At 41.1% G+C, this 60948-nt stretch overlaps 2 protein-coding genes across 5 annotated transcripts; both read left to right on the forward strand.

Moving 5' to 3' along the window:
• Positions 1 to 8249: 8249 nt before the first annotated feature.
• LOC130736297 (uncharacterized) lies at positions 8250 to 9935 on the forward strand. The gene has a single exon (XM_057588138.1). The coding sequence runs from the start codon at positions 8250 to 8252 to the stop codon at positions 9933 to 9935; it is 1686 nt and encodes a 561-aa protein (XP_057444121.1).
• Positions 9936 to 51829: 41894 nt separating this feature from the next.
• Positions 51830 to 55968, forward strand: LOC130737866 (uncharacterized). Of its 4 annotated transcripts, none has more exons than XR_009019004.1 (5): positions 51830 to 51972; positions 52079 to 52134; positions 52257 to 53873; positions 54231 to 54279; positions 55163 to 55968. XR_009019004.1 is itself a non-coding variant. In XM_057589722.1 (2 exons), the coding sequence occupies exons 1-2, from the start codon at positions 53601 to 53603 to the stop codon at positions 55373 to 55375; spliced, it is 486 nt and encodes a 161-aa protein (XP_057445705.1). In that variant the 5' UTR covers positions 53307 to 53600; the 3' UTR covers positions 55376 to 55962. The 4 variants fall into 4 exon arrangements, 1 of the variants encoding a protein (XP_057445705.1); XR_009019003.1 differs by having other exon boundaries at positions 52257 to 54279; positions 55163 to 55478; positions 55716 to 55967; XR_009019002.1 differs by having other exon boundaries at positions 52257 to 54279; positions 55163 to 55966.
• The last annotated feature ends 4980 nt before the right edge of the window (positions 55969 to 60948 follow it).

A 60948-nucleotide genomic window follows, 5' to 3' on the forward strand; every position in this document is an offset into this window, starting at 1 on the left:
TTTCCTGAACTTTCTCCTTCATAAATTTATTTCATTTAGTAAACTCTTGTTCAGGTTTCCCTTCACGATACATCAAACCTAATCGTGAATAAGAATTTTATTCACTTGGTATAAACTTAAAAACTTGGGTCTTACAGTTCCAGTATGTGCACCCAGAAGATCAACAATCGACTTCTCAGTGATGATGATTCTTCTGCCAACAATGTAAGAGACCACCTGTGTGTCATCACAATCGGCGTGTTTCCAGAATTCCTTGACGAATTTCACATAAATTGGACCTCGAAGCCTGTTGAAGTATTCTTCCCAGCCTTGAACACGAACTTCAGGACGAAGATCATACCCATTAGCAGCTATATTGTCCAGGTCGAATCTCCATTCAGCAAGAACCTGGAGTTCTTCAGGAGCAAAGACACAATGAACGACACAACCCCGTTCGGCAATAGGGATCATCTTCCCTTGAGCTTGAGCTTGACCTTGAGTTTCAGGACCCGATTGACCTGTAGCTTGACCTACTACCATAACAGGAAATCTGGTTGCATCTGCAGTTTCATTTCTGTTGGGTCTCACCATCTTGAAGGCGGTTGAAGGTTTTGGGTAGAAAGGAAAAGGATGAATAGAGAGAGAGAGAGAGAGAGATCATGGGGATAAGGATTTTGAAAAGCGAAGAGAGAGAGAGAGAGTAAATCCGTAAGTGTAGGAGAACGTGTGTGTATAGTGGGTTTTTGAAAATAATCGTTGTTGATCAAAAAGCAAAGTAAAATCAACGGTTAAAAATTAAAGACATCATAGTAACAGTTAATACACATATCACACGAGGGAGAGAAGCACATCAACACTCATTACGACAGACTGTAAGGCCCTAAGTTCAATTTGGAACAATTTTATGAAAGTTTGAATAAAATTGAAGTTTTAGCTAATGTTTGATAACTGGCAGATTAGAACTGTCAACTTGTGTGAATTTTTAGAGGGTCTTATCGACTTCATTTGGGAAAACTTCCTTCATGAGAGTTGTAGCCCTTCAAGTCGAGACAATTCCCCAAGTGGTTTCGAGTCAATCCGATATCTGTAGCTTCAGATATCCCCGTTTTAGTGAGCAAAGGTCCAGCTGTCCAGACCTTACGAGCTCTAACTTAAAACTTTGGGCTAAAGCCTTGTTTAATGTGTTATTTGGGTTGGTTAGTGGGCTTATGAGATCATGATCAGGAGATTAAGAAGAGGCTAAGTGGGCCAAGTGACTTGGATGAGAAAGAAGGAGCTAGGGTTATGAAAACCCTAGCCCATTAGTGGTGATGCCGCGGCCTTGCAAGGAGAAAAGGGAGGAAGATTTTGACTTTTCTGAAGTAATGAGTGATTAATGCCAATTAAACCCTGTTCCCTCTGACCTAAACCAGCATTAAACCCAAAAACCACAACCCTAACCCACTTTTTCCCCTTGGCCGCCGGTTTTGTAAGTAAAAGGGAGAGAAAAACCAATTTTTCTTTCTTTCTTTCATACTTCAGAAAAACAGAAGCTAAGTCTCATACTTTTCACGTAAACACACCATCATCTCCTTCTACTATCTTGCTCCAAGGACCACCACCATCCAAGCCACCGCCGGCCACCATCACCACCCATAACACCTTGCGCGTGATGGAGGAGCTGCGAGAGGAAAGGGAGCCGCGTAGAGGGGGAGAAGAAGGACGTGGACAGCAAGCATTTTGATCTTGAATCTTCATCTTTTCTTCCTTTTCTGACCATTAACCCAAGGTAAGAACTGGTCTTAGGATCCTTTGGGTAGATTAGGAATGATTTCATGAGTTTTCTTGAAAATCTATGAACTTTGCTATGAAGGAAATTATGGTTATGTTTGGTTTGCTGAGAAGTTTGTTAAGAGGTTGTTGCTGTATTTCTCATGCGTGATACTATGCTTTGCTACTCTCTAATCATCATATGTGATATGGTTCTTGATGCCTTGAGATAATCACATGCTTACTTGCCAAAATTGCTATGCGAATTACATTGCTATACCATGTTGTTGGAGATGTGATTGAATTCTGAATTTTCATGTGAGCAAAGTACCTTTGGGGGCTGTTCTATGATGTTTATGATCAAAGGAAAGGAAAAGAAAATTTTTGAAAACCCCAAGGACTCTCCCTTGGTTGGCCGAGCCCTACTTGAGGGTTTTAGGGCCTTGTTTTCCTTTGTTTCGATGCATAAGCCTCATGACGCCTTGTTTCCTAATTTCTAAATGATATTTGTGTTGATTAGGTGTTGAGATCTTGATGCCATGATGATGTGCACTTTGTCAAGTTGTCTTGAAGAGTTCTTATTATATTATGGATATGAGCTGTGGTGAAAAGTGCTGAGTTTTTATGGAATGATTGGTTATTTGGGAATGTCCCATGGATGTGTGAATAAAGGGAATGGAAGAAAAAATTTACTTGAAAACCCTAGGGGCCTTTGAAGGCCTCGGCCAAGCCCTATTTCGTGGGGGTTTTGGTGATTCCTTTCCTTTGTTTGTTACACAAGCCATGGTGAACGTTCCTAGGTAACTTGTTAAGTAAGTTATGTGTGGTTGTGATTGTTTAGTGATATAGGTCGCTCACCTAGCCGTAATTCCCATGTTACCCTTGAGAATTTAATTGTGTTTGTGGAAGTGTAAACCTTGAGATGAGTAAGTAAAAGACATAAGTTGACTTGACCTAGAGCCTTAATCTTAAGAAGTGATTTGACTCGCTTGCAAGATGTTGTGAATAAACTTTTGGACATAGGTCTAGTGAGACTATGGACCATGAGAACGATGGTACCTTGCACGCGAGGGAGATTTTTGGGGTCGACTGCGGTCACCCGTGAACTTTGTGGGCCGTTGTGGCTCACGTGATTTGGTTGACTGCGGTCACCGTGAACTTTTGTGGATCATTGCGGCTCCACGTGATTTGGTTGACTGCGGTCACCGTGATAACCGTGCCTCTGCGGAAGCACGAAGATGGCCATGGAAGGTTTGGTGGGTTGTGTGAAGTGAGGAACCGATAGATGACTAACTAACATCTTAAACCCTAATGTGAAAGAGATAATTATTTTAATTGTGGAAGTTGCTTCATTATATCTATTGTATGATGTGTTTTCTTTTAGACCTGACCCTTGCTGTTTGTTTATGTGTTTATTTGGGGGGGGGGGGGGTAGATGGCGTCGACGACAACGACGTTCGTGCATCGCTGGATGCTGAGACTTGATGGGGAGCTAGACGATCGGGCCTGGAGAGCCGACTCCTCCGGGATCCGAAGAGTTTATGTCGGGGATGTTAGCTTTATAGGGATGGACCGGGACGGCAATATAGTGGAGGTTCGCACGGTTGAAGGGGGTATCCTTGACATGCCCTATCCACCTCCTAGGTTCCTTCTACCTGAGGTCGAGGGAGTCGGGGAGACACCTGCTGGGACTAAGCCCGAGACACCTGCTGAGTTCGTGCCCCAAGACGGGTCTGACACTTCGGTTACGGGACGACGACGCTATGGTGGAGGCGCCAGATTTATACACAACAACTTGGTGGGGCCGAGACCCAAAAAGAGAAGACAGGTGGTAGAAGATGGGAAGCCAAAGGATGAACCTGCCGAGCGACCGTGACACTGATGACTGGACTGGGAACCCTATGAGCGAGCGTTCTTTTGGAACTTCATTTTATTTTGTTGAGTTTTATGGGAACTTGAGTAACTGATGTAAACTGTTTACTTCCTCCGTGGTTTTTCCATACGTGGGTGTGGACACGGTTTTCTTTATTTACTTGCAGTTGATTTTATAACAGTTGATGTTCTATCCGTTTATGAGAGTAGCGCAAAACGTATTTCATTAACCCGTTGTTTATGGTTATGTTATGAATCAGAAAACACTAATGTGATTTCTAACAATGGTATTCAAGAGCTTTCAAAAGTGAAAACGATCTTTATCACCTATTCAAGAGTAATAAATGAATCGGCGAAAATTTGTGAAAAATTGGTTACTGTGTGACACTCGAGAAATCGAGGCGTTACATTGTGGTATCAGAGCTCCGGTTGAGAAACTAGAGCACTAAGGGTTTTGGGCACACGAGTTGGAACTCGTTGCTGTTTGTTTTGAAGAGTTCTAAGTTTTCCGCGGTGAGGTTGGGTAGGCTTGTGTGCTAAGATGGTTGTTTGATTGAGATTGTCTGAAGTTAGTACCATTGCCGTGGTACTTGGGGTAAGGTAGCTTAATTTTACTGTTGAAAGTTAATTGATATTGTGAGCACTGACGTTAGCTTGTGGTTCTATTTCAAGCAGGATGCCTCCAAGACAGGACCCCACTAATGTAACACCCCGATTTCGGTGGCGTCACTTTAGTAACCAAAATAAACTTAATGCGGAAAAACGTAAATATTTTTTTTTTTCGATAATAACTAAGACAAGACTGAATTAAATAAAACCCAACAATAACAATAATCAGAACTAATATACAATATATAAACAGCCCCCGCTGTAGTAGTAACCTCGTCACGAGTAAACCTCCAGTGACGGAAAGAAAAGTGTAACGCCCGAAGGCAAAAGGTACAATCCACAAGAAAAGTCAAGTGTCCGCAACACCATCCCTCAAAATTGAGAACAAGCTGGCCCATCGGCCTGAAGCAAGACCTCCTAAGTCCAACCAACTCTCTGTGATTCTCGTAAAGAACCACACAAAAAGCTATAGGTGGGAAACTACCCTGTCCCCAAAGAAAACAAATGATGTTCAGAGCTAAGACTCTACTCCTACACTAATCCCATCTCGAGGAGCTCACACCAGCACTAAACCTACATGCTAGCATGATCGTCGCCCGAATCTGAATCCAGAACGACCTAGTCTATGTACACCATCCGTCCTCCTCTCGCTACCGCGATGCGCTCCTGTTCCAGCATCTCCACTCTAGTTTCCCCCGAAGGGTGAACCGTCATGAACCAGCCCGCCAAAAACATCTGACAAAGGGCGTTTGTCCGCCAAAGCACACACAGAAGACGCGAGGGTCAACTCCAAGGAATTATGTAAATAATAGCACCAATAGATATAAATAAGATAATAGCCACTTAGGCTTATAACTAGGAATAACATCCTAGGGTTGCATATTTCCACAAAGAATATAACGACTGTAAATCACAGTTAACATGCATCAAGTAGAACTAACAAGTATCAAACACACTCATTAACTATGTCAGTATGCATGTTGCATGAAATGATATGCAGGTTAACCCAGTCAACCAATATGCAATCCGGAACGGATGGACATCAACGGATCAGCCCTTCACCAGCCACGGTGGTGCCATTTCGGCCCGCGTGCCTCTTACACCACACAAAGGTAGTCAGATCAGCCGTAACCCGTAGGTCTGCCATTTCGGTCTGCTACAAGAGACGTTTACAAACGCTCTTTCACGGAAATCCGGGTCTTATGACCATTTTGGAATCCGACGAGGTCCAGAGTACGTCCTGTGTTAATACCCCATTAATGTTGCATGAATGCAGGATGATTAGTCAACCAACGTCTCCGATCTCACTCGACACGTCGCCACGTGTTCTAGGTAAATTAAAGTTTCTAAAAGCTTACCCTAAGGTAAAGTCGATTCTGCGACAAAATACAATAATCATAAAATGAGTGCAACCACTCACGATGACTCTTCGGGTCATCAATGCTCTCACGAAGTCTCACGCTTCAGTGAAGTTTCATGCTCTCACAAGGTCTCACGCCTCAGTGGAGTTCCATGCTTTCCACAAGGTCTCACGCCTCAGTGGAGTATCCCGCATTCACAAGGTCTCACGCCTCAGTGAAGCTTCTTGCTGTTCACGAGGTCTCACGCCTCAGTGAAGATCCATGCTTTCCACAAGGTCTCACGCCTCAGTGGAGTATCACGCATTCACAAGGTCTCACGCCTCAGTGAAGCTTCTCGGCTCATCCCTTGGATGGCTAACAAACTGCTCAACGAGCGAAGGAGTACCAGCATACTCAGAACTTACCAAACTCCTCAACACTTGGATCCGACGACACTCCTCGCTTTTCCAAAACTATGATTTGACTTCCAATGCCTTCCTTCGAGGTTGTTATCATTACTTAAAGATTTTGAGGTTATTTAAGGTCTTATGAATTTTCTTTATAAAATAGATTCCATTTTGTCTTATCGCAAGTCTTATACATTTGCAGGATCTCCCAATCCCAAGTCGCTTCCAGAGAATGTCTCGATCCACTAAACAAAATTAAGGCCCGAACCTCGTTCGTCCTATCAAACTTTCTCAAAACTCTCGAAATAAAATCGGCATGACCTGCCCGCTATTCTCACCATTCAGAATCTCAGATTCCAGCACAGAGCATATTTAAATCATCACAATCAACAACATGTCATATATCAATAAATCGCATCATAAACACTTAGCACTTAGCATATAAAGCATGCACCACACATCCTAGATTACCCACATAGCACATAGCATGTAAGACAATCTCAAAAACATTCAGTAGATGAATCATCTACATTGTCAGCCGAAGCCTCAGAAAATATTTTCCAATCACACACAATTCCAGTGCATAAACAGTAAACAATGTCGAAACATCAACCCTAAGCATTAACTAGAGATTCAGTGAGAAGCCCTCACCTGAAGGTTCTCCAGTATGATCGTCAAGCGCTTCCTCGCACTCAAAGTGTTGTTCCTCAGAGAAATCCTCAAAAACACCTTTACAACAAAATCACAGAATACTATAAGAATCTATCGAAAACTAAGCTATCGATACATACTAAGGTTACTCGAAGTAATCTATACCCTAAGGTACGATAAACTAGCGCGAAAGGACAAGTTTTTGGAAAAGGAAATTTCCTCCTCCCCCTCTAATAGGCTCGGCCACTTTTCACAATTAAGGGGCTCGATTTTTCTTCGATCAAACTTGGTTCCTATGCTTTCATAAGCCGTAACTAAGGGTATTCTGAACTCGGAAAAATTATCGGATCAAAAACTGTCGCAGGGGTATTTTGGTCATGATTTTTAACTTAGGATTTTCAAAACTGAAATCCCAAAAATAAAATTTTGCAGGGACGTCACCAACGACGTTTATGACAACTAATCCTACTAGCACTAAGCTAAGGCGATAGTTTTCAGCCTAAAGGTTGAAGCTTTACTCCAAAAGTTCCAAAAATGGGTATTTAAGGCTAAAATTGATTCCGGCGGAATTCCGGCGACATAACGGAAAATCTAATCCGGCAGAAGTGATCTTGGGCACATATAGAAGAGGTTTAGAATCAGAAATGAAAGATTGAGGATAGTTTTGCAAAAACCTATAAACTATCCGCTCAGAAAACTCTACAGAAAAGCTATGGAAAAAGCGATCAGAGGTAAGGATTAGCGACTATACCTCGAAACCTTGAAGCAGCAACTGATTGATCGACGATCAAGCAAAGATTGAACAAAATCTTCTCCTCCTCCTCTCCTCTCAAACTCGCGGCCTTTGGGTGGGTTTTGGGTAGTTTGTTTTGATTTTTCTTCCTTTCTTTGCTATATATAGAAAATGGTAATTCGCGGGAAAATGAAAGTTTCGCGAATCTGATTTTTCCGGCATCATTCTCCATGAATTCTAAGATAGGTTTTGGCAAAGGAATTCCTAAGCTAAGAAGATGTCTCCTTGTATTTTTGGCAACTAATGCAAAGTCGGTGCAAAGTCGGTGTAAAACTATTTTACCCGATAAGTTGCTTTTTGCATCGAATGTCGGAATAGAGAACTTCCTTCGGAAGAAAGATTGAAATCATCAAGAGAAATGGGTGTACGCGTGTAGAATATTCATTTGAAGCTCTGAATAGATGAAGTCCCCATAGTCGGGTGATTCTAGGGTTTTGAAATACCAGGGATTCGGTTTCGGTAAACTTCCGATGATTGGAATCGGACGTTCGTAGATCCTAGAGTTTCGCCTCGAAACGATTGTGATATATGGAAAAAGAGAAGTTCTAACATTTCTCTGAAGATTTTTGGAATTAACTTCCGTCGTGCCTAAAAGTGAAAATCAGCTATATACTAGGGTTTCTGACCTAGGTTTAAGCGTATAACGATCGTGCTATAACTTTTATCGATCATGATGTAATCCTTTGACTTTTCCTGAACTTTCTCCTTCATAAATTTATTTCATTTGGTAAACTCTAGTTCAGGTTTCCCTTCACAATACATCAACCCTAATCGTAAATGGAAATCTCTTCCACTGATCCTAAGCTTAAAAACTTGGGTCTTACAACTAACGCTCTGTTGGCCCAGGCTATGGCCCAGCTGGCGCAGGTCGTCGCCCAGCAGGTCGCCGTTACTACTGCCCAGACTGCAGCCCAGGCTCAGCGAGAGGCAGAAGAGAATAATAGGAGAGCAGAGGAGGAAGCTCGGAGAGCTCAGCGAGGCGAGAGGGAATTGGCTCAAGATCAGATTCGCATGAGAACAGATTTCAACCGGCACGCACCGCCCAAGTTCCAGGGCGAAGCTGAACCCGAAAAGGCTGATCTATGGGTTCAGGAGATGGAGAAGATCTTTGAGGCACTCCATACCCCGGGTGCCGAGAAGGTCAACTTGGCCACTTTTATGCTGAAGGGTGATGCTGAGTACTGGTGGCGTAGTGCCAGACAGCTGATGACGGCCAACCATGAGGCCATCACTTGGGAGTCTTTCAGAAAGGCTTTCATGGATAAGTACTTCCCGGAAACAGCAAGGGAAGAAATGGAGAACAGGTTCCTCAGCTTGAGGCAAGGACCTACCTCTGTGGGAGAGTACGCTGCACGTTTGGAAGCCCTATCCAAACACTTTCGATTCTTCCAGAACCAGGTGGATGAGGCTTACCTATGCAACAGGTTCATGCGAGGGTTGAGGAAAGAAATTGAGAAGGCTGTGAGGCCTTTGGGAATCAGGGTCTACCAACAGCTAGTGGAGAAGGCCCGTGAAGTCGAGGCTATGGAAAACAGGCAGAGAGGCCGCCCAGAGAACGGAGGATCAGTACGCCCGGGACAGAATCAATCGGGGAGATACAGTGGGCAGAGATCAGTGGGGAAGTTTGACAAAGGCAAGGCGCCAATGAGAAAGCCGTACCAGCGCCCAGCCGCTCAAGGACCAAATGCTGTGAGGGGAGCAGCCCCTGTTTCAAAAGAGGACGTGACCTGCTACAAGTGTAATGAGAAGGGACACTATGCCAACGAGTGTGGCAAGGAGATTGTATGCTGGCGATGCCGAAAGCCAGGTCATGTGGAGAGGAATTGCCCGAGTGCGGCCAAGACCGAGCCAGTGCTGAATACTACCAGAGGGAGACGACCATCTGCTCCAGGTCGTGTCTTTGCTATTTCAGGAGAACAGGCTGCTATTACTGATGACCTTATCCAGGGTACGTGTCTTATTGCTGGAACATCACTAATGGTTTTATTTGATTCGGGTGCTACGCACTCATTCATTGCTGAGGATTGTGTGAAGAAGTTAGGGCAACCGACTGCTGACCTACCTTTCGATCTGGTGGTGACAACCCCTGCCGCTGATCGATTAGTTACACGCACGGCATGCTTACAATGTCTGTTGGTTTACGAGGATCGGAAGTTCCTTGCGAACCTCGTCTGTTTAGGGCTCAGGGAGCTGGATGTGATTTTGGGAATGGATTGGTTAGCGCAATATCGCGTGCTCTTAGATTGTGCTAACAAGGCGGTAGTATTCCCAGATCCCGGCGTTACGAATTACTTAAATTCGTACAACCTGGGGAAGGGTTCAACGGCGTATGTGAACTCTATCGTTGCCGAAGCAAAACATGATGGTGATGTGCGCAATATCTTGGTGGTACAGGAGTATGTCGATGTGTTTCCCGAAGATGTACCCGGTTTGCCACCAGTCAGAGAGACGGAGTTCTCTATTGACATTGTGCCCGGTACTGGACCAATATCAATGGCACCTTATCGTATGGCCACAACGGAGTTGGCAGTGTAACACCCCAATTTCCAGGTGTCACTTTAGTAACAAAAAATAACTCCACGCGATAAATAGGTAATTTTTTTTTTCCGTTTGATTCCTTTTAAATCAAGCAATAGAAAATAAAGACATAGCCCAACCACTAAGCTAACCAATATACATCAAATATAAACATGTACAGCCTCAGCTGCACTTCCACGTCACGCGCACTCGCAGTGACTCCAAAGCAGTGTGCCCCGTAGGCAAATATATACAGACCCAGAAGTGTAAGTGAGAAAAATTATAATTACAAACCACTAGGAGAAAGTCGGCCTCAAAATGGCCTAAGCAAAGACCCCTATGGTCCGACTGACTCACTGTGATCCCTCAGTAAGAGAACCACACAAAAGCCATGCGTCGGGAACCTACCCTGTCCCAAAAGCAAAACGAATCAGAGCTATTACAGTAACAACCAACTCAAAAGACTCTAACCACCCATATCCCACACTACTATCATCGACCCTCCCTCGATCAGGCATGTAGTCCGGGTCCTCGTCGAAAGCTTTAATAATAGTCATTTCGCTCCGGGTCTTTCCCGCACAACGAATCATCACGAACCGGCTGACGGACGCCTGGCAGCAGGCCGACCGCCCAAACACAAACATACAAACAAAGCCAAGGTGCTAGGGTCAACTTACAGAATACAATAGATATACAATCAACATGCGATAAAGGGGGTATATATATATGTTGTATATATATATACATATAAGTTATGTATTGCCTACCCTAAGGTATATACATAGCATGTTATCGAATCTCTTACACAATTCACTCATCAAAACACCTAACGATGTTTATCAACATCAAATTATCAGATCTCAACAACTTTAGTTAGAGTGCACGATATGTCATGCAACGTCAATCATAATAAGATGCGTTGTGTGCCAGTGCAGAATATGCTGACACAACCCGAATAACGTCACTCTGCTTGGCGACGGGACAAATCAACAATGTCACTCTGCTTGGCGACGGAACAAAACAACAACGTCACTCTGCTTGGTGACGGAACAAATCAACGACGTCACTCTGCTTGGCGACGGGACAAACCAACGGTATTGCCACTTATAGGCTGGGCACCTCGAGACGGTCGTAACACTGGCCTCGTGTTTAACCATTTCTGCTCGGGCGTCGCTTATCACCTTTGGCTATAGTCAAGACGGTACAAACTCTACATGGTTTGACCATTTCTGCTTGCTATGCCGAACATCAACAGGCACGATACAACTCTACATGGATGATCGTTACCTCCTGTTGTGCCTGATATAGTCAGGACCGATTCAACTCTACACGGCTGATCGTTACTTCCTGCTATACCGAAGTACTCCACTTGGCACTTCATCGCGTATATGCACGTGTGCAATATGATTATCAAAACCACGACTCGTCCTCACCACATAAGTGGTTAGCTCAAACCCAAACTCAAAACAACCCAAGAGTTAGTGTCGGTCAATACAACACCACTCGGAGTTAGTGTCGGTCAATACAACACAACTCCACCAACAAGAATACACCAGGGTCTAGTGTCGGTCACTACAACACAGCCCAAACAACAAGAGCACTAGGTGTCGGTCAATACAACACGGCTCCAACAACACTCCCAAGAGTACTAGAGTACTCGGTGACTTTCAATAATCACCTTAGCTCACCTTAGTGGCTTTCCCAATCCCAAAACTCTCCAAACCCACAACAAAGTCGACTTTTCCCCGTCTTTCGCAATTAATTTCCCCTTTAGTTCTCCTTTGATTATTCGTTTAGTAAAAATGTTTCGAATTGAATTAGTCAAGTTATGAGTTTACTTCTCAAAGTCTAAGTCTCCCAAAGTCTCTAGATTTCGAAATTCTAATCATTCTAAGTTTTCCAAAAACCCTGCAAAAGAAGTTTCCCGGGGAAAGTCTAAGTATTCAAACGAATCCCAACAAATGGCTAAGCCTCAAACCCCTCGTTTGGACTTGCCTAGGGTTGTTCATCCAACCTGAAATATCAAAGATCACCAGATCAATGAATCTCCACTCCGAAATCGCATCAAAACGCACAGTCCAACAATATCACAATATCACAAGTTATGGAAAAGCATCATAACATCAACTCAACATCATAAACAACATCAGATAAAACATAGGTCGAATCTATCGACGCCTATCATGCAATCATAGCTAAATATAGTAAGTTGCCCTAACCTCGAGCTGATCCAGCTTCGAAATCACAAGCTCCTTCACTCAAGTGCTCTGAACCTTCCAAAGTTCCTTCAACTGAACCTCGGAGAAAACAAAGCAGAATCCACACAAAATCGATTAGTTCGATCGCAATACAATACATAAACGATAGACAAAGCATTAAAGCTTCAGAATACGACATCCGGGTACGAAAAGACAAGTTTTCGAAAACGAAAAACTTCCCCCCTAAAGGAATAGTCCACGGCCTCAAAGGAAAAAGGGCTTCGGCTCTTTTTCTTCGATCAAATCAATTCACAAGATAGTTTTAGGGTAAAACTAAGGCAAAGAAACTGTCAGAACAATTTTCGGACAATCGGGTCGAAATACGGCTATCCAGGGGCATTTTGGTCCAACATAAAAGCTCAAAACCTCAAAGTTATCAGTTCGGAAAACAAATTTGACAGCAATGATCCTAACGACATCTGTGACAACATATCCTAAAGGCACGAAGTCAGATTATGACTTTTCGACCATAAAGTTTCGAAATGTGAGACAAAAAGGTTTTGAAACAGTTTTTCAGATCCTAGGCAGCTCGATCGCAATCGGCGATTACTGACAGAGGTTTTAGACTCTTGGGAACGTAAGGAACATAACCCAACCAAGAAATCAGAGAAATCGGACAGTTTTACAAAAAGCTCAAAACTGTGAGCACAGAAACGACTTCAGAAACGCAACAGAAACAATAATCAGATGTAGGAATCATGCTAGTTACCTCGATGCCTATAAGTAGGGACGAACTGCACGAAGATTAGTCAAGTTTTCGCGAAAATCTTCTTCTCCCCCAAGCTCCTCAAACTCGCGGCTCTAATGGGTGCAAATGGCAAGATTTTTGCTTTTTCGCCTATTTATAGGCGGGTGAAATCGTGGGAAAATGAAAATTTCGCGATTCCGATTTTTGCAGCACGATCACCGAGGAATTCTAAGAGAGATTCTGGCGTCAGAATTCCAGAACTCAAAACAAATATCTATGATTTGGGAAAAACGATGTCTAATATCCCAAAGGCGGTGTAAGTTAGTCTGTCCCGAAAAACTACTTTTTGCTGTGATGCTCAAACGACAAAACTTTGAACTGGAAAAAGATTGCAAACGTCGAAACAAATCTGGCAGCGCGAACGGAAACTTCGTTAGAAGTCCCGAATAGAAAAAGTCTTCATCCATTGCTCGAATCTAGGGTTTCGAAGCAAAGAAATTAGCGTCGGCGAACTTCCGAAAAGTAAATACTATCGTGCGTACAGTCCAGAGTTCCGAAATGAAACGCTGGTCGAAGGAAAAATAAAGAGAATCTTTAAATTTTCCAAGGATTCGAAATCTCACTTAAAACGTTGCTCTAAAGCGATATTAGCCTATTCTGGACACGCTCGCCATAAGGCAGGTGTGCAGACGACTCGCACTAACTCCGAAAGCAACTACGCATCATTCCTCAAGCAATTCCTGAACTTTCTTCTTCATTAATCTTTCTCAAATGTCAAACTCCTATCACGCTTACACTGATTCTACGCGTGAGTCGGAAATTAACTTGTTCGGCAAATCCAGGTCTTACAATACTCCCCTCCAAAAAGAAAGTTTCGTCCTCGAAACTCAGAGTTCTGCGAAAAGTCCGGGATATAATTCCTTGATCTGGTCTTCCAATTCCCATGTAGTATTGCCCGTCTCATTGTTCCTCATAACCTTTACTTAGGCAATCTGTTTTTTTCCCCTTAACTGTTTCACTCTTCTATCCCCACTGCTAACTGTCGGCGTCTCAAAAGACAAAACATCATTCAACCTCATGTCGTCTGGCTCGATCACTTGCGTCGGATCTCTGCTTGAAATAATACCGGTTGGCACTCCGTGCAGTCGCACAATCTTAGCCTCTTGCTTCTTTCCTTTCGGTCGTCCGAAATTCTTCTTAAACTCAGTGCCTCTCTGTCATTTCAAAGTAAATACTCAACTTGTCCTCGTGATCTTCATCTACAGTCCAAACTCCACTTGTCCGTTCGATAACTCCTAGACGAATCATCCCCTTGGAAACCGCTAGTCCATAAAAACACCTCCAACTTCGTAACTATCCTTACACACACCAAGAAATCATACTTCTACTTAGTCACTATTCGAATTAAAACTCGACTCATGTCCTTATTTCTTGCTCTTCACTAATCTTATCCCCTTCAACATCAATTTATCAACAACTTGTAAGATAATCCTCCCCTTAATATCCAACAATCCATTATTATCGTCTTCTTCCTCAAAACTTCCCTCACCCAAACCTATTTACACTTACTGAAATCCCTAACACTTCGCACAAATCGAGACTTATCCTCTAGAAGATTAAATCATAATTATACCTCAAGGGACTTAACTAGTCATTTCATCTTCCGATCCTTCAACATTCTGAGATTTAATTGTTATCGTAACCGCTAACACCACTAAATCTCTTAAATGTACATAAATCTCAGCTCACTAGGTCAACCTTAGCCCTAGGATTCTCATTCAACTTAGTAAAATTCACTTGTTACCCGTCATGTGCATCACCAAAATCCACAACAAGGTTTCATTCACTCTTAGGCTCTAAGAAACTTGTACAAACATAACAACTTCAAGTATTCATCTTAATACTAGCACTTTCCTTTTTGTCACTCAATCACCATCTCGTCAATCAACTTCTTAATCTCTCAATCAAATTCTGACAAACTTCGAGTCCTACACACCTTAGACAGACATCCATAGATTTAAAACCTAAACCTTCACCAAGTTTGGTTCTCTAATGACCTTTAATCCTTCAATTCTTCTTAAATGAATATCCGTTGCTTAAAAACTATAACTCCTTCACTTACCCTAACGACCTGACCAGTGTCGTCATGCTTTCACATTCACAACTTATTATGCTAACATCATTCAAATCTTATCACATGGCTCATTATGTCCGCAACCTCATAATCAACATCAATCGATCACCAACTTATAACCAACCTTAACACTCTACACAACCCAGAATTCCTTTACTTCAAGATCACTCTTATATTATACCTCAATGGTCTTAACCCGAAACTCACCTTCGGTCTTCAATCTTCTAAGATTCAACTCCTATTGTCACACCTACAACCATAAGATCTCCTACTCGTACGTGATTCTCGGCTCTCAAGATTCAATCTTAACCCTAAGATTTCAATCCAACTTAGTAAATTTCACTTAGTAATCTTAGCATATTTCTTTGGAATCCATATCAACAACCTCAAGTATTCAACTTATGCTAAAACTTTCTTTCTCCAACTTAATCATTAATCCAATACTTTTCAAGTGACAATTCATCTCTTAAGACTGTAATGTCTCCACATATTAATCAAACGCTTAGCAAAACTTATTCCTCGAACTCGACTATAACAATCTAGTTCAGAGTTAATTCTTCTCAATCTTGCTACCATCAAGCTATCATCTAAAACCTGATTAAATCCAACTTATTTAGTCTCTAACAATTCCACTTAGTAATCACATAACCTATGACTTCATAACTTCCGAGAAACTACTTAATACTTTTCCAGCATTAAATCTCTTGACTTAGTCTACCTCTACTGGGAGTAATCACACGAACTAACCAATCAATGTCTATATGACACTCATCGACTTCCAAAGATTTAAATCTTAATCTTTTACAATCAAATGCTTAACACGAACTTTCCTCCCAAATCCGACTAATCCTCAATCAATTCAAATTCATCTTACACATCCTTCTATCAAAGTCCATAACCAGGTGTGATTCCGAATATCACCCCCTCAATATTAGGTTGATCAGGCCCAATACATCGAAGGTGAAAATTTAGAAAAACCCACTGGAACAGTCAATGAGTTCCTATCATCCAGTAGCCACAAATATCCTGGTATTAAATCCTTAACGGTCCCGCTACGGAACTACACACCCTCAACATAACACGTATACTACCCATACGGAATCTCCCTAAGATTCGTTCTTCAACTACTAGCTTCCTCATAATCGCATCGGTGGAAGACTACTTTCTAGACTTAGTGTGTTATTCTAAACCTCGTGTAACTTCTATAGTTAAAACACGAGCAGCAGTCAAATAAATTCTTAGTAGGTGTAATAACTATAAGGTCAAAGCTTAGCGGTAAAAACAAGTTCAGGCGTGTTGCACACGCTACGGGGGTAACGAAGAGCATACTATACTAGAATGAGAAAGAATAGTTAGAAGGTTACCATCGTTCTTGCGCTCTCCTCTGGTTAACCCCTCAGCTTCTTCACCGTCCATGATATAAACCCTTCCTTTAGCAGCAGGGCGCTTTCCCCTTACGGTGTTAACAAATGACTCAACGTTGGGTGTCTTGCAGTTGTTGGCCAGATGTCCTGGTAGATCACACTTGAAACACCTCGGTTTCCCCTTCGGGCATTTCGTGGAGTAGTGCCCAATCTCCCCACATTTGAAACATGTTATCTCACGGCTCCCAGCTTGGCTTCCTGCTCCTCCCGCAGCAGCAATCGTAGGCCTGTACGGTCCTGGGGTAAACCCTTCCCCCGTAGAACGCTGATAAGGCTTCTTCATCTGTAACTTTCCTTTTCCTTGATAGCTCCGGGAACTCGACCTCATTGGTCCCCCAGTTCTAGCCCGGTCCATCCTCCTATTCTTCATCGGCTCCACCTCGGTGGCCTTCTCAACCAAAGCTTGAAACCTCATAATCCCCAACGGTCTCACTGAGTCCTCAATGTCAGCTCTCAGTCCCCTCACAAAGCGCTTGCACATATAGGGTTCATCAACCTGATCACGAAAAAATCAGAAGTGTTTGGCCAAAGATTCCAACTTAGCAGCATATTCCGGAATAGTCATGCTCCCTTGACGAAGAGTCAGAAACTGCGACTCACGCTCGTCACGAGCACTATCAGGAAAATACTTCTCCAGAAAGGCGGCACGAAAAGAATTCCAGTTCACCTCAACATGGTTTGCCTCCATCATCCCTCTGGCGCCCCTCCACCAGTACTCAGCATCGCCCAACAGTAGATAAGTTGCCAGGCCCACCTTAGCCCCTTCACTAGTCTGTAGTACTTAGAAAATCTTCTCTATCTCTTGGATCCAGAGATCCGCCTCGTCCGGGTCAGTCCCACCCGTGAACTTGGGTGGATCCTGCCTTCTAAAATCATTCAATCCCCTGTTCTGGTCCAGGGCTGCTTCTCTCTGAAGCCGGTGTAGCTCACGTGCATCCTCAGCAGCACGCCTCTGTGCATTGTCATTCGTTTGTACAGTCATCGCTTGGACCAAAGTGGCTACAATCTCAGCGAGTTGGTTCGCGTTCACCATGTTCTGTATTCGTTTAGCAAACAGTCAGTACCAATCATAAGATAGTATTATGCATAGCTATTCAATATGATTAGGTAGCAACTTCAATCAATTAAAGCGAAAATCGCTTAGCAGACAGACAACCAAGGTTTTACTCTTTGCAGAGTCACACAACCTAGCAAAGAAGACCTATTCCGCAAAGACTCCTAAAAGACTCGACAAGCTCTGATACCACAATGTAACACCCCAATTTCCAGGTGTCACTTTAGTAACCAAAAATAACTCCACGCGGAAAACAGGTAAATTTTTTTTCCGTTTGATTCCTTTTAAATCAAGCAATAGAAAATAAAGACATAACCCAACCACTAAGCTAACCAATATACATCAAATATAAACATGTACAGCCTCAGCTGCACTTCCACGTCACGCGCACTCGCAGTGACTCCAAAGCAGTGTGCCCCGTAGGCAAATATATACAGACCCAGAAGTGTAAGTGAGAAAAATTATAATTACAAACCACTAGGAGAAAGTCGGCCTCAAAATGGCCTAAGCAAAGACCCCTATGGTCCGGCTGACTCACTGTGATTCCTCAGTAAGAGAACCACACAAAAGCCATGCGTCGGGAACCTACCCTGTCCCAAAAGCAAAACGAATCAGAGCTATTACAGTAACAACCAACTCAAAAGACTCTAACCACCCATATCCCACACTACTATCATCGACCCTCCCTCGATCAGGCATGTAGTCCGGGCCCTCGTCGAAAGCTTTAGTAATAGTCATTTCGCTCCGGGTCTTTCCCGCACAACGAATCATCACGAACCGGCTGACAGACGCCTGGCAGCAGGCCGACCGCCCAAACACAAACATACAAACAAAGCCAAGGTGCTAGGGTCAACTTACAGAATACAATAGATATACAATCAACATGCGATAAAGGGGGTATATATGTATATATGTTGTATATATATACATATAAGTTATGTATTGCCTACCCTAAGGTATATACATAGCATGTTATCGAATCTCTTACACAATTCACTCATCAAAACACCTAACGATGTTTATCAACATCAAATTATCAGATCTCAACAACTTTAGTTAGAGTGCACGATATGTCATGCAACGTCAATCATAATAAGATGCGTTGTGTGCCAGTGCAGAATATGCTGACACAACCCGAATAACGTCACTCTGCTTGGCGACGGGACAAATCAACAACGTCACTCTGCTTGGCGACGGAACAAAACAACAACGTCACTCTGCTTGGTGACAGAACAAATCAACGACGTCACTCTGCTTGGCGACGGGACAAACCAACGGTATTGCCACTTATAGGCTGGGCACCTTGAGACGGTCGTAACACTGGCCTCGTGTTTAACCATTTCTGCTCGGGCGTCGCTTATCACCTTTGGCTATAGTCAAGACGGTACAAACTCTACATGGTTTGACCATTTCTGCTTGCTATGCCGAACATCAACAGGCACGATACAACTCTACATGGATGATCGTTACCTCCTGTTGTGCCTGATATAGTCAGGACCGATTCAACTCTACACGACTGATCGTTACTTCCTGCTATACCGAAGTACTCCACTTGGCACTTCATCGCGTATATGCACGTGTGCAATATGATTATCAAAACCACGACTCGTCCTCACCACATAAGTGGTTAGCTCAAACCCAAACTCAAAACAACCCAAGAGTTAGTGTCGGTCAATACAACACCACTCGGAGTTAGTGTCGGTCAATACAACACAACTCCACCAACAAGAATACACCAGGGTCTAGTGTCGGTCACTACAACACAGCCCAAACAACAAGAGCACTAGGTGTCGGTCAATACAACACGGCTCCAACAACACTCCCAAGAGTACTAGAGTACTCGGTGACTTTCAATAATCACCTTAGCTCACCTTAGTGGCTTTCCCAATCCCAAAACTCTCCAAACCCACAACAAAGTCGACTTTTCCACGTCTTTCGCAATTAATTTCCCCTTTAGTTCTCCTATGATTATTCGTTTAGTAAAAATGTTTCGAATTGAATTAGTCAAGTTATGAGTTTACTTCTCAAAGTCTAAGTCTCCCAAAGTCTCTAGATTTCGAAATTCTAATCATTCTAAGTTTTCCAAAAACCCTCCAAAAGAAGTTTCCCGGGGAAAGTCTAAGTATTCAAACGAATCCCAACAAATGACTAAGCCTCAAACCCCTCGTTTGGACTTGCCTAGGGTTGTTCATCCAACCTGAAATATCAAAGATCACCAGATCAATGAATCTCCACTCCGAAATCGCGTCAAAACGCACAGTCCAACAATATCACAATATCACAAGTTATGGAAAAGCATCATAACATCAACTCAACATCATAAAAAACATCAGATAAAACATAGGTCGAATTTATCGACGCCTATCATGCAATCATAGCTAAATATAGTAAGTTGCCCTAACCTCGAGCTGATCCAGCTTCGAAATCACAAGCTCCTTCACTCAAGTGCTCTGAACCTTCCAAAGTTCCTTCAACTGAACCTCGGAGAAAACAAAGCAGAATCCACATAAAATCGATTAGTTCGATCTCAATACAATACATAAACGATAGATAAAGCATTAAAGCTTCAGAATACGACATCCGGGTACGAAAAGACAAGTTTTCGAAAACGAAAAACTTCCCCCCTAAAGGAATAGCCCACGGCCTCAAAGGAAAAAGGGCTTCGGCTCTTTTTCTTCGATCAAATCAATTCACAAGATAGTTTTAGGGTAAAACTAAGGCAAAGAAACTGTCAGAACAATTTTCGGACAATCGGGTCGAAATACGGCTATCCAGGGGCATTTTGGTCCAACATAAAAGCTCAAAACCTCAAAGTTATCAGTTCGGAAAAAAAATTTGACAGCAATGATCCTAACGACATCCGTGACAACAAATCCTAAAGGCACGAAGTCAGATTATGACTTTTCGACCATAAAGTTTCGAAATGTGAGACAAAAAGGTTTTGAAACAGTTTTGCAGATCCTGGGCAGCTCGATCGCAATCGGCGATTACTGACAGAGGTTTTAGACTCTTGGGAACGTAAGGAACATAACCCAACCAAGAAATCAGAGAAATCGGACAGTTTTACAAAAAGCTCAAAACTGTGAGCACAGAAACGACTTCAGAAACGCAACAGAAACAATAATCAGAGGTAGGAATCATGCTAGTTACCTCGATGCCTAGAAGTAGGGACGAACTGCACGAAGATCAGTCAAGTTTTCGCGAAAATCTTCTTCTCCCCCAAGCTCCTCAAACTCGCGGCTCTAATGGGTGCAAATGGCAAGATTTTTGCTTTTTCGCCTATTTATAGGCGGGTGAAATCGCGGGAAAATGAAAATTTCGCGATTCCAATTTTTGCAGCACGATCACCGAGGAATTCTAAGAGAGATTCTGGCGTCAGAATTCCAGAACTCAAAACAAATATCTATGATTTGGGAAAAACGATGTCTAAAATCCCAAAGGCGGTGTAAGTTAGTCTGTCCCGAAAAACTACTTTTTGCTGTGATGCTCAAACGACAAAACTTTGTACTGGAAAAAGATTGGAAACGTCGAAACAAATCTGGCAACGCGGATGGAAACTTCGTTAGAAGTCCCGAATAGAAAAATTCTTCATCCATTGCTCGAATCTAGGGTTTCGAAGCAAAGAAATTAGCGTCGGCGAACTTCCGAAAAGTAAATACTATCGTGCGTACAGTCCAGAGTTCCGAAATGAAACGCTGGTCGAAGGAAAAATAAAGAGAATCTTTAAATTTGTAACACCCCGATTTCGGTGGCGTCACTTTAGTAACCAAAAGTAAACCTAATGCGGAAAAACGTGAATATTTTTTTTTTGATAATAACTAAGACAAGACTGAATTAAATAAAACCCAAAAGCGAAAAGCAATAGAATTAATATACAATATATAAACAGCCCCCGCTGTAAGTAACAACCTCGTCACGAGTAACCTCCAGTGACGGAAAGAAAAGTGTGACGCCCGTAGGCAATATATACAAACCAAATGAAAAGGGTGAAGTGCCCGCAACACCATCCCTCAAAACTGAGAATCAGCTGACCCAATGGCCTGAAAATAAGACCTCCTAAGTCCAACCAACTCTCTGTGATTCCCGTAAGGGAACCACACAAAAAGCTATAGGCGGATCTACCCTGTCCCCTACGTAACAAATGAAGCAAGACTGTCAGAGCTAAAACTCTACTCCTACACGAATCCTAACTCGAGGAGCTCATACCAACACTCAAAACTATGTGCTAGCATGATCGTCGTCTGAATCAGAATCCAGAACGACCAAGTCTACCAACCCTATCCGTCCTCCCCTCGCAACCGCAGTGCGCTCCGATGCTGGACTCACGGGCTTAGGGCCCGAACCCTGATCATCAATGATCGCAACAGAGGGTGCACTAGACCCTGCCGAAGGCACTCCCACTGGAATCTCCTCTAAGGGATCCTCCTCTTCTGAAGATGACGGAGGCGGTGGTGCTCCTCCGAATCCTGGGCCGCAGTGAACGCCCGGTGGCAAGTTGAAGCTGATAGAGCATCGCCTCAACACTCCTGACCTCAAGAGTCCTCCACTATCCACGTGGTCCTCCATGATACGCCCCGAATACGTCGCTCGGTGGCTCGCGGGGTCAACCACCCACGACCCGGGGTCGTCCTGATCGATCATCTCATACCTAATCCCCCCCGAAGGGTGGACCATGGTGTACCAGTCCGCAATATTCATCTGACAAAAGGCGTTGTCCGCCAAAACACACACAGAAGACGCGAGGGTCAACTCTAAAGAACTATGTAGATAATAAACCCAATAAATATAAATGAGATAATAGCAATTAGGCTTATAACTAGGGATAACATCCTAGGGTTGCATACTTCCACAAAGAATATAACGACTGTAAATCACAGTTAACATGCATCAAGTAGAACTAACAAGTATCAAACACACTCATCATGTAGTCAGATCAGCATAAAACCCGAATAAACGTCACTCTGCTTGGCGACGGAACAAACCGACAACGTCACTCTGCTTGGCGACGGAACAAAACAACAACGTCACTCTGCTTGGCGACGGAACAAAACACAACGTCACACTGCTTGGCGACGGAACAAAACAACAACGTCACTCTGCTTGGCGACGGAACAAAACAACAACGTCACTCTGCTTGGCGACGGAACAAAACAACAACGTCACTCTGCTTGGCGACGGGACAAACCAAAGGTATTGCCACTTATAGGCTGGGCACCTCGAGACGGTCGTAACACTAGCCTCGTGTTTAACCATTTCTGCTCGGGCGTCACTTATCACCTTTGGCTATAGTCAAGACGGTACAAACTCTACATGGTTTGACCATTTCTGCTTGCTATGCCGAACATCAACAGGCACGATACAACTCTACATGGATGATCGTAACCTCCTGTTGTGCCAGGTATAGTCAGGACCGATCCAACTCTGCATGGCTGATCGTTACTTCCTGCTATACCGAAGTACTCTGCTTGGCACTTCATCGCGTATATGCATGGGTGCAACCACTCACGATGACTCTTCGGGTCACCAATGCTCTCACGAAGTCTCACGCTTCAGTGAAGTTTCATGCTCTCACAAGGTCTCACACCTCAGTGAAGCTTCACGGCTCATCCCTTGGATGGCCATCAAACTGCTCAACGAGCGAAGGAGTACCAACATACTCAGAACTTACCAAACTCCTCAACACTTGGATCCGACGACACTCCTCGCTTTTCCAAAACTATGATTTGACTTCCAATGCCTTCCTTCGAAGTTGTTATCATTACTTAAAGATTTTGAGGTTATTTAAGGTCTTATGAATTTTCTTTATAAAATAAATTCCCTTTTGTCTTATCGCAAGTCTTATACATTTTCAGGATCTCCCAATCCCAAGTCGCTTCCAGAGGATGTCTCGATCCACTAAACAAAATTAAGGCCCGAACCTCGTTCGTCCTATCAAACTTTCTCAAAACTCTCAAAATAAAATCGGCATGACCTGCCCGCTATTCTCACCATTCAGAATCTCAGATTTCCAGTGTAAAGCATATTTAAATCATCACAATCAACAACATGTCATATATCAAGAAATCTCAACATTAACACTTAGCACTTAGCATGTAAAGCATGCACCACACATCCTAGATTACCCACATAGCACATAGCATGTAAGTCAATCTTCAAAAACATTCAGTAGATGAATCATCTACATTGTCAGCCGAAGCCTCAGAAAACATTTTCAATCACACACAATCTCAGTGCATAAACAGTAAACAATGTCGAAACATCGACCCTAAGCATTAACTAGAGATTCAGTGAGAAACCCTCACCTGTAGATTCTCCAGGACGATCTCCTAACACTCGTTCACAATCAAAGGCTTGCTCCTCTGGGAATTCCTCAAAATCACCTTTAGAGCAAAACCACAGAAATACTATCAGAATCTATCGAGAACTAAGCTATCGATACTTACTAAGGTTACACGAAGTAATCTATACTCTAAGGTACGATAATCTAGCGCGAAAAGACAAGTTTTCGGAAAAGGAAATTTCCTCCTCCCCCCTCTAATAGGCTCGGCCACTTTTCACAATTAAGGGGCTCGATTTTTCTTCGATCAAACTTGGTTCCTATGCTTTCATAAGCCGTAACTAAGGGTATTCTGAACTCGGAAAAATTATCGGATCAAAAACTGTCGCAGGGGTATTTTGGTCATGATTTTTAACTTAGGATTTTCAAAACTGAAATCCCAAAAATAAAATTTTGCAGGGACGTCACCAACGACGTTTATGACAACTAATCCTACTAGCACTAAGCTAAGGCGATGGTTTACAGCCTAAAGGTTGGAACTTTACTCAAAAACTATATAAATGGGTATTTTAGGCTAGAATTGATTCCGGCGGAATTCCGGCGACATAACGGAAAATCTAACCCGGCAGAAGTGATCTTGGGCACATATAGAAGAGGTTTAGAATCAGAAATGAAAGATTCAGGATAGTTTTACAAAAACCCATAAACTATCCGCTCAGAAAACTCTACAGAAAAGCTATGGAAAAAGCGATCAGAGGTAAGGATTAGCGACTATACCTCGAAACCTTGAAGCAGCAACTGATTAATCAATGATCAAGCAAGGATTGAACAAAATCTCTTCTCCTCCTCTCCTTAGCAAACTCGCGGCCTCCTTGGGTAGAAAATGGTGGAGTTTTGTGATTTCTTCTCACTTGCTTGCTATATATAGAAAATGGTAATTCGCGGGAAAATGAAAGTTTCGCGAATCTGATTTTTCCGGCATCATTCTCCATGAATTCTAAGATAGGTTTTGGCAAAGGAATTCCTAAGCTAAGAAGATGTCTCCTTGTATTTTTGGCAACTAATGCAAAGTCGGTGCAAAGTCGGTGTAAAACTATTTTACCCGATAAGTTGCTTTTTGCATCGAATGTCGGAATAGAAAACTTCCTTCGGAAGAAAGATTGAAATCATCAAGAGAAATAGGTGTACGCGTGTAGAATATTCATTTGAAGCTCTGAATAGATAAAGTCTTCATTGTCGAGAAATCCTAGGGTTTTGAAATACCAGGGATTCGGTTTCGGCAAACTTCCGATGATTGGAATCGGACGTTTGTAGATTCTAGAGTTTCGCCTCGAAACGATTGTGATATATGGAAAAAGAGAAGTTCTAACATTTCTCTGAAGATTTTTGGAATTAACTTCCGTCGTGCCTAAAAGTGAAAATCAGCTATATACTAGGGTTTCTGACCTAGGTTTAAGCGTATAACGATCGTGCTATAACTTTTATCGATCATGATGTAATCCTTTGACTTTTCCTGAACTTTCTCCTTCATAAATTTATTTCATTTGGTAAACTCTAGTTCAGGTTTCCCTTCACAATACATCAACCCTAATCGTAAATGGAAATCTCTTCCACTGATCCTAAGCTTAAAAACTTGGGTCTTACAAAATTTTCCAAGGATTCGAAATCTCACTTAAAACGTTGCTCTAAAGCGATATTAGCCTATTCTGGACACGCTCGCCATAAGGCAGGTGTGCAGACGACTCGCACTAACTCCGAAAGCAACTACGCATCATTCCTCAAGCAATTCCTGAACTTTCTTCTTCATTAATCTTTCTCAAATGTCAAACTCCTGTCACGCTTACACTGATTCTACGCGTGAGTCAGAAATTGACTTGTTCGGCAAATCCAGGTCTTACAGGCAGAATTGGCAAAACAGTTGGATGATCTATCCTCAAAGGGATTCATTCGACCTAGTGTATCGCCATGGGGTGCACCTGTGCTATTGGTGAAGAAGAAGGATGGGAAGTCTAGATTGTGTGTGGATTACCGGCAGCTGAATAAGGTGACAGTGAAAAACCGTTATCCGATGATTCGGATAGACGACTTAATGGATCAACTTAGAGGAGCGGTGATCTTCTCGAAGATAGATCTTAAGTCAGGATACCATCAGATCCGAGTCAAGGAATCTGACATCCAGAAGACCGCATTCAGGACTCGATACGGGCATTATGAATATCTTGTGATGCCGTTTGGAGTTACTAATGCACCCGCAGTGTTTATGGACTACATGAACAGAGTGTTCAAACCGTTCCTGGACAAGTTCGTGGTGGTATTCATCGATGACATCCTAATCTACTCGAAGAGTAGAGAGGAACATGAGGAGCATCTACGCCAGGTGTTGGGCGTGTCGCGAGAGAAACAGCTATATGCTAACGGCTCAAAGTGTGAGTTATGGATGGAGGAGGTGAAATTTTTGGGGCATGTCATATCAAGTCAAGGTGTGGCAGTGGACCCTAGCAAGATCGAGACGATTCTGTCATGGGAGCAACCTAAGACGGCAAGCGACATCAGAAGCTTTGTTGGACTTGCTGGCTACTATTGACGATTCGTCAAAGATTATGCAAAGTTGACTTCGCCGTTAACCCAGTTGACGAAGAAGAATCAACCGTTTGCGTGGACGGAGAAGTGTGAGGCTAGTTTCCAGGAGTTGAAGAAGCGGCTGACTACCGCACCCATACTAGCTTTACCTAAGGAAGGAGAACCTTATGACGTGTACTGTGATGCGTCACACAATGGTTTGGGGTGTGTAATGATGCAAGATAAGAAAGCAATTGTCTATGCTTCAAGGCAGTTGAAGACTCATGAGAAGAACTACCCCACACATGACTTGGAGTTGGCTGCCATAGTTTATGCTCTCAAGATTTGGAGACACTATCTCTACGGCAGTACGTTCACGATCTACAGCGATCATAAGACTTTAAAGTACTTATTTGATCAGAAGGCTCTGAACATGAGGCAGCGGAGGTGGATGGAATTCCTTCAGGACTATGAGTTCACTCTACAGTACCATCCGGGGAAAAGCAATGTCGTAGTCGACGCTCTCAGTCGGAAGGCTATACATGTGTCCTCAATGATGGTCAAGGAGTTAGAACTGTTGGAGGCTTTCCGAGATCTGAGCTTGGACATTAAGCTCGCACCAGGAAGACTGAGTTTCGGAATGGTGACGGTGTCAAGTGGACTTTTGGAAGAGATCAAGTCTAGACAAGAGACTGATGAAGGGATAGCTGAGTGGCGAGACCGTGTGACTCAGGGAAAGGCACCAGAGTTCTCTATTGGGAATGACAATATTCTGCGATGCAAGGGACGGATATGTGTGCCTAACGATGCAGAGATGAGAAGATTGATCCTGGATGAAGGACACAAGAGTAGACTGAGTATCCATCCTGGAATGAACAAGATGTATCAGGACTTGAAACTTCACTTCTGGTGGCCTGGGATGAAGAAACAAGTGGTTGAGTATGTTTCTACTTGCTTGACATGTCAGAAAGCGAAGGTAGAGCATCAGAAGCCCGCAGGGAAGCTGCAACCACTAGATGTTCCAGAGTGGAAGTGGGACAGTATTTCTATGGACTTCGTGACGGCTTTACGTTTAACTCGGAGGAAATTCGATGCGATCTGGGTTGTTGTTGATCGTTTGACAAAGACCGCTCATTTTATCCCGATCAACCTGAAGTACAAGGTGGAGAAACTGGCGGAGATTTATGTGGCTGAGGTTGTGCGTCTGCATGGTGTGCCGACCAGCATCGTGTCAGACAGAGATCCGAGGTTTACCTCTCACTTTTGGGGAGCCTTGCAGCAGGCCCTCGGAACTAAGTTGAGATTGAGCTCTGCTTATCACCCACAAACCGATGGGCTGACAGAGAGGACAATCCAGTCGCTGGAAGATTTACTACGGGCCTGTGTGTTGGATCACAAGGGCAGTTGGGATGAGATGTTGCCGTTGATCGAATTCACCTACAACAATAGTTTTCATGCAAGCATCGGCATGGCACCTTACGAAGCTTTGTACGGTCGGAGGTGTCGTACGCCCTTATGCTGGCATCAGGATGGAGAGAATCTGGTGATTGGTCCGGAATTGGTGCAACAGACCACCGAGGAAGTCAGGCGAATTCAGGAAAAGATGAGAACCGCGCAGAGTCGCCAAAAGAGTTACCCCAACAACCGACGAAAGGAGTTGGAATTTCAGGTTGGAGACCATGTCTTCTTGCGGGTTACCCCGATGACAGGTGTCGGAAGGGCGATCAAGTCCAAGAAGCTTACTCCGAAGTTTATTGGGCCGTACCAGATCACGGAGCGAGTTGGACCGGTGGCGTACAGGATCGCCCTACCACCGTTCCTATCCAACATCCATGACGTTCTTCATGTGTCGCAGTTGCGGAAGTACATGGCAGATGATTCGCATGTGATTACGCCAGACGATATACAGCAGAGAGATGATCTGACAATGGAGGTGCCACCCATCAAGATCGTCGATCGAAGTATAAAGCGCTTAAGAAACAAGGAGGTACCTTTAGTGAAGGTCGTGTGGAACCAAGAGACTGGTGACGCGACCTGGGAGTTAGAGGATAAGATGCGGGAGTCACATCCCGATTTGTTTGTAAACCCTTGAGTTTCGAGGGAGAAACTATTTTAAGGGGGGTGGTATTGTAAGGCCCTAAGTTTTAGACGTTCTGGTCTAGGTCCAGGGTATTTCCTTGGGCTAGGTACTGTGTGATAGTACTCTGGAATGACAGACTCTTTCTCTTTCGCAATTTGAACAAATTTACGAACAGACTCATAGTTATTAGAAGGTGAGGAGTAAGCAACATTGGTGGGAAAAGATACAGAGGGACAGGGAGTTGTGGAATCTGTATCAATGGTTCTGCGAACAGGACGTTCTGATGCTCTGGGGACAGAGTGATCAGAAGTTCTGGGTTCAGGTCCAGATTATTCGAGAATAATGGGTTCAGAGGTTAGTGGGTTGTATTGAATGGTTATGGGTGAGGTAGGTTCAGAGGGTCTTGGAGTCTGAAGCATGTTCCAAAGAGGTGCTTCTTGTTGGGAAGGTTGGAAAAATGAAGACCTAGGTGAAGTGGGTGGAGAAGTGGTTTGGTCAGCTGGTTGAGACTCTGGAATATGAGTAAGTTGGGTGGCAGTGCGGTTAAGGAGTGAAGAAATGGGGAGTGCATCAAGCGAATTTAAATCATCATCAGAATCAATAACAGCAGACTTACTTGATGATGGCACGGCAGACCGAGTAACTCTGGCAAAAGTCTCCATTCTGATAACTGCAGCAGCAGGTTCCACACGGGTTGGCTTTTCCACAATCCTCACTTGCTTCTTTTTCTTCTTTGGAGGAGAAGGAGCATCATCATTATCACCATCAGATGGAGCATCTGGCTTGGTGGTTTCCTCGTGCTTCCTCTTAGGCTTTTCAGCCTTCTTCTTTTTCTTCTGAACAGCTTCAGAGGGATCAGACTCTTCAGGGGATTCCTCCAAGATGATCTTTCACTTAGTTTTCCTCTTGGGAGGAGAATCATACTCTGGTGCTAGTGGCAGTTCTCTGAAGAACTCGTCCACATCTATCTCGTACCCTTGTTTCCTCAAATCATCAATGTAGCACAAGATGGCAGTTGGATCATCTGCTTGGGACCAGAGGGGGAAATCAACCAGAGGGACTCTTCTGTGTCTGACTTCATCAGAAGTGTCTTCATGAACAGGAGGAACCTTTGTCTTGATTAGTCCCATCTTCTTCAAAGATGTAGAGGTGAAGACATCACTAGCAATGGTCGACAGATCCTCTGTGCATCCTGCCGTCATCAGATCTTCTATGAATTTGCTCTCAATGAAAAGATCTGAAAGCAGTCTTCCAAAGGGGATGTACTTGATAGCAGACTTGATAGAAGCAGTGGTTCTGGATTTCCTGATACACTCTTTTAGGTAAGAGAACAGGAAGAAGGGAAGGCAGATCTTCTTGTGGTCTTGAATGAAGAACAACATCACTTTTTGACAAAAGTTGATGTAGTCTGGTGAGCTTCCCTTTGGCCGCTGATTAATGTAGTGAAGCAGAATCTTGTGCCATATCCTCAGCTTTGGATGGAGATCCACCACGTTGTAGCCACTCTTGCCAGGCTTGTCTGTTGTGTAGAGAGCCTTGTTGGTTTCTTCCTTTGTTCTGGGTTTCACCTTCGATTCCGACAGTTGGAATCTGTACCCCGTTCCAGTATGTGCACCCAGAAGATCAACAATCGACTTCTCAGTGATGATGATTCTTCTGCCAGCAATGTAAGAGACCACCTGTGTGTCATCACAATCGGCGTGTTTCCAGAATTTCTTGACCAATTTCACATAAATTGGACCTCGAAGCCTGTTGAAGTATTCTTCCTAGCCTTGAACACGAACTTCAGGACGAAGATCATACCCATTAGCAGCTATATTGTCCAGGTCGAATCTCCATTCAGCAGGAACCTGGAGTTCTTTAGGAGCAAAGACACAATGAACGGCACAACCCCGTTCGGCAATAGGGATCATCTTCCCTTGAGCTTGAGCTTGACCTTGAGTTTCAGGACCCGATTGACCTGTAGCTTGACCTACTACCATAACAGGAAATCTGGTTGCATCTGCAGTTTCATTTCTGTTGGGTCTCACCATCTTGAAGGCGGTTGAAGGTTTTGGGTAGAAAGGAAAAGGATGAATAGAGAGAGAGAGAGAGAGATCGTGGGGATAAGGATTTTGAAAAGCAAAGAGAGAGAGAGAGTAAATCCGTAAGTGTAGGAGAACGTGTGTGTATAGTGGGTTTTTGAAAATAACCGTTGTTGATCAAAAAGCAAAGTAAAATCAACGGTTAAAAGTTAAAGACATCATAGTAACAGTTAATACACATATCACACGAGGGAGAGAAGCACATCAACACTCATTACGACAGACTATACACACAATTTGGAACAATTTTATGAAAGTTTGAATAAAATTGAAGTTTTAGCTAATGTTTGATAACTGGCAGATTAGAACTGTCAACTTGTGTGAATTTTTAGAGGGTCTTAACGACTTCATTTGGGAAAACTTCCTTCATGAGAGTTGTAGCCCTTCAAGTCTAGACAATTGTCCAAGTGTTTTCGAGTCAATCCGATATCTGTAGCTTCAGATATCCCCGTTTAAGTGAGCAAAGGTCCAGCTGTCCAGACCTTACGAGCTCTAACTTAAAACTTTGGGCTAAAGCCTTGTTTAATGTGTTATTTGGGTTGGTTAGTGGGCTTATGAGATCATGATCAGGAGATTAAGAAGAGGCTAAGTGGGCCAAGTGACTTGGATGAGAAAGAAGGAGCTAGGGTTATGAAAACCCTAGCCCATTAGTGGTGATGCCGCGGCCTTGCAAGGAGAAAAGGGAGGAAGATTTTGACTTTTCTGAAGTAATGAGTGATTAATGCCAATTAAACCTTGTTCCCTCTGACCTAAACCAGCATTAAACCCAAAAACCACAACCCTAACCCACTTTTTCCCCTTGGCCGCCGGTTTTGTAAGTAAAAGGGAGAGAAAAACCAATTTTTCTTTCTTTCTTTCATACTTCAGAAAAACAGAAGCTAAGTCTCATACTTTTCACGTAAACACACCATCATATCCTTCTACTATCTTGCTCCAAGCACCACCACCATCCAAGCCACCGCCGGCCACCATCACCACCCATAACACCTTGCGCGTGAAGGAGGAGCTGCGAGAGGAAAGGGAGCCGCGTAGAGGGGGAGAAGAAGGACGTGGACAGCAAGCCTTTTGATCTTGAATCTTCATCTTTTCTTCCTTTTCAGACCATTAACCCAAGGTAAGGGCTGGTCTTAGGATCCTTTGGGTAGATTAGGAATGATTTCATGAGTTTTCTTGAAAATCTATGAACTTTGCTATGAAGGAAATTATGGTTATGTTTGGTTTGCTGAGAAGTTTGTTAAGAGGTTGTTGCTGTATTTCTCATGCGTGATACTATGCTTTGCTACTCTCTAATCATCATATGTGATATGGTTCTTGATGCCTAGAGATAATCACATGCTTACTTGCCAAAATTGCTATGCGAATTACATTGCTATACCATGTTGTTGGAGATGTGATTGAATTCTGAATTTTCATGTGAGCAAAGTACCTTTGGGGGCTGTTCTATGATGTTTATGATCAAAGGAAAGGAAAAGAAAATTTTTGAAAACCCCAAGGACTCTCCCTTGGTTGGCCGAGCCTTACTTGAGGGTTTTGGGGCCTTGTTTTCCTTTGTTTCGATGCATAAGCCTCATGACGCCTTGTTTCCTAATTTCTAAATGATATTTGTGTTGATTAGGTGTTGAGATCTTGATGCCATGAAGATGTGCACTTTGTCAAGTTGTCTTGAAGAGTTCTTATTATATTAGGGATATGAGCTGTGGTGAAAAGTGCTGAGTTTTTATGGAATGATTGGTTATTTGGGAATGTCCCATGGATGTGTGAATAAAGGGAATGGAAGAAAAAATTTACTTGAAAACCCTAGGAGCCTTTGAAGGCCTCGGCCAAGCCCTCTCTCGTGGGGGTTTTGGTGATTCCTTTCCTTTGTTTGTTACACAAGCCATGGTGAACGTTCCTAGGTAACTTGTTAAGTAAGTTATGTGTGGTTGTGATTGTTTAGTGATATGGGTCGCTCACCTAGCCGTAATTCCCATCTTACCCTTGAGAATTTAATTGTGTTTGTGGAAGTGTAAACCTTGAGATGAGTAAGTAAAAGACATAAGTTGACTTGACCTAGAGCCTTAATCTTAAGAAGTGATTTGACTCGCTTGCAAGATGTTGTGAATAAACTTTTGGACATAGGTCTAGTGAGACTATGGACCATGAGAACGATGGTACCTTGCACGCGAGGGAGATTTTTGGGGTCGACTGCGGTCACCCGTGAACTTTGTGGGCCGTTGTGGCTCACGTGATTTGGTTGACTGCGGTCACCGTGAACTTTTGTGGATCATTGCGGCTCCACGTGATTTGGTTGATTGCGGTCACCGTGATAATCGTGCCTCTGCGGAAGCACGAAGATGGCCATGGAAGGTTTGGTGGGTTGTGTGAAGTGAGGAACCGATAGATGACTAACTAACATCTTAAACCCTAATGTGAAAGAGATAATTATTTTAATCGTGGAAGTTGCTTCATTATATCTATTGTATGATGTGTTTTCTTTTAGACCTGACCCTTGCTGTTTGTTTATGTGTTTATTTGGGGGGGGGGGGGTAGACGGCGTCGACGACAACGACGTTCGTGCATCGCTGGATGCTGAGACTTGATGGGGAGCTAGACGATCGGGCCTGGAGAGCCGACTCCTCCGGGATCCGAAGAGTTTATGTCGGGGATGTTAGCTTTATAGGGATGGACCGGGACGGCAATATAGTGGAGGTTCGCACGGTTGAAGGGGGTATCCTTGACATGCCCTATCCACCTCCTAGGTTCCTTCTACCTGAGGTCGAGGGAGTCGGGGAGACACCTGCTGAGTTCGTGCCCCAAGACGGGTCTGACGCTTCGGTTACGGGACGACGACGCTATGGTGGAGGCGCCAGATTTATACACAACAACTTGGTGGGGTCGAGACCCAAAAAGAGAAGACAGGTGGTAGAAGATGGGAAGCCAAAGGATGAACCTGCCGAGCGACCATGACACTAATGACTGGACTGGGAACCCTATGAGCGAGCGTTCTTTTGGAACTTCATTTTATTTTGTTGAGTTTTATGAGAACTTGAGTAACTGATGTAAACTGTTTACTTCCTCCGTGGTTTTTCCATACGTGGGTGTGGACACAGTTTTCTTTATTTACTTGCAGTTGATTTTATAACAGTTGATGTTCTATCCGTTTATGAGAGTAGCGCAAAACGTATTTCATTAACCCGTTGTTTATGGTTATGTTATGAATCGGAAAACACTAATGTGATTTCTAACAATGGTATTCAAGAGCTTTCAAAAGTGAAAATGATCTTTATCACCTATTCAAGAGTAATAAATGAATCGGCGAAAATTTTTGTGAAAAATTGGTTACTGTGTGACACTCGAGAAATCGGGGCGTTACAACAGATTGTCAGCACGGGCACAAGGAACGATGTATCATAGGAACTGACACACGTTTACTGTCTCAGCTTCAGAGTAAGCACCAATGGGTACTTAACCTCTGATAGAGTTACCTTCTGAACTAGACATCTTCTGATAGAGAAGCATCGTAGCCAGAGGTTCTGATCCATCTTCATGCTGGACAAAAGTCCATATTCAGATTTTTCAGAATGAAATTAAATCTATCCTCTGCTAAGGGCTTTGTAAAGATATCTGCCCATTGATGGTCAGTATCAACAAACTTCAGAAGAAGTACGCCCTTCTTAACATAATCTCTAATAAAATGATACTTTACCTCAATGTGTTTTGCCCTTGAGTGTAAGATAAGATTCTTACTCAGTGAAATTGCAGCAGTGTTATCACAATAGATTGGGATGTTGCTCTCAAGGATTTGATAATCCTCTAGCTGATGTTTCATCCAGAGCATCTGAATGCTACAAATGGCTGCTGAGATATATTCTGCCTTTGCAGTGCATAGTGCAATGGTTGATTGCCTCTTGCTTGCCCATGAGACTAAGTTACTTCCCAGAAATTGACAATTTCCATAAGTGCTTTTTCTCTCAGTTCTATCTCCAGCATAATCAGCATCACAGTAACCTGAAAGCTTATACTCTGATGTTTTCTTATACATCAAGCCAAGGTTAGTGGTACCTTTCAGATATCTCAGGATCCTCTTAACAGCAGTTAAGTGGATTTCCCTCGGATCTGATTGGAAACGAGCGCATAGATGAACACTAAACAGAATGTCTGGCCTAGATGCAGTTAAGTATAGAAGTGATCCTATCATACCACGATAGAGCTTCTGACAAACTTTACCACTTGCATCTTCTTTCTCCAGGATGCATGTAGGATGCATTGGAGTCTTAGCAATTGTAGATTCTGTCATGTTGAACTTCTTCAGAAGTTCTTTAGTGTACTTGCTCTGATGGATGTACGTTCCATCTGGTGTCTGATGAACTTGTATACCCAGAAAGTACTTGAGTTCTCCCATCATACTCATTTCAAATTCATCATGCATCATCTCAGAAACTCTTTGCATAGAGATGGATTAGCAGATCCAAATATAATATCATCAACATAAATTTGTACAATTAAGATATCATCTTTGTAAGTTTTGCAAAAGAGAGTTGTATCTACTTTACCCCTTACATACTTATTTTCCAGAAGGAATGAGCTGAGTCTCTCATACCATGCTCTTGGAGCTCGCTTTAGACCATAGAGAGATTACTTCAATTTGAAAACATGGTCAGGGTTCTTCTCATCTTCAAAACCTGGAGGTTGATGAACATAGACTTCTTCTGAGATGTAACCATTTAGGAAGGCACTCTTAACATTCATCTGATGAAGAATTATGTTGTGATTCACTGAGAATCAGATCAATAGTCTGATAGCTTCCAGTCTTGCTACCGGAGCAAACGTTTCAGTATAGTCTATTCCTTCATGTTGATTGTAGCCTTGAGCAACTAGCCTTGCCTTGTTTCTGACTACATCTCCTTTCTCATTCAGCTTGTTTCAGAAAACCCATTTGGTTCCAATCACATGAACGCTTTGAGGTTTCTTCACTAGGCTCCAAACATCATTCTTGGAAAACTGATTCAGTTCTTCTTCCAAAGCCAGAATCCAGTCCTTGTCTTGAAGAGCTTCATCAATTGACTTAGGTTCAATTAAGGACACCAATCCATTCAGACTGAGCAGAGTCTCTTCAGAGGGTCTGAAGGCTGATCTGGTTCTGACTGGTTCATCTTTGTTACCCAAAATCAATTCCTTAGGATGAGACGCAGTGATTCTACTCTTATTTTGAGGTTGTGAATCAGAGGGACCAGCTTCTTCTGGTTCATCTTCCTCTGGCTCAGCTTCCTCTGGAGCTTTGCCTTTATCAGGAACATTTATACTCAAATCTGCAAACCTTTCAACTAGCTTTGACTGATCAGAGTCAAGCAACAATTTTACCCTTCTCGTTGCCACCAAAGCCAACTTCGCCTCCAGGCTTATGTTTTAGCTCTTGGAACATACGCCTTTCTCCTGTCATGTGACGCGAGCGTCCACTGTCCAGATACCATGATTGGTGTTTCAGTGGAGCGATCAATGATATCTGCAACATAGATAATCTTATCCTTAGGTACCCACTTTCTGGGTCCTCTCTTGTTAGTTACCTCAGAGGTTCTGATCACCTTGGGTTTCTCAACATGATAGTGTAAATGAATTTTAGCATGATATTTAGACATGGAGAAGGTTCCCTTTTTGAGAGGGGGGTCAGCAACTTTAACAGGTAATGATTCAGGTAATATAGTACCAGAGGGTACAAAATGTTCGTACAAGGATTTAGCCTTCGGCATAGGAGACTCTTTTCTACTGGGTCTAGAATAGCCAATGCCATACATTCCATTTCTGCTTACGCCATAGATCATTGCAGCCATCAAGCTTCTGTCTACGCATTTAGCTAGGAATATTTGAAAGGATTTTTCATATTTAGATTCATTCTTACTATCAGAGGCATCACAATCAACCATTTCTTCTAACTTAGCAATCTGGTTCTTAAGAACAGAGTTGGAATTTACTAAGGCATGATTATTATTTTTCATTTGAGAAATAATTTTCTCATGTTCAGCAGAGGTCTTAGAAGCAGCAGAGAAATCCTTTTTCAACTTTTTATGCTTAGTCAATAAAGAGTTATACTTATCCATAATATCAGACAAAGCATGTTTTAGTTCAGAGGTTGAGAAAGAAGCGAATACCTCATTTTCATCATCTGAGTTAGGATCCTCCTCTAATGCTGATTCAGAGTTAGTTGCATCTTTTGACTCTGCTTCTTTGTCTTTGACAATAGCCTTGAGTCCTTGAACTTCGCCATCAGAGTCAACATCTTCTGACTCTGATTCATCAAAAGTCACCATCAGACTTTTCTTAGTTTTTAAGTGCTTCTTAGGCTTCTTGTCCTTTTTCAGCTTTGGACAATCACTCTTGTAGTGCTCTGATTCTTTGCATTCAAAATAAGTGACTTCCTTGACTGAGGAATTCTTCTGGCCACATGAGGAGTCAAACTTTCCTTTGGCCTTTCTAGAGCCTCTGTACTTGCTCTGCTCGTGCTTCCAGATGCGGTTGAGCCTTTTGGAGATCAGAGTTAGCTCATCTTCATCAGAATCTTCTGATGCTTCTTCAGATTCTTCTGCTTCAGCTTGGAGAGCTTTCGACTTCTCAGATTTAGACTTCTCAGATTTGGATTTCAAAGCTATAGATTTCTTCCTCAGATCCTGCATTTCTGAGCACTTCAGTTCATGACATTTCAGTATGCTGATGAGTTCTTCTAAACTCATATGCTCAACATCTCTTGTAAGCTCTATTGAAGTCACTAAAGGCATCCAGCTTTCAGGAAGACTTCTCATAACCCTTATGACATGATCTTTTGTAGTGTATATTTTGTTGAGAGGTCTTATTCCAGCTACAAGTAACTGAAATCTGGAAAACATATCCTCAATGTACTCGTTAGGTTCCATGATGAAGGATTCATACTTCTGGATCAAGGACAGCGCCCTTGATTCTTTCACCTTCTTGTTTCCTTCATGGGACATTTTCAAGGATTCAAAGATACCCTTGGCAAACTCACGATCTGTAATCTTCTGGTACTCTTCATAGGAAATGGCACTAAGAAGAATAGCTCTAGCTTTGTGGTGCTGTGAGTAAAGCTTCTTTTGCTCAACAGTCATCTCTAATCTGGAGATCTTCTTACCATCAGCATCAACTGGACGCTCATAGCCATCCACAATGATATCCCAGAGATCTGCGTTAAAGCCCAGAAAGAAACTTTATATTCTGTCTTTCCAATATTTGAACCTTTGACCATCGAACATAGGAGGCTTTGCATTGTAACCATCTTTTTGCGTTTCACTGGTGGTAGCCATTTGTTTTTCACACTGGCCCGGATCAATGAACACTGTTAGGTGTGGCAATCAGAACTTGCGCTCTGATACCAATTGAAGGTATGAAAAACGACAGAAAGGGGGGGGTTTGAATAGCGTTTTCAGAATAAAACTTCCCACTTAAGATTTTAACAAATCTTTCAAAACACAAGTAAAGTGCTTAAGATAAGAGATGAGAAAAGCACACAAGGATTTTATCCTGGTTCACTTGATGAAACACTCAAGCTAGTCCAGTCCACCCGTGAAGGTGATTTCTTCCTTCTTAGAATGAAGGCAATTCACTAATCAAAGATTTGTTACAACTGCACTTGAAACCTACAAGTGACTAACAATACACTGACTTAGCTCACACTAAGATTCACTCTCTTAGTCTTCTCTAGGATCCGATCAACCTTGATCTCCTAAAGGTAAAAATAAACAACTGTTTAAAAGATATTGTTTACATTGAGATTGCTTCTGAAAAGCTTGTAGTAAACACAATGAATACGATGAAGAAAGATTGCTTAAAAGATTTGAATCTATCTTGCGCGTATAAGTTTCTTCCAACTGCATCTTTCAGTCTTCAGCCTCTATATATACTCCAAGGATTAGGGTTTGAACATTGCATGGGAATGCTACCGTTGGAGGGCAGATCTGAGATTTCCAGCTTCGGCTGTGGCTGAGAATGTTAGGTTAGGTCGTCAAGATAGTACACTACTTTTGTAATTTGGATAGTGACGTGACCTTTAACCTTGTTGACTTCAGATAAGAGGAATGCTTCGTGTTGGAACTTGTGAAGCTTGTTGATCAGAGTTAGAGGGAAGCATGGATCCTCTGACTGTTGTAGCTTCTGATTCTGAACTATGAGGAGAAGTACTTGGTCTTTAGAGCCTGTTTGCTTCTGGACTTCAGAGACTTCACTTTTCAGCTTCTGGATCTTCAGATTCTTCTAAACCATCAGCGCTTCTGAGCCATCAGAGTGTCTGGGTTATCAGAACGTCTGGATCTTCAGAACTTCAAGTGAACTGAGTCCACATCAGAGCTTGACTATCTTCAGATCTTCTGAAGCTTTTCTACTGTTCATTTTGAACATAGAGATAGCGAAAGCGTTGCTAGGGTCACTCTTTAAGCAAAGTGCTTCTGATTTGTGTGAGATTATATTAAGGTCAGAGCCTGTCATGAACACACTCAGAAAAACACGTTAGAGTACCATAATTGTTCATACTAAAACGTTAACTTGTAATCATCAAAATATAGAGTTGTACTACATGATCAAAACTTGATCTTAAACCTTTCACGCGTACACGACAACCTAGGCGTGCGTCGGAAATTATTTATTTAGCTAAGTCTGGAACCTAGGTCTTACATACAACCTAAACGCTACCCAATGTATTTCTACTTTGTACTCCCCCTAATTATGAGAGCCCCTCTCACTTTCTCTCAATAACTCACCTATGTGATTGAATCACGAGTTACAATCAAGATGTAGAAATTGAAACTCAACTAAATAAAACAACTCAATGCTTATGTTTGAAACGGAAGCACTTGAGTTTATTACAAAAAACACAAGATGGACTTACAAAGTAAACCCTAATCACCCAAAAAATACAACCAACAACCCATGTAGCAGCTAGGGTTTCTAGCACAATTTAAATAGATGTTCTCTAGGCATTGGTCTTCAACGGGCTGAACATCAACAAGTCCATGTAGTAAACTAGGAACAAATCTTGAAAGATCTTCTTCCACAAATACAAAACGGAACAAAATCTCCCCAAATACTTGGTTCACACAGGTTTCCCAAAATAGATTAATTCCTCCAACTAGACAGAATATATGCAAAGCTTCTGACAAAACACATCACGTGAATGCATCATGTAAAACACACAATAACCAAACAGGAACCAGTTGCACAATGTTTTGCCCAATGCTAGATGATATGGTCGTACATTAGAGAAACACATGTTGTTTATCACACCTAGATACACATCCATTGTAACACACATTGTTTGGACAAAATGTAGCCAATCACTAAACAAAATAAGTTATCGAATCCACAGCGATTGTAAGTCATAGTTTAGTTAAAGCCTTAAGTTTGTGAGTTGGAAAGCAAGTAAAAATCTGATTTTAAGGTTGTTTAATTTTGACAAATTATAGGTCGAAGTAGCAATTTCTAAAGAGTGTGTGAAATCAGAGATGGGAATGCCTTGAGTTCTTGCTTAACTTGGTCAATTTTAGTATACGTATCCTATTCATGTGAAACCTGAGTCTCTCCTCGATGTTCTAGTCTAACCAATTATCTATCGATGCCTCACATAGATAATTCTCTCAAGTCAAAGGATAAGCACAATTCCTTGCCCACTTCAACAATTTCTTGAGGCACTAAGCATGCAATTAAGATCAACAAACCCCAACCCTTCCTCTATTCCTAGCATCTGTAACACCTCGATTTCGGTGGCGTCACTTTAGTAACTCAAAATAAAATAAAGCCGAAAAGCAGGTATTTTTTTTCGTTTTGTTTAAATAAAAAGACTTGTCGAAATAAAGACTCAACCCAATCGCGATTAACAGCGATTAATATACAATACAAGCACAACCCTCGCTGCAACTAAAAACATCGTCACGAGTGACCTCCAGTGACGGAAAGGTAGTGCCCGTGGGCAATTATGTACAAACTAAAACAAAAGGTCAAGTATTCTGAATACAGTCCTCCAACGAAAGTAAGTCGGCCCAAAACGGCTTCAAAAGACTTCCTACGTCCGACAAACTCCCTGTGATCCTCATGGAAGGGAATCACACGAGAAGCTAATAGTCGGGGACCTGCCCTGCCCCAAAATAAGGAATGACAATCAGAGCTATGACTCTAACAACCAACTCAAAGACTCTAACCACCCATATCCCACACTACTTTCATCGACCCTTCCTCGATCAGGCCTGAAGTCCGGGTCCTCGTCGAAAGCTTCAGTAATAGTCATTACGCTCCTGGTCCTCCTCGAGTGACGAGTCATCACGAATCGGCTGACGGACGCCTGGCAGCAGGCCGACCGCCCAAACACAAACATACAAACAAAGCCAAGGCGCTAGGGTCAACTTACAGAATACAATAGATATACAACCAACATGCGATAAAGGGGGTATATATATGTTGTATATATACATATAAGTTATGCGTTGCCTACCCTAAGGTATATACATGACATGTTATCAAATCTCTTACACAATTCAATCATCAAAACACATAACGATGTTTATCAACATCAAATCATCAAGTCTCAACAATTATAGTTAGAGTGCATGATATGTCATACAACGGTAATCATAATAAGATGCATGGTGTGCCAATGCAGAATATGCTGACACAAACCCGAATAACGTCACTCTGCTTGGCGACGGGACAAACCAATGGTATTGCCACTTAAAGGTTGGGCACCTCGAGACGGTCGTAACACTGGCCTCGTGTTTAACCATTTCTGCTCGGGCGTCACTTATCACCTTTGGCTATAGTCAAGACGGTACAAACTCTACATGGTTCGACCATTTCTGCTTGCTATGCCGGACATCAACAGGCACGATACAACTCTACATGGATGATCGTTACCTCCTGTTGTGCCAGGTATAATCAGGACCGATTCAACTCTACACGGCTGATCGTTGCTTCCTGCTATACCGAAGTACTCCACTTGGCACTTCATCGCGTGTATGCATGGGTGCAATATGGTTAGCTAAACAACGATTCCTCCTCACAGGTAAAATTGGTTCATTGACCAAAGGCTTCTACAACGAGAACCCTAGGCTATAGTCAAGTCGGTTGTGACCCTACGGGTTTAACCATTCTGCTTGCTACGCCAGACATCAACAGGCACGATACAACTCTACACGGCTGACCGTCACTACCTGTTGTGCCAAGTGTACTCTACTAGGTACCTTACTAATGCCCAGACCCTTGGCTAAAGCCCGTCTTCAAATTCTTTTCCATAAAAATGAGTTCCCTTAAAACAATATTTCTTTTATTAGGTAAAGTGTTCCATCGTGAGTTAATCCATTATGTCGTTAATTCCAAAGTTCAGTTTTCATTTCCAACACCTTTCAAAATAAAGTTCCCAAAGCTAGGATCACCGACCCATTCCCGTTTTCCAAACTCACTTTCATTCCTAAGTCTTTTCTGTTGAATCATCGTCATTAATTAAAAACATTATATTCTTAGTAAGTATATTATGGATTTATTTACATAAAACATATTATGATTATTTTCGGTCCAAAACTCTATAAGTTCAAAGTTCCCATCAAACCCAAACAACTCTCCGAGAAAACACTAGATCCCCTAAAACAATGAAGGTTCGAACCTTGGTCCGACCTAACAAACGTTCCCAAAACAAACCCGTCCTTGTCATGACGAAGGTAAGTGTATTCTACACTCCCAAAAGTGGTATCAAAATACACGAATATAGTCAGCACAATTTAATCATAACGCAAATACATCAAGCTCTATCGAGCGATGAATCAATATGGCAGTGCTGTAAACATAACCTTGTCATATCCACTAGAAAGCGATAAGACAGAAACCAGTAAACGGCCGAAGCCTCTCAGAAAACGGAGACACACGTCTCATATAAGTTCACTCGGCCGAAGCCTCCAGAAAACATTTTCCAATTCACAGCGATAAACAATATCCAAGCAATATACAATATCACGCAATATTCAAGTCGAAGTTATCGACGCCTACAATGCAAATAGCTAGTAAGTAAGTTGCCCTAACCTCGAGTTGTTCTAGTCTCGCTGTGCAGGTCTCGCTCACAAGCTTGCTCAGTCAATCCCAAGGTTTCCACAATTGAACCTTTGAGCAAAATTCACAGAAATCAACACCAAGAGTCAGAAACTCAGCAATCAAAGAGTCCTAGGGTTACACGGTACACTACAAACTTCGTGGTACGACAATCTAACGCGTTAAGACAAGTTTTCGAAAAATCGGATTCTTCCCCCCCCCCTTGATATAGCTCTCGGCCACTTCCTTTAATTGGGAGGGTCGATTTTTCTTCGATCAAACTTGGTTCCTAGGTTAACATAAGCCGTAACTAAGACGGTTCTAAGCTCGGAAAAATTTTCGGATCGAAAACTGACATAGGGGTAGTTTGGTCATTATTTTAAACTCAGAATTTCAAAACTGGATTTTTGAAAAACAAATTGGATGGAGACGTCAACAACGACGTTTATGACAACTAATCCTACTAGCACTAAGCCAAGTCGAGAGTTCTAAGCTAAAAGATTGAGACTTTGCCCCAAAATGGGTATTTGAGGTAGAATTGATTCCGGCGGAATTCCGGCGACATTACGAAAAAACTAATCCGACAGAAGTGCTCCTGAGCACGTAGGGAAGATGTTTAGACAAAGAAATCAAGCTATTTGGACAATTTTCCAAAAACCTCAAAACTTTGGACACATAAAGACTTAGGAGAAGTCGACAGAAACGACGATCAGAAGAGAGATATAGTTTACCTACCTCAAGGTCTTCGATTAGCAACGATCGGTGAAGCAAACGGGCAAGAATTCGCGAAGATCAACTTCCTCCTCTTCTCCTCTCTTGGCCGCGGTTTTGGGGAAAGAAATGGGTGAGTTTTGCAAAATTTTCATTTTCTAGCTTATAACCTATATATAGTGAAGGAAATGGAGATATTTTGCAAAGTTTGGATAAGGATGCATTGGTGGATGGATAAGGATGGATAGATATTTTTGAGAAGATATTTTGGTAAAGATATTTTGTAATGATATTTTGTAGAGATTAGATAAGGATGAGTAGATATTTATCAAGGATCGAATAAGGTTGAATAGATATTTATCAGAAATTGGATAAGAACGAATAGATATTTATCAAAGATTGGATAAGAACGAATAGATATTTATCAAAGATTGGATAAGAACGAATAGATATTTATCAAAGATTGGATAAGAATGAATAGATATTTATCAAAGACTGGATAAGAACGAATAGGTATTTTAGGGAGATATTTTGAGAAGATATTTTGTAAACCGGTACAGATTAGTTTAGATACCGGAGGATTTAACTCATAGAGTTAAAATAAAAATATAAGAATGATTCCTATTTTTCCGGCTTCATTCTCCGTGAGTTCTAAGATAGGTTTTGGCGACAGAATTCCAAAACTCAACAGAGGTTTTCCTTGTATTTTAGGTGACTAACGCAAAGTCGGTGTAAAACTATTTTACCCGATAAGTTACTTTTTGCAGTGGATGTCGGATGAGAAAACTTCCTTCTGAAGAAAGATTAGAAATAACGAGAGAAATAGGCGAACGTGGGTGGAATCTTCATTTGCAGCTCCGAATAGAAAAAGTCTTCATCGTCCGTCGATCTTAGGTTTCTCGAACTATCAGGGATTCCGTTTCGGCAAACTTCCGAGAATTGGAATTTGACGTTCGTACGTTCCAGGGTTTCGCGTCGAAATACTTGTTTATAGACGAATAAGAGAAATTCTAATATTTCTCTGAGGTTTTTTTGGAATTAGTTTCCATCGTGTCCTAAAGTATAAATTAACTATTCACTAGGGTCTTCGACCTAAGATTAGGCGAACGTTAGTCGTGCTATAACTTTTATCGGTTTTGATATAATCCTTGGACTTTTCCTGAACCTTCTCTTTCATAAATTTATTTCATCCAATAAACTCTTGTATTTTATTCCCTTATCCAAAACTTAAAAACTTGGGTCTTACAGCATCAAGCATAGAAGGGGTAATCCCAAAACTAGTCTCTAATCTACAACTTAACTTCCGTCCTCATTGTAGAAAAGCATAAAGCAAGAATGTGTATGACCCAAGTTTTTAGATATAGATTAAATAAATTAATCTCCTATTCACGCCTAGGTTTCCGTGTATCATGAAAGGAACTTGAACAAGTGTTTATTGTTTTGGATAAGTTAATGAAGGAGAACGTTCAGGAAATGATTAAGGATAATATTGTAGTCAGTTTAAGTGATAGATCGAGCCATTTCCACCCCCGGCTAAGGCCGAGAGTGTCCGAAAAGACTATTTATGCTCCTAGAGCACTGTTTAAGCGAAATTCAAAATCGTTAGAAAAAAAAGAATGTTCGGGTATTTTTCCCATGACCAGTGTTTCACTACCGAACTCTGGACTAAACACACGATAGGTTTGGCTTCTCGGAAGTCCGTCGAAGCTATGCTTTATCTTCTCGGAGACTTTAAATAAGACGATGAATGAAGAGCTTTTCTATTCGAAGCTTTTAACGAAGTTTCCATCCGCGTTGCATCATTTCTATAGATGTTTGCGATCTTTCTTCAGACGGAAGTTTCTTCATCCGATGCCAACTGAAAAAAGTTTCTTTCCGGCGTATTTTGATCCATACTGTGTTTCGATAGTTTTCTTCAATTTAAAGAACCCCGTTTTGAGTTTTGGCATTCTATCTCCAAATACTCACTCTTTATCAGTAGATGAAAGTACCAGGACGACCAAATCCGCAAAATCTTCGTTTTGCTTCATTTTCCCTCCGCTATAAAACGAAAGAAAATGAGAAAATATCCCATTTTCCACAAGAGAGATCGCGGGTAGAAAGAGAGAGAGAAGGAGAGATTTTCGCCAGTTCTTGCCCGATCGACCCGATTTCGGTTGCGTTGGATTGCTTGTGAGGTAACTTTTCTACTTCTTGCCTGTGCTTCTTCTTTCCGTTCTGTTTCTCTATGTGTTTCTGTGCTCAAAGTTTTGAGCATTTTTATAAAATATCTTTTTAATTCGATTTCTTCTCTCAATCATGATGTATACTTTTCCTGCGTTTCATATTCACCGCCGGTGCGCATAAATTTTCACCGAGTCACAGTAGATCTGAAAATCTAACTCAAAAACTCATTTCTCTGGGGGTTTACTTTTTAAACCAAAAAGTCACGACTTAAGTTAGTGCCTTTAGGATTAGTTGCTATAAACGGCATTCTCTATAACTCTATCGGTTTACTTTTCAAATTTTCAACTTTGAGTTTTTGAGCCTAAAATCTTGACCCAAATACCCCTTATTACATTATAAATCCGATAATTTTTTCGAGCATTGTTTTACCCTAGTCATGACCTAAGATTATCTAGGAATTAAATTAGATCGACGAAAAAGCGCTGAAACGCTAAAATGAGGGGGAGTGGTCGAGAGAACCTAAGGGAGGGGGGGAGAAAATTCTTTTTCGCGAAAAATATTCCTTTCGTGTTAGATTGTCGTACTCTGAAGTGTTTGAAGTTTCGTTTGACATTAGTTAATACTGTTTAGATTGTATTGACTAGTTTTGATGGAATGGTGCTATGTTTGCTCAAAGGTTTGATTTTGGGAACCTTGGGAGCGAGTGAGGAAGCGAGTGAAGGAACCCTGCACTGTGAAGCTGGAACACTTGGAGGTGAGGGCTATAAGACCCTAGTTTTTAGTTATAGATTAAATAAATTAGTTTCCTATTCACGCTTAGGTTTCGGTGTAACATGAAAGGAACCTGAACAAGTGTTTGCGGATTTGGATGACTTAATGAATAAGAAAGTTCAAGAAATGACTAAGGATGGAACTATAGTAAGTTTAAGTTATAGCTCGAGTCATTTCTACACCCGACTAAGGTCGAGAGTGTCTGAAAAAGGCTATTTACGCTCCTAGAGCACTGTTTAAGCAAAATTCAAAATCGTTAGAAAAATAAGAACCTTCGGGTATTTTTCCCATGGTCAGTGTTCCGCTACGGAACTCTGCACTGTACACACGATAGGTTTGGCTTCCTGGAATTCCGTCGAATCTGGGCTTTATCTTCTCGGGGACTTTAATGAAGACCTTGAATGAAAAGTTTTTCTATTCAGAGCTTTTAACGAAGTTTCCATCCACAATGTCTCATCATTTCTTTAAACAATTGCGATCTTTCTTCAAAAGGAAGTTTCTTCATCCGACGCCAACTGCGAAGAGTAGTTTTGCGACATATTTTGATTCATACTGCGTTTGAATCGTTTTCTCCAATATAAAGAACCTCGTTTTGCGTTTTGGCATGCTGTCGCCAAATATTCACTTCTTATCAGCAGATAAAAGTACCAGGACGTCCGAATCCGCGAAACCTTCGTTTTTCCTTTTTTTCACCTCCGCTATAAAAGGGAGGGAAATGGGAAAATATCTCATTTCCCCCATTTAGAGAGAGATAGAGGAGGAGAGATTTTCGCCAGTTCTTGTCCGATCGACCCGATTTCACTTTCTTTGGATCGACAGCGAGGCAACCTTGCTACTTCTTGCCTTTGTTTCTATTCTCTGATGCTTTTCACTATGTCTTTCTTTGCTCAAAGTTTTGATCATTTTTCAAAAACATCTTTTTAATTCGATTTCATCTTTCAATCATGTTCTAACGCTTTTCAGTGTTCCATATTCACTGCCGGTGCGCTCAGATTTTCTCTAAGTTGCCGTAGATCTGAAAAACTGTGCAAATACTCATTTTTCTTCATAGGTTTGCTTTTGAAAAAAAAAAATTCACGAATGAACCTAGTGCCTTTAGAATTAGTTGGTATAAAGGGCATTCTCTACGACAAGATCAAATTTCTTTTTCAAAATTTCAACTTTGAGTTTTTGAGCCTAAAATCTTGACCCAAATACCCCTATTTGCATTTCAGTTCCGATAATTTTTCCTAGCATTGTTTTAACCTAGTTATAACCTTAGATTACCTAGGAATTGAATTAGATCGAAGAAAAAGCGACGAAACGCTAAAATCTTAGCTTTTGCCGAGAGCACCATTAAAGAGGAGGAGAGAAAATTCTTTTTCGCGAAAACTCGTCCTTCCGTCTTAGATTATAATAATCTGAAGCTTTTGAAGTTTCGTCTGACGTTAGTTAATACTGTTTAGATTGTTTTGACTACTTTTGACTGAGTAATGTTATATTTGCTAAAGGTTTGGTTTTGGAAACCTTGAGAGTTGTTGAGGAAGCGAGTGAAGAACCCCTGCACTGCGAACCTGGACCATTTAGAGGTGAGGTCAACTTACTTGCTAGCTAATGACTTAGGCGTCGATAAATTCGACTTGTTTATTGTTTGTGATGATATTGATTGAGCTGAATTGGAAAATGTTTTCTGAGGCTTCGGCCGTTGTTAAACTTGAGACGTGTGTCTCCGTTTTCTGGGGCTTCGGCCGACATATATGTTTATGATTTGATTGTTTCTATGATTGATGTTGACTGAATCACATGCTTATTGTGTGCTAAGTGGCTAATCATAGGATTGTACTAACTGAATTGTGCAATTACTTATATGTATTGTGGAATCGTCAGAGTGTAGGGAAACGTGAGTTTAAGCCATGCTAGTGACGAAACTTTTATGGGAATGATCAATAGGTCATACCAACGTTCGAACCTTTGACGTTTTAGGAGATCGATACCTTCTTAGGGAATTACATGGGTTTGATGGAGTCATAGGACTTATTGAGTTAGAGACAAAAAGGAATAGAATTTTTTTTTACAAATGAAATTCATAATACACTAAACAACATCAGAAAACTTTAACATATTAATAATTTATTGAAGAATGATTAGGGCTTGGATATGAGTTTTGGGAAAATGAGAAGTGTCAGTGATCCTAGTTTTGGGGAAACCTTGTGTGCTTTGGCACCTTTTGCCGATGCGAAGTTTAATGTTAGGCTACCTAAGGGATAAGCTCGGGAAACTAATAAGTTTCTAAGTACGTTGTACTCTTTTGCTCGAAGAGCAGTTCGACCATCTAAGAGATGAGTCAGATGACTCGAGTAGTCATCAAGGGTGTTTGCACTCTTTGATATGGGATTTTGAGGTCGGTAACTCGACAATTACCTTAGGTTATCTTAAAGACAATATTCTTAGCTAGACACTTTGCGTTTGTGAGGACGATACGATGTTTGGCTAACCATATTACATCATTCTTTCATGTTTGAGGTTATGCGGCAGGAAACCGAACCTCGGTGGAAACAGTGGTGATCGAAAGATCAGGTTTCCACACAAGAACACCAAGAGTGTTCTTAAGTAGCAGACAGTAGTGAACCTCGGGTAAAGGCCGATCTGACTACATTTAGGTTGTAAGTGACACCCGAGCGTAATGGTTAAACACAAGGGCTTGGGTAAAGACTGACTCGATGGTGCCCAGCCTGTCCGGAGCATTCTTTTAGCATGACATTTCTTTTCATACCATGCACTTGATGATTTGATGGTTTAATGTGGATAAACATCGTATTGTTATTTGATGAATTAATGATTAGTGTATGTTGTTATTGCAACCTGAGGAGATGATATTATATGTCATGATAAGAATTATCAAACCACATATCTATCCCCTTATGCTTTATCTGTTGTCTGTATTATCTACTCTATTCTGTGAGTTGACGCTCACGCCTTACCATATTTCTCATTCGTCAAATCCACCATAAAATATGGATGAGTTTTGCAGCGTCCGGGTGATAGACCATGGCTTCAACCCAGTTCCACAGACCCATCCCAAAGCAATCAAGGAAGAAGGTGCAGCCTACTTGCATCCCAATTTCCTTGGAATGGGGGCAACCCCTGAGGCCGTGGAGCCTGTCTTCAGTGGGATGAGAGCATCGGGAGCACGCTGGGCTTGCTGCCAAGTGACAACAGAGCCAAACGAAAAATTTGTACTTCTCCGGCACTTGCAGTTTCTAGAGTTTAGCCCAGACATGGTGATCTGGACTGTCCTGCGACTGATCCAGGAGCCAGTGGTAACAAGAAGCAACAGTGTAGCGATGATCTGGACGGTGCTGCCATCTCCATGCGTCTGGGAAAGCCATACCTGTAGGACCCGCGAGCGGATTCAGGAGGGCTATGATTTCCTGGTGAAGGATTGTCCAAAGCCTATGCCATTGCCAACCATTATTTCAAACATCTCGCAACTTGAGGTCCACATCACTAATATGATCAAAGGGTACGTAGTGGCACAAAGCACCAAAACCCGCCCAATTTTCGTTCCAGAGAGATGTATTCCCTTGTTGTAAGAGAAATGAGAATTCGTCTGTGATTGCATCTCTGGCGCGAATGATGCTGCGCCATGCATAAGAAACATGTCCCTTTAATTCGTATGCAAAGAAGTCTGTGTCGAGTAATGATATATACACACCTCATTTTTTAAACACTCCATTTCCACCTCTTTTTATTTCTATCTCTCTCATCTTATCATCTATCACATCTCATATTTTCTCTCTCTTACTTTTTCTTTTCTTCCTATCTCTCTCACAATTCCACCTCTCCACCTCAAAAGAGAGGTGTGTATTAAACATTACTCGTCTGTGTCATTCAGATAAATGCTCTAGAACTGTTGGACCCAAAGGCAACAAGTTGGATGATGTTTATGTCAATTATCTCAGTTGAAAATTGAAATTCAGGTGTTATATATAGAATCTATTTTACAGCTTTACATCCCAATGATTTCTTTAAACAATCTATTTTACAGCTTTAGAATCTATTTCTAATATGTAATATTCATAGAGTAGTTACAGAGTGTTGGTCAGATTTTTTTTTACAGTTAGTAGCGATTGTAAAGTCACACAAAATAATTAGAGACTAAAAGAGGTTTAAAACCTGCTAAATAATACCATGTACAGGGGATTGTGTATAATCCCCGCTGTACGTATGGGCGTGACGAGTCTATGAGGGGGTTATTAGAACCTTCGCTAAAGGACCCACGAGGTTAAAACCCGGACTAAATGTAAAACATAACTCCTTCTAAACAATGTTTATACATTCAATTAATTTTCTTGCACATAATTCTCTATTACTCTTTGTTTTCCCAAAAATATAACCTTAGAAGGTACCATCTACAGGTGTGACAACTTTTTAATTTATCTAATAGAATATATAAGATTTGTAGAATTGTAACTATATATTCTAGTTCTAGCTTGTACATATCACGAGTTCAATATTAATATATACTGTGTTAAAAACAAATTGCACAATGTCTTTTCGCCGGATTTAAAAAATTCCTGATGTCATCTTCTTTATTGACCCTGAAGGCCTGGACGCTGAAAAAGTGGGCAAGGAGCTAAATGCTATGCACATTGGTTTCAGATTGATTCGCCATGTGACACCTACAAGCATCCATCAACACTTGTAGTGGTTTTGGTTCCAGGTGGCAAAATAAGAAGGTCCTTATTTTTAAATTTTCTTCTGTGGATGCATGAATCTAAACTACTTACTGTATTGTAACCATAAACTACTTACTGTATTAAAAATAAAAAATATTGCTGATATATTTTGGGAAGTTTTTTGGAAGATGACATATTTTGGGAATAAACCTGAATTAAATCATACGCTTAATAATATGCCACTTGTGCAATTAAAAGAGAATTTTCTCTTCTTTCTTAGTGGTAAACGAATATTTAATTAGATTAAAAATAATCTTCCTTTCACACATCAAACGTACATAAAATATATAAATTAAAGAGATGAATCAAAGATATGATGTTTGATGTCAAAAAGTTCCAACTTAAAAAAAAAACATTAAAGAAAATGATTAATTATGCTGAGATATATCAACAAACACTTGAGACGTACTTGTTTAAATGACTTTTAAATTTTTTTAGGTTAAATATATTTAGTCGTAAGTACACCAATAATATTTAAGATAAGTGACATTTTTAACATACCTATTTTAAATATCATTGATCCACTTAAGATTATAATGTTTTACCAAAAAAAAATTAGTGTCATTTGGACAACTTCCAACTTTAACGACAGATTAGAGATGACATATCCACCAAAATGTTAAAGTTGAAGATGACATAGAGGATTAGCAATCAGGCACTAATGCTACTATATACTCCCTCCGTTTCATAATAACTGTTCATTTAGAGAGTAAGTTTGTTTCACAATAATTCTCCCCTTAGAATTTCAATGGAGAATTAATTGATGTTTTTAGGAGAGATAGAAATACATTATAATGGGTAAAATAGAAAAACAATGTGTGCATATTCTCTAAGTGAACACATATATTGAAACTGAGGGGGAGTACAAATCAGCAACACCTGCCTTGTGAAGTTCTTATATAAGTACCCTATCCACATGGTTTTTCCTACCACCCATCACCATCATCATCCACTACAATTGCTCTCTGCTCTGATCCTATCTAGCATTTAAAAATCTTTTCTCTCTGTTCAACATGATCCACAAGTATCCACTACAATTGCTCATATTCTTCATGGTTCTTTCATCTGATGCTCTCCAAACAAGGGGTGTGTGTACAAAATTTTCAATGATTAATAATGGAGTCATTCCATCTCCTTTTAATTATTTTTTTTCCTTAGTTTCAGTAATTTATCTAATTTTCATTCTTTGCAGGAAGCCTTTTGTCAATGGATGAAAAATCATCAATGCAAAAATATACAATAGTTCAGGTGTGATAGCACAGACCCACAAACGAAACTGATCAATCCTATTGCTTTCCCCTTCTATGTAAGAAAGTAAGAAATTAAGGTGTGTCTCTAGCTGATCATTACAGTTTCTATCAATGTTGCAGGGTGCTGTGGAATTTAGAACTGGGGAAGAAATGTTTGACACGGTAGAAGAATTCATGGTAAAGGAAAGAATTAATTTGGAAACTGAAGACTACCCAGGGACGGGAGCAAACAACCACCATGACCCAAAGACACCAGGAAGAGTTTGAATGATATATACATAACTAGTTTAAGATTAAGACCTATGAAAATGTCATATTAAATCTCGGCAGAGGACATGACTATTCTCAGTCTTACAAATTACAATATGCCTCTATATATCCATTCCCTATTTGTACTGATGCATGTGCTTATCTGTAGATTGTAGACTATTACGGGATGCGTGTGCTAATGTTATCAAAGATAGTTTTATTAGTTTGGTTGCACGCCAAAAATAAGAAAAATTATGATATTTTTACACCTTCAAAGTGGGAATTTCGCTAAGAAAAATGAGGTTATATGGTAAGGGAATACCAAATCCGAGTATAGCAAAGTTGCAAGACTGCAGAATTGAGACACTCCTATGTGGAAGGTAGGGACGGATCCGCCTTATGCAAATGGGGGTAATTACCCCCAAAATATTTTTATATATTATACTATTATTGTAATATCTTCGCCGATTGAAGAGAGATTGATTGAGGTTAAAAATTGCTTTTGTAATTTTGGAGCCAAGGGTTCTTGTGCAGGCTCTCTTATTGGAGATCTCCTTTAGGGGTTTTAGAGATCTCAATCAAGAGAATGAAGGTTGTTCTGAAGACAATGACCTCACAAAGGAGGGACTCGATTCAGTCGTATGCGACGCTTGGGAAGTGATCAGTGGCGGAACTAGGATATAAAATTTGAGGGGGCCAAAATAAATAAGATTCCAATTCATGTACGTATGCATATGTATATCTATCTATCTATCTATATCTATCTATCTATCTATCTATCTATAAAGGGAGAGTTTGTGTAGCCTTGAGGGCAACTTAGTCATTTAATATTTAATTGTACACAACTCTCAAATTAATTAAGCAAGGATAGTTTTGTAAGAATGGAAATAATTTTCACATATTGAATCACAGCCGCCGTTGGTTTCCTTATCATCTTAGCTGTCTTTTACACTCCCAAATCACTTACGTTTAGCTTTCCAATAAGGCAATAACATTTCGTTACTCTTTTCCGTTTCGAAACGTATCTTATATTCACCGCTCTGCTCCTTCGGGATTCACCATATCACAGTCTCATTCCACTATGCATTCTCTCAATTTGATGTTTCAGTCTTCGATTCAATGACAGCAAAAAAAGAATGGGATATCCAAATGACACCAGATTTTGTGTCGTCGCCTTTGATATCTTTGATCCACCGCTGTTGATCACTAGGTTAAATGCAAAGTTGGATTTCTTTCTCGGCCATGAGTTTATTGTTGTCCGTTGGATTTCTACTCGTCTCTGCTGCTATGTGCATTGCCGCCTCCGCCTTGGAATTCCTGCTTCGTCGCCGCTGCTTGCTGGGTTTCTTTCTCGATTTATCGGCCTTGGTTTATTGTTGTTCGTTGGATTTCTTTGCCTCTGTTTTGCTGATAAACCTCCTTGATTTTTCAATTTATTATTCAATCTATTGGTTCAGTGAGAAAATAACTCATTTTGTTAATACTGAGGTAAGCCCTATTTTGTTTATGCGCGGGTTTTTGTTAGTGGTGTGGTGTGTAGCAACCAATTCCCCAATTACACTACTACAATCTCTTCTTTAACTTTTTAAATTTTGAAACAGTTTTTCACTGGGCTCAAGAAATAGATTCAGGTTTATCTAATCACAATATCAACAACCAATCATTCAAGTTTACCTCTTTTACAATGTCAAATGGTTTCTGACGTTAATTTACAAGAAACATCCCTTTATATTGTCTTGGTGACAAAATTATGTATTTCTAACATATATTGTAACATTTTAATGATTATGGTGACTCTTCATTCATTTTTCTTTCTTAATTTTCATCCTTTTTTCAATGGAACAGATGTTGAAAATGAGAGGGAGCGGGAGCATCTTGGGCTTACGGGGACACGGTAAGAGGAAAAGAGAAATTGGGCATGGTCTCTTTACTTAAAAGATTAAAAGAATTTGGGTGAAGTAGTTGGGTGCAGGTGGTGGTTACAATTTGGGGAATGATTTTTCTATTGGAAACAAGGGTGTCCCTGGATAATAGTAATGTAGTGGTGGGATTTAGAGTGTGGAGGGATTAGGTCTCCATGTCTGTGAATTAGGAGAGGAAAATAGGAAAAGTGAGTGTAGGATTTAGGTGAAAGACTGATAGGGATATCATTAAGATGTATAATCACCGTTGTAAATATGATGATGCTTATGAAGTGTTAAAGGATAGCTTAGGATCACAAGAGGTGAGCTCAAGTTATCATGAAATAGAGTAGCTCATGAAAACTAAGATTATATTAAAGCAAGGGCATGAGTTAGAATGGAAAGCTGGGTGCAAATTCTATAGCTAACTATAGAGGGATACTGAACATGTTTTGAGCTTTCGACGGTATATCTATTGTTGTTGGTGAATAATATTATAAATCAAGTAGTATAACTAATATCTTGGTACCATTTATGTAAAGAAAAAAAAAGTTGCTTTTATTTGCATATGCATATTAGTTGCATTTTTCACATTAGTTTCATATGCTTTCAAGTTGTAATTGATCTTTATTAGTTCATTTGGTTATATTTGAGTGGACATCAATCTGTTTGAGACACTGTCATGTTCTATAATAGTGATCAGAAAGTAAAAAGAAGAATCTGCACAAGTTTGTTTGATTGATTTAAGGCTAAATTGTGGATTTAATTCAAGGTGACTGTTGTTAGACTTCAACTCTCTGGCCGTTCATCTTTTAATGTGGATTTAACTCAAGGTGATTGTTTGATTATTGATCTTCGAGTTGTTTTGCCTGACAGGTTCCAAGGACAGGACTGGATCCCATCATCATGTCTCCAAAGAATGTCAAAGATTTTGGCTTGGACTCAATGCAAGCTGACAATTCAAACTGGCCTTCAAGATTTAAGGATCTGCAAAAAAACATATCGTTGATGCTTGCAATGGTTTCTCCATCACCTATTTATATGGAGGTAGAGTTGGGAAGACTATCATATCTTAACCAAACTTTCTGACAAGACAATTAGACCGTGGATTGTGGAAGATGGACGAAGCCAGAACCATGAGTCAAGGGCATCTCAAGTATTGAGGTTTTGTGATTCAACTTTCGATTTATTGGTAAAACAACTTCTTTCTTATACAAAAGTACATGGTATAAGCACTTGATATTGCGTAATTAGGCATCTCTAGGTGTACATTTGACTTGATAATACTGTTGAAGTTTGAGCACAGGCAAGATTGAGTCTGACTTCAACCCATTTAAAATTGAGTTTCTTTTATATTTTTATTTGAGGCTGCCTTCAATCCATATAAAACTCTATAATGGCATCTCAACATTTTCTTGCGATGGTGCAGTTTCACAGAGGGGGTTAGATTAATGGAAACAGTGGCGGGAAAGGCTAAGCTCTGCAAACAGACGGGGTTATTTGCTGCTCTACCATTTTAGTTTGAGCATTCTTTCTGTTTCTATCTCAAATAAATCTTTTACATGCTAGCAACTTCTAATAAATTTCAATTGCTGTAACTTAATTGATTCTAATTTAGCTGTTTTTATTTTCAAATATATAATTACTTTTGAATATTCTGTACCATATATATTTCCATAAACCTTAATTTCCTTATCTTTGAAGCAACCGATTTTCTTGATGAACTTGGAACAAACAAGTATGAACCTGAAACAGTTTCAAGAGACGCTTTGTTTGTGCTTTGAGTAGTAGGCAAGTGTAACACCCCGATTTCGGTGGCGTCACTTTAGTAACCAAAAATAAGATAAAGCGGAAAAGCAGGTATTTTTTTTTTGTTTGGTTTAAATAAAAAGACTTGTCGAAATTAAAGACTCAACCCAATCGCGATTAACAGCGACTAACATACAATATAAGTACAGCCCTCGCTGCAACTAAAAACATCATCACGAGTGTCCTCAAGTGACGGAAAGTAACATCAAGTAACTAAAGGTATTGCCCAACGGCAAACAAGTGCGACCCATAGATAGAGTCATGAGTTTTATAACTACAGTCCTCCAAGAAAGTAAGTCAGCCCAAAACGGCCTCCAAAAGACTTCCTACGTCTGCCAACTCCCTGTGATCTTCATGGAAGAGAACCACACAAAAAGCTAATAGTCGGGAACCACACAGAGCTATGACACTAATACCCAACCGTAGTAGGCTCTAAACACCCATACCCTATACTTCCATCATCGACCCTCATCTGGTCATGCATTCAGTCCGGGTCCTCGTCGAAAGCTTCAGTAATAGTCATTACGCTCCCGGTCCTCCTCGAGTGACAAAACATCACGAAACCGTTGTCGAACGTCTGGCAGCAGGCCGACCGCCCAAACACAGACATACAAACAAAGCCAAGGCGCGAGGGTCAACTCACAGAATATAATAGATAATACAAACAACATGTGAAGAATAAGGGGGTATACATATAGGTTGTATATATACATATAACTTATGTATTGCCTACCCTAAGGTATATACATAACATGTTATCAAGGCTCTAATAAACTATTCGATCTCTGCTATCTCAACAGTTCAATAAACAATGGCTCAACAATTCAATAAGGGTGCATGTATGCATGCAATGTCAATTCAAAAGATGATCCCAACAAATAGGCATGTCAAGTCGATCCAACCCATCGGGTTGAACATACAGACTCGCACACGCAACAAATGACAACGCCAAGTCGGTTCACTCAATAGAATCGAACATACGGACGTTGCGCGCGTCCAATGATTATCGCCGAATCGATCCAATCCATTCGATTGAACTTACGGATCCGCGCGTGTCGAAAGGTTGTCGCTGAATCGATCCAATCCATCAGATTGAATATACGGACTCACGCGAGTTAAAATGGCGATCGCTGAATCGATCCAATCCATCAGATTGAATGTACGGACTCACTCGTGCCTGAGTAACTACCGCCAAATCGATCCAATCCATCTGGTTGAATATACGGACTCGCGCGTGTCAAACAATTATTGCCGAATCGGTCCAACCCGTCGGGTTTGGACATACGGATCCGCGCGTACGTGTTTAACTACAAATCTCAATTAAAAAGTACCCGAAGGTCAAAGTCGTCTTTGCGACTAGGCTGTGAAAAGCCGGAGTACGTATTGCACTCAGTGACATTTCCCTGGTCACTATGGTTCATCCCCGTGGTGACCATCAAATCATCTCAAGTTCAAGGCTTTTCGAATATTTCCCGTTTTTCACAATCATTTCCAACTCTTAAGTTTCCCTAAAGGTCTCGTTAGTTAATCAAAGCATTTCAAGTTGAGTTAATCAAGTTATGAGGTTTATTATCGAAATCCGAATTCCATAAGTTCTCAAGTTCCAAATTCTATCTATTCAAAGTTTCCCAAATCCCCCAAATAAAATCCCCGGGAAAAGTCTAAGTGTTCAAAGAGGGCTAGATCTCAGACCTCAGGTCAGGACCTGCCTAGGGTTATTCTTTCAACCCGAATGATAAAAAAGAATCAATTCAAATGTCCTACACTTCGCAATCGCGTCAAAGCGCACGATTCGACAACAATATCAATATCTCAAGCTATAAGAAGCAATACGTCAATAATTCTGTGCGGAAATCATAAGACAGAAACCAGTAAACGGCCGAAGCCTCTCAGAAAACGGAGACACACGTCTCATATAAGTTCACTCGGCCGAAGCCTCCAGAAAACATTTTCCAGTTCAAAGCGATAAAGAAACATAAATAAGCAAGTCTAAATTATCGACGCCTAAAGCATTAGCTAGCAGTGTAAGTTGCCCTTACCTCGAGTTGTTCCAGTCTCGCGGTGTAGGTCTCCCTCACAAGCTTGTTCAGTCAACCCCAAAGTTTCCACAATTGAACCTTTGAGCGAAAACCACAGAATTCAATCTCAATCAGTCAGAAACTCAGCAAACAATAATTACTAAGGTTACACGAAGCATCATAAACTCCGAAGTACGATAATCTAACGCGTTAAGACAAGTTTTCGAAAAACGAATTTTTCCTTCCCCCTTGGAGGTGCTCTCGGCCACACACACTAATTGTGTGCGCCGATTTTTCTTCGATCAAACTTGGTTCCTAGGTTATCATTAGTTGTAACTAAGGCGAATTAAAGCTCGGAAAAATTATCGGATCGAAAACTGTCGCAGGGGTATTTTGGTCAGTGTTTTTAGCTCGGAATTTCAAAATTGGAATTTCGAAAAACAAATTTGATGGGGACGTCACCAACGACGTTTATGACAGCTAATCCTACTGGCGCTAAGGTCAGTCGATAGATTTAAGTCTAAAGGACGAAGCTTTGGCCAAAAATGGGTTTTTCGAGCAGAATTGAAACTCGGCGGCAATTCGGCGAGATTCAGCAGAAAACAACCGGATATTCATGCTCTTGGGCATGTAGGCAATAAGTTTAGACACTGAAATCAAGTTATTTGGACAGTTTTACAAAAAGCTCAAAACTTTGAGCACAGAAAGACATAGAGAAAAGCGACAGAATTGACGATCAGAAGTAAGGAATAGCATCTATACCTCGAGGTCTACGCGTAGCAACTGTCAGTGAGACGATCAGGCAAGAAACGGCGAAAAGCTCTCCCCCCTTTCTCTCCTCCAAACTCGCGGCCTCCAACAATGGCAATGGTGGAGTTTTTAATTTTTTTAACCTATTTATAGGTGATGGAAAATGCGGGAAAATGAAAATTTCGCGATTCCGATTTTTCCTGCGCATTCCTCTGTGAATTCTAAGATAGGTTCTGGCGACAGAATTCCAGAAATCGAAACAGGTTTCTTGGAATTAAGGCAAACGATCCAAAGTCGGTGTGAATCGATTTATCCCAAAAAACTACTTTTTGCAGTTGATGTCGAATGGGAAAACTTCGTTCTGAAGAAAGATTCAAAACATCGAAAGAAATAGGCGTACGCGTGTGAAATCTTCGTTTGAAGCTCTGAATAGAAAAAGTCTTCATTGTCGGTTGATTTTAGGGTTCTTGAACTATCAGGGGTTTAGTTTCGGCAAACTTCCGAGAATTGGAATCGGACGTTCGTATATCTCAGGGTTTCGTATCGAAACGCTTGTCATGGAAATGAATAAGAGAAATTCTTATATTTCTCTGAATATTTTTGGAATTAGTTCCTATAGTGCTTTAAGGGTAAATTAATCGTTTACTAACGCTCTTGCCCTAGGCGTAAGCGAATAAGACTCACGCTATAACTTATATCGACTTTAATACTATTTTTCAGCCTTTTCCTGAATTTTCTCCTTCATAAATTTATTCCATTTGGTAAACACTTGTTCAGGTTTCCGTCACGATACATCGAAACATAATCGTGAATATGAATTTAATTAATTAATTCTAAGCTTAAAATCTTGGGTCTCACAGCAAGGGTTTTGATCTTCTTCCAGCTTCAATTCAACATTAGATTCTCCCCTCCCTTACTTTTCCTAGATTACTATTCAGTTTTCATGCTACTATCCAATTTATTTGCCTAATTGGTTTTATTGATTATTCTTTTGGTGTGATTTTGACCATAAAGAAGATCGACATTATATCTTGGAACTCTTTGATGTGGGCCTGTCATAGAGCAGGGCACTAAGAGCTGGCTCTAGCACAGTTGCAATACAAGATATCATTTGCACCTTGGACTATTTCAGGCTGAAAAAGAGAAGAAAGACAAAAAGAGAGATAAGCCAAGAGCTGCAATACAAGAAAAGATTCAAGCCTCCACTTTCTTCATCTGTTCTTATTTAGTTTACACTTAACTTATTCAGAAGCAAACCTTTGTAAACACCAACCTCAAACAGTTGTTTGTTTTTCCTTAAGGGACCGGGTAGGTCAATATCCTTAAGAAGACTAGGATCTGTGTATCTTAGTGGTGATTCCTTAAGAGAGTGAATCTTAGTGTTTACTAGTTCATTGTATTGTTAGTCACTGAGCAGGTTGCTAGTGCAGTTGTAACAAACTCTGAATAGTGGATTGCCTTCATTCTAAGAAGGAAGAAATCACCTTAACGAGTGGACTGGATTAGCTTGAGGGATTTATCAAGTGAACCAGGATAAAATACTTGTGTGCTTCTCTCTTCTCTCAATCTTTATCCGCAGCACCATCTATCTCAGATAAACCGAAAAGATTTACTTTAAATCTTAAGGGGAAAGTTTTTATATTCAAAACTCTATTCAACCCCCCCTTCTAGTCGTTTTTCACACCTTCAACAAACGCTTAATTTGACTAGTTAGCATTAGCTAAACTGTAACGCCCTGATTTCTCGAGAGTCACTTTAGTAACCTTTCCAAAAACTAAATATGCTGACTAAACTTTCGAAGTCAATAATAACCAAGTATTTTTTTTTCCAAAACATGCTCTAGCGAATGCACAGTAATGACCCAATAATATATAACTTTATATCCAAAAGTATGGGTACAATTGAGTCTTTAAAGAGAAATATTAAAATACTTCTTATGCCCAACAAGCTCCTTGTGATCTCCATACTGGGTAGACCACAAAGCAGCAAAACATCGGAACCTACCCTTCCTCTAAAACCAAAGGAATACAAACTCATATGATAGTCCTACAAGCTTCAACCAACAACGATAAGCTTTCTACCCAA

Source organism: Lotus japonicus, chromosome 2 (assembly GCF_012489685.1).
Source record: "Lotus japonicus ecotype B-129 chromosome 2, LjGifu_v1.2".
NCBI lineage: Eukaryota > Viridiplantae > Streptophyta > Magnoliopsida > Fabales > Fabaceae > Lotus > Lotus japonicus.

Coding starts and splice junctions, on each gene's coding strand:
- LOC130736297 (XM_057588138.1), top strand. CDS start 8,250: ATGGCCCAGCTGGCGCAGGTCGTCGCCCAGCAGGTCGCCGTTACTACT.
- LOC130737866 (XM_057589722.1), top strand. CDS start 53,601: ATGCAAAGTTGGATTTCTTTCTCGGCCATGAGTTTATTGTTGTCCGTT. Junction 53,874..55,162: donor CTCATTTTGTTAATACTGAG/GTAAGCCCTATT, acceptor TTTGCCTGACAG/GTTCCAAGGACAGGACTGGA.